The sequence below is a fragment of the Trichechus manatus genome, unplaced genomic scaffold, assembly GCF_000243295.1.
Source record: "Trichechus manatus latirostris isolate Lorelei unplaced genomic scaffold, TriManLat1.0 scaffold00005, whole genome shotgun sequence".
Classification (NCBI taxonomy): Eukaryota; Metazoa; Chordata; class Mammalia; order Sirenia; family Trichechidae; genus Trichechus; species Trichechus manatus.
The window spans coordinates 14,033,616-14,105,704 of NW_004443941.1; the positions used below are offsets into that span (position 1 = coordinate 14,033,616).

Consider the following 72,089-nt stretch of genomic DNA (forward strand, 5'->3'; position numbering starts at 1 on the left):
TACAGGTTCCATATGAGCACAATTGTGTGTTCTGGAATTTGCATTCTTCACAGTGTTATCCATAATTTGTTCTGATCCATGCAGTCAAATGCCTTTTCATAGTCAGTAAAACACAGGTAAACATCTTTCTGGTATTCTCTGCTTTCAGCCAAGATCCATCTGACATCAGCAGTGATAGCCCTCGTCCACATCCTCTTCTGAATCTGGCTTGAATTTCTGGCAGTTCCCTGTCAACGTACTGCTGCAAACATGTTCAAATAATCTTCAGCAAAATTTTACTTGCATTTGATATTAATGATATTGTTCCATAATTTCTGCATTCTGTTGGATCACCTTTCTCTGGAATGGGCAGAAATATAGATCTCTTCCTGTCAGTTGGCCAGGTAGCTGTCTTCCAGTTGGCCAGGTAGCTGTCTTCCAAATTTCTTGGCACAGACGAGTAGCACCCGTTTGTTGAAATATTTCAATTGGTATTCTGTCAATTCCTGGAGCCTTGTTTTTTGCAACCTCTTGACATTAGTTGAATGTCAACTAATTCTTTTTGGTACAATGACTGTATTCCTTCCATCTTCTTTTGATGCTTCTTGCATCATTCCCGTATTTTGCCCGTTGAATACTTCAGTATTGCAACTCGAGACTTGAATTTTTTTTTTTCCCCGTTCTTTCAGCTTGAGAAATGCCGAGTGTGTTCTTCTTTTTTGGTTTTCTAACTCCAGGCCTTTGCACATTTCGTTATAATACTTAACTTTGTCTTCTGGAGCCGCCCTTTGAAATCGTCTGTTCAGCTCTTTTACGTTCATCATTTCTTCATTTGCTTTAGCTTCTCTACGTTCAAGAGCAAGTTTCAGAGTCTCTTCTGACATCCATTTGGGTCTTTTCTTTCTTTCCTGTCTTTTTAATGACCTTTTGCTTTCTTCATGTATGATGTCCTTGATGTCATCCCACAACTCGTCTGGTCTTTGGTCATTGGTGTTCAGTGCATCAAATCTATTCTTGAGATGGTCTCCAAATTTGGGTGGGATATAGTCAACATTGTATTTTGGTTCTCATGGACTTGTTTTAATTTTCTTCAGCTTCAACTTGAACTTGCATATGAGCAGTTGATGGTCTGTTCCACAGTCAGCTCCTGGCCTTGTTCTAGCTGATGATATTGAGCTTTTCCATCATCTCTCCTCACAGATGTAGTCTATCTGATTCCTGTATTTTCAGTCCGGTGAGGTCCACTGTTCAGTCGCCATTTATGTTGTCCGTTTCTATCACCAAGGCCATATTTTCCAATTACTGATCATTCTTCGTTTCCAACTTTTGCATTCCAATCACCAGTAATTATCAATGCATCTTGACTGCATGTTTGATCAATTTTAGACTGCAGAAGTTGGTAAAAATTTTCAATTTCTTCATCTTTGGCATTAGTGGTTGGTGTGTAAATGTGAGCAGTAGTCATATTAACTGGTCTTCCTTGTGGGGATATGGATATTATCCTATCACTGATAGCGTTGTACTGTAGGATAGATCTTCAGATGTTCTTTTTGATAATGAATGTGATAGTGTTCCTCTTCCATTTGTCATTCCCGGCATAGTAGACCATCTGATTGTCTGATTCAGAATGGCCCGATACCATTTCATTTCAGGTCACTAATGCCTGGGATATTGATCTTTATGTTTTCCGTTTCATTCTTGACAACTTCCAATTTTCCTAGATTCATACATTCTACATTGCGTTTTCCAATTATTAATGGATGTTTGCAGCTGTTTCTTCTCGTTTTGAGTCATGCCACATCAGTAAATGAAAGTCCCGAAAGCTTTACTCCATCCACGTCATTAAGGTCGACTACTTAGAGGAGGCAGCTCTTCCCCAGTCGTATTGTGTCTTCCAACCTGAAGGGTTCATCTTCTAGCATTATATCAGACAGTGTTCTGCTGCAATTCGTAAGGTTTTCACTGGCCAGTGTTTTCAGAACTAGACTTCTTCATAGTTTGTCTTGGTCTGGAAGCTCCACTGAAACCTGTCCACCATGAGTGACCCTGCTAGTATTTGAAATACTGGTGGCATAGCTTCCAGCATCACAGCAGCATGCGTGCAAGCCACCACAGTACGACAAACTAACAGATGTGTGGTGGAATTAACTCATTAGATATTACAGAATAGTGATTCTCCAGTTTTATTATTTCTTTTTCATTTATTGCTGGAATGTTGGAATGTTTCTGTAGAGAATTTTCCCTTCATCTAATACTTGGTTACCTCATAGTTTAGTTTGCATCAGAGGCAGAATAAAATCTATATTTGCTGTTATTTACTAGTTTTCAAAATGATGGCTTGATTTTTCACTAGTATCTTTCAACAGTAACCAATTTTTTTGTTTTTAAGTATCATTTTGAACTCATGGATTTCACTTACAGTTATCTTTATTGATGATGCTCACATTGTCCCATCTTTGGCCAGTGGGAGCCTCTTCAAGTTGGCTCTCTGCCCGTATATAGTTTACATTTTAATGAATACACACATATATATAAGCATATGTATGTGCAGCCTTTAAAACACATGCACAAACTAAACACATTGTTCTGTATATTTTGCTTTTTTATACTTACTATATACTATCGCCCTGGTGGCACAGTGGTTAAGAGCTATGGCTACTAACCAAAAGGTCAGCAGTTTGAATCCTCCAGCCACTTCTTGGAAACTTTATGAGGCAGTTCTACTCTGTCCTGTAGGGTTGCTTTGAGTTGGAATTGACTTGACGGCAGCGGGATTTTTTTTTAGTGTATTGGAGATAGTTTCACATCAGTCTGTATAGAACTGCTTTGTATTGTTAATGACCATATAATACTGCTATTACCAGTTGCCCTTGAGTTGATTCCAGTTCATGGTGACCCCATCTGTGTCAGAGTTAGCACTGTGCTCCATGGAGTTTTCAGTGGCTGATTTTTCAGAATTAGATTGCTAGGCCTTTCTTCCGAAATGTCGCTGGGTACACTCGAACCACTAACCTTTATGTTAGCAGCTAAGCACGTTAACTATTTGCACCACCCTGGGACTCTATATTTTTATTTAACAAATCCTTATTGATGGACATTTTGATTGTTATCTGGCAGTATTAAAAACAAGACTGCGATAAATATCTCGGTACATCTGCTTTGTCCACGTTTCATAGCTGCAGGATCAGTTCCCAGAAACGGAATGGCTAAGTAGTAACTTCTACCAAATTGCCCGCCATAGAACAATTAAGGACTCTTTTTTCACTTCTATTCACCTTTGATAATACTAGTTTGCTATCAAACTTTTTGATCTTTGATAATCTGCTAGATGAAAAATGATATTTTATTATAGTTTTTATTTGAATTTCATTTGTATTTCCTTAATTCTTAACTGCCTGTTTATGTACTTGGCCCAATTTTCTATTGAATTGTTAGCTTTTTTTTCCACATTGACTTGTAGGCATTCAGATATAAGGAAATTACCTTTTTGTGATATGTGCTGCAGTTATTTTTTTTCCCCCTATACTGCTTTTGACTATATGGTGTTCATTTTCCTAGCAGAATTTTAAAACATTTTATATGTTGTTCAGATATACTAAGTTTTTTAAAACAAACAATCCACACTTAGAGAACCCTTCAATAGTAAGGTGCCAACCTGATGTCCCATAATCTGCTAATACTTTATTGTGTATTTTCTACAAACAAGGATATTCTCCTGAATAACCGTACTACAGTTACCAGAATCAGAAAGCATACTACAGTTATCAAAATCAGAAAGCTAACATTACTATCGTATAATCTTTAGACCCCATTCAAGTTTTGCTAACTGCCCTAATAGCATTCTTTCAGCAAAAAGATCCAGTTCAGAGTCACATGCTGCATTTACTTGCTATATCTCTTTAGTCCCCTTCCATTCCAAACAGTGTCCTTCAGTCTGGAACAGTTCCTCAGTCTTTCTTTGACTTTCATGACTTTGACAATTTGGAAGATTACAAGCCAGTTATTTGTAGAACAAATTAGGATTTGTCTTATGCTTCCTCATAATTAGAAGTGATGCTGTGATCTTGTATGCTATCAGGTAGCATACAGTCTCGATTTGTCCTATTAATGATGATGTTCACTTTGATCACTTGATTTCAGGCACTGCCTGGCATCTCCACTACAGAGTTACTCTTTTTCCCTTTCTATTTAGTAACTATTTTGTGGGGAGGTACTTTGGCTATCACATTCGTCATCAAACTTGCAATTTATTCATGAATATCACTTATTTATGTATATCACTATGGATTTATGGTTTTCTGTTTTATTCCATAAGTTATAATCCTTTTACGTCATTAATTTTGATGTTCCAGTGCAAATTTGCCAGTTGGAGCCCGTTCAGGCTGACTTCTATGTCTTTCTGACAGATCCTCATTAGTCTTTGAGCAGTTTACTTTCTAGCACAATATATTTAGGCTCATATACTTCCCTGCCCAGCCCTAGAATCAGCAATTTCTCCAAGGAGACTCCATTCCTTTTATGGGAAATGGTATTCAGAAGCCAAGATCCAATTGCTAGATAATGCTCATTGCTTTTGGAGTATCATTGTTTCCAGGTTCTGTAGTGAACAGAGCTAGGGAATACACACACACATACACACACACACTTACATCTATATTTGTATATTGAAAACCAGAGTTCACACTGAACTCCAATTCCATCTAACACTACAAGGTTTATCTTAGCGTTCTCTTCATATTTAGAACTCCCTTCTCTGAGAAACTTTGCTTTCATTATCCTGTTTGCTCAACCCCCATGTTGTTCGTAATTAATCTTCCATCTTCGCCTTCCCCTCTCCTGTGTGGATGCTCTGGCTCTAACTGCCCATTCCAGGCTTCCTTCTGACCCCTCTTAAGCTCCAACATTGCCTAACACCGGCTGCCCTCTGCTGGACGCCCTCTTCACCCACTTCGACTCTGATACCCCTTTCCCTATCATTGTTTATTTGTTGTTGTTAGGTGCCATCCAGTTTAGTTAGTTGTCGGCTGCAACTAATGTAGAGCTTCTGTATGTTGTTTTTGTTAGTTGTCGAGGAGTCAATTCCTGACTCATGGAGATGCCATGTGTGCAGAATCGAACTGCTTCATAGGGTTTTCAAGGCTGTGACATTTTGGAAGCAGATTGTCAGCCTGTCTCTCAAGGCGCTTCTGGGTGGATTGGAACCACCAACCTTTTGGCTGGTAGTTCAGCATTTCACTGTTGGCACCACCTGAGGACTCCCAGCTGTGACACCCCTTGCCAGGCTGCCCTCCTCACCCCATTGGGGCTCTGATGAAGAAGTATCCACCCCCACCTTCTCACTCCCCATATTTAAGTATAAATATGTACTTATATTGGAATTTATTTTGCAATAAGAAATGAAGTAGAAACCCAACATTTCCTTCAGATAGTGTCTTAGTTATCTACTGCTGCTTTAACAGAAATACCACAAGTGGATGGCTTAACAAACAAAAATTTAGTTTCTCACAGTTTAGGAGGATAGAAGTGCAAATTCAGGGTGCCAGCTCTAGGAGAAGACTTTCTCTCTCTGTCAGCTCTGGAGGAAGTCCTTGTCTCTTTGAGCTTCTGCTCTTGGACAGTCTTCGTGTGGCTTAGCATCTCTCTTCTCCATCTCTGTGTCTTTCTCTTTTATATCTCAAAAGAGATTGACTTAAGACATACCCTGCACTAAATCTGTCTCATTAACATAACAAAGACAACTCATTCCCAAATGGGATTATAACCACAGTCATCGAGGTTAGGATTTACAACACATATTTTGGGGGGACACAATTCAATCCATAATAGATGGTTATTCAGTTGGCTGGAATTTTTTATAAAAGTTTTATCTTCTGCCCCAAAAAAGTAATTTAAAATTTTAAGAAAGTACTGCATCCACTGAGCTTTTTAAAAAAATGGATATCATTTTTCTTACTGCTTTTGTTTATAACAGATGATGATGTACCTGCAGATATGGTTGCAGAAGAATCAGGTCCTGGTGCACAAAATAGCCCATACCAACTTCGCAGAAAAACTCTGTTGCCGAAAAGAACAGCGTGTCCTACAAAGAGCAGTATGGAGGTAAGTTAAATGTAATTTAATTGATTTTGTAATGAAAGAATTTTTAGGAAACAAAGAAAAAGGAAGTGTCATCATTTTTTAAAAGTAATGGTTATGTATGGTAGAAATATTTGTTTAATTTGCTTTTGTTTTTGTAGGGTGCCTCAACTTCCACTACGGAAAACTTCGGTCATCGTGCAAAACGTGCAAGAGTATCTGGAAAATCACAAGATCTATCAGGTACTTCCTATGGGTAAACTAAAGGATAGAGTAAAATAATTTTTAAAATTTATGTTTGATAGCAAAAAATTAAAATTAAACTAAGTATAGTTGAGTATTACATTTGGGATTGAGATATACATTAGAACCCTGACCTTTCCCTCATTGACTTTTATTATATAAAGATGTTTTTTAAATATTTATTTTAACCAGTTTTTGAGATGGTACAGTCGGTAAAAGAAAGAATCCTAGATAAATCAAGATAAAAGCAGATAAACAAGTGTCATCTATGAAAGAAAAGTTCTTATAAAGTGATCATCATCAAATAATAAGAGCTACTACTCGTTAGATAAAATGAAAATTGTGCTGCTTCAATAATGAGAAAGTTGTTGCTAGCATGATAAATAGGTTTTTTGTAATCTGTTTATTCATCTCTTTGTAGCAGCACCTGCTGAACAGTATCTTCAGGAGAAACTGCCAGATGAAGTGGTTCTAAAAATCTTCTCTTACTTGCTGGAACAAGATCTTTGCAGAGCAGCTTGTGTATGTAAACGCTTCAGTGAGCTTGCTAATGATCCAATTTTGTGGTAAGTGAAAACCTATTCCTTATTATCTTGAGATATATTGTTTGCTGCCCCAAATGCTAAAGATAGTAGGGACATTGAAGTGTCCCGTTTATTAGTTACCTGTTTATCACAAATGTGGCCTGTTAGTCAAGGCATGTTTATAAAACAGTAAATAAAGTACTTTCTCTGCTATTTGTCATTTAATAGCAACTGAGCAATTTTGGGAAACATTTTTCATTTAATTGCTTTTTTAGACACAGGACAAGACCTAATTTATAATAGCTATTAAATACGACAGTTTAGTGGACCCAATAATTCTGTTGAAAAATTTTCTTGCCTTATGTTCAAATCTTCCTAATAGTAGTTTGCGCTAGCTGTTTGCGCCACCTAGGGACCTGCATAATTAACAGAGAAAAATTAGAAATAATCTAAATGCCCAGCAGTAAGGGAATGAATTACATAAACGATGTAATGTCTACTTGAAGGGTTGTCGTGGAGCTGTTAGCAGTGATTCTTGTAGAATGTTAATAATGTGAGAAGGGCTGTGTTTTAAAAAGGGAAGAGCAGAATATAAAGTTTTATATGCTACATACTCAAAACTGTAATAAATGAAACTGTAGAAAGCAAAAAAACTGGAAGGAATAATGTAAAAAAAAACAAACAGTTGCTGTAGGGTCACCTCAGACTCACAGCAGCTCCGTATGTGTCAGAATAGAACTGTGCTCTATAGGGTTTTCAGTGTCTGATTTTTCAAAAGTAAATCACTAGGCCTTTCTTGGAATGTGCCTCTGAGTGGACTCGAACGCCAACTTTTTCAGTTATCAGCTGAGTGTATTAACCATTTGTACCACCCAGGGACTCCTGGAAGGAAATATAGTAAACTATTAGTAGTGAATATAGTGAAACTATAGTTTATCTTTTTTGAAAAGTATTTTCTATATTTTACAACAGTTATGTATTACCTTTATGATGATGAAAATAAAGTACACTTTATATTTTAAGGAAGAAAAATTATATTTTAGAAGGAAGAAATGAGAACGAAGAGCAGAGGAAGATAACTATTATAGTTACTGTTACTCTGGTGGTGGTTCTTGATAGGAAGTGAACAGATTGAACAGATTGAAGATAGAGGAAAAATTAGGAAGTGAACAGATTGAAGAAGGAGGAAAAATTAAGTTCAAAATATTTTGTTGAAAATCGTCATTTTCAGTAAAAACTGTATGAGGCTGTTACATTAGGGGTGGCATTTTTTCCCGTGTTAAACAGTTAAATTTTAAAGAAATTGTTTATATGCTGTTACATTGTATTAACCAAAATATGTTTTACGTTTAAAGTTCTGTATTTTGATAGTCATTTGTCTGTTCTTGTTACCTCTGTTCTTTATTCAGTAATTCTGATCCATTTTCATGTTTTTGAAGACCTCAAATAATTATTATACTTGTTTAAAACATTATTAATCTAAAAGGCAATTTATGAAGAAATCTTTTAATTCACCCCCACCACCCCACCCCAGGAAACGATTATACATGGAAGTATTTGAATATACCCGCCCTATGATGCATCCAGAACCTGGTAAATTCTACCAGATTAATCCAGAAGAGTATGAACATCCAAACCCTTGGAAAGAGAGTTTCCAGCAGTTGGTATGAAGTATAAATACAAAACACTGATTTATTTATAATATACATTTTTAAATGAAAGTTTCTTTTAAAGAGAAAAAAGTAAATTTAAATTCAAGAATGCATTTTAAAAGTAAGCCAGTGAACATTTATCAGCCAGCAAAATATTCAGCTATCTTTGTCACTGCTTGACATGTTTATTAATTATTTATCCAGTGGCAGTAAGTCTGGAGAGCAGTTATGACTTCTGTGGGTTTATTGGAACTTTTATTTAAATTATTAGTTTTCAGTATTTGTTTTAAAATTTCAAGTTTAGTGTAATTTCCATACGGTCCTTTACCAGTGGTTCTGAACTGGGGGTGATTTTGCTTCCCAGGGGACATTTGGCAGTGTCTGGAGACATTTTTGGTTGTCCCAGCTGGAGGGAAGGGAGCTAACTGGTAACCAGTGAGTGAGGGTGGGTTTGCTGCTAAATACCCTGCAATCCACAGGACAGCAACCACAACGAAGAACTATATGCCACAAAGTGTCAGTAGTGCTGAGGTTGAGAAACCCTGAACTTTCTTATTGAGTCATGGCCTGTTCCAGATTTTCCATTGTACTGTTGATAGAATATTAGTTGGAATAATTGGGAGTTTTTAATTTAATAAAAGTTATAAATATAGTGGTGAATTAAAATTTTAGAATATAATATTTATGTTAGTATTCAGTGGTTTTTTTCTGTTGTGTTTGCTTTTGACATCTTAGTATAAAGGTGCACACGTAAAGCCGGGATTTGCGGAACATTTCTACAGTAACCCTGCAAGATATAAAGGAAGAGAAAATATGTTGGTATGTTTGGTTTGTATTCTTATAAGACTTAAAATGGGAATCTCTCAGTTCTGTACTGACACTTTTTTTCCCCCCTTAGTATTATGATACTATTGAAGATGCCCTTGGTGGGGTTCAAGAAGCTCATTTTGATGGACTTATCTTTGTTCATTCTGGAATATATACTGATGAGTGGATATATATTGAATCTCCAATCACCATGATTGGTGCAGGTATTTTGAAATACATTATCATTAGAATTTTAACATTTTATTCATATTATTTGATTTACATGATGAGTTTTTTTAATGCTAGTGACTTAAAATCCAGTTGAACCTTAATAATAGCTTAATGGTAGGAAAGAATAGGAGTAAAGATATCTTGCATATTTTATGTGAAAGAAACAAAAACATAAGAGTTCAGAAATTATTGATATGCTATGTCTTAATGTCAGTACTTTCTCCCACTGCTCTTCAGTCATCTGTTAAAAAAAGGAAAATTATTTGTTAATTCTTTTATTTGAAAATAAAGATGTTAATGTTTCTATTGCTATGATTTTAATGGAACTGAAATGTAATATTTAAATATATTTCGTTTTGAACTATTGCAGAAGTATTTTTATGGCCAAGTTTCTATGAATAGCTTTAAGGAGATACTTGTTGAGTACTCATCAGTCATCTGAAGATTTGTGCTACTTCTGATTTTTAAGGATACAGTAATACAGACCATTTTAAAATAGCTAGTAATTATTACTTCTAATGAAATTTGCAGTTACTGCCTCTCGTTTGCATTTCCTACTTCCCCCCTCCATTTCCACCATAAAGAAAAGTAGGGGGCAGGGTGGTTAGAAAATTTTTGTCTAGAGATTTTCATTACCTTCCAAATCAAGACTACTATTGTCAATAAATTTAAATACAGATGTCTGCCTTTCTCTCCGGTGCTGCTGCTGTTGGTGACTTTGTTTCCACAAGAAACCATTTTTGAAATGTCACTTCATTTGGTATTAAATACTATTTATAATTGAATCTCATTAAAAGATTTATTATACGTAGATTTGAGTATAATGATAATCAAATAATATCCCCTTAAAGGCTGATAAAATCTAGTTAACTGATAAAGTGGGTATTAGTCCTGTCTAATCAATACTAATGTTTTTAAAAAGCCCCCAATAAAAGTACCTGATTTAAAGCCATTTTAAAAAAAAGATTCCACTGTATTAGTTTTATAGCAGAGTATTTTTACTGATTGAAAAAAGTAATTTTTAAAAAATTTATATTTCATCTGTCTGGTAAAGGTAATATGCTTTAAAATATCTTCTCCACAGCACCTGGAAAAGTAGCAGACAAAGTTATAATTGAAAACACTAGAGATTCAACTTTCGTTTTTATGGAAGGTTCTGAGGATGCTTATGTTGGATATATGACAATAAGGGTAAGAAATTTTAAGATGTAAAATAATACATTTTGAAATCATTAAGATGGCAGTGGTTGTCTATTTCAAACAAAATTTCTACTTTTCAGTTTAACCCTGATGATAAATCTGCCCAACACCACAATGCACACCACTGCTTAGAGATTACAGTCAACTGCAGCCCTATTATCGATCACTGTATCATCCGAAGTACATGTACAGGTTAGTGTTTCATTTCTCTTTTATCATTAAATGAGTCACTGTTTTTGGCCAGTAGATTTTTAAATAGAGGTGTTTTCTTACAGTTGGTTCTGCAGTATGTGTTAGTGGTCAAGGAGCATGTCCCACTATCAAGCACTGTAACATCAGCGACTGTGAAAATGTTGGACTTTATATAACAGATCATGCACAGGTATTTTTAAATATTGTTTCTTGTTTCTTTTTTAATTGTTATAAAGCTCTACTAATTTTTTATTTCTGAATAATTGTTGTAGGGAATATATGAGGATAATGAAATTTCCAATAATGCTTTAGCTGGGATTTGGGTTAAAAATCATGGAAACCCAATTATTAGACGGAATCATATTCATCATGGACGTGACGTTGGTGTGTTCACATTTGATCATGGCATGGTAAGAACATTTATTCGCAACAGAAAAACTGACTCTGTATCAGTTAAATTTCAAATGTTTCAGCATTATTTTCTTACTACCCAGTTACCTAAATTGAAGAGTAAAAGCAACTTCAGCATTCTATTTTAAAATGTCCAATATTTTATTCTGTGAATTTGTGCATCTGACATTATATCTGTGTAGAGATGATGGAGCCCTTAGGGAGTTAATATGACGTTTGAGAGGAGTATGGTCTAATCCAGTAGGTCTCAAACGTAAGTGTGCATACAGATCACCCAGAATCTTTTTGAAAATGAAAATTCCTATTCTGTCCCAAACATAATAAATCAGAATTTCTGAGGCTGGGGACCGGGATATATATTTTTAATAAGCACCCTAACTGAGTCCAGTGCAGGCTGTCTGTGGGCTACACTTGAGAAATAATGGTCTCAGCATTAGTTTGACTTCTGTTTTATTTCTCTTAAAATTTTTCAACTAACAGGACTTTATAATAGAGATAAAAACCAAAGCCAAAGCCATTGCCACTGAGTCAGTTCTGACTCATAGTGATCCTATAGGACAGAGTACAACTGCCCCATAAGGTTTCCATGGAGCGGCTGGTGGATTCGAACTGCCGACCTTTTGGTTAGCAGCCGAGCTCTTAACCACTGCACCACCAGGGTTCCTTAATAGAGACAGTAACTATAGAATATCAATCTAAAACTGTTATGGGTAGTTACGTTAGGCATCCTTATGAGTGATGTTACGTTTTAAATGCCATATAATTTTACAAAATTTTCTTTTATTTCAAAATAATCTTATTTGTCTATTCAGATACTCTTTTCATTTAATGTCTCACTTTCCTTGAGGTGGTTTTCAAGTCCTAGTACAGCATTAGCAACATTTTATGTTTTGTTGTGGTGGTGTCAAAGAAATTGGAGAGGATGTGGCGATATGGTGGCAAACAGTCAAGGTTATGGTGAGGTTTTCTTGTTATTATATGGTGTTAAGCAACATAGGCTTCACCTGTACACGTTGTCAATGGCAAAGGAAAAATTTTATTTTCACTGTTTGTGCCTGAAACCCTAATAAAAGCCCTTTCTTAAACTGAACTGCACTATGAGGAATACGCCTTTATCAAGGGCTGGTTCGACCTGAATAGCTTAAGACCAAAGGCCAGTTCATCACATTAGCCAATTCCTGAGGTAACTAACTTGAGAAAAACAGTTCCCTTACAACTCAGACTGTAGCTTGGGCCTGTAGGTAAGAAAGCAGTGAAGAGATGACCACTTACCCTTTTCCAGCAGGCATATGGAGTTGATATTTTGTTGCAGATTGTAGCACTCTTTTCTAAGGAGGGGAGGATTGGAGGAGTCAGGGCAAAGGTATGGAGGCATGAAGTCTTGAGAATCTGCCCTCCCTTAGAGCCAGTAGAACTTTCCAATTTTCATAATGCTTATGCTCTCAGCTGGGATGTTTAGTTTGAGAGCAGGTTAAGAGGATAACCAAAAGGTATTACAGAAGCATTGCTTAAGGCGTGACTTGATGTTGTGGCATGCTGAATTGATAAAGGGAGTCCCTGGGTGGGCAAATGGTTAACGAGAAAGGTTGGAGATACAAATCCATCCAGAGGCACTTCAGAAGAAAGGCCTGGTGATCTACTTCCAAAAAATCAGCCATTGAAAACCCTGTGAAGCACAGTTCTACCCTTACACACATGGAGTTGCCATGAGTTGGATTCTACTTGAGGACAACTGGGTTTTTTTGTTTTTTCTTTTTTAATTGGTCAGGGTGCCCACAGAGTTTCTGACAAGTTGTTGTCATTTAAAAAAGACTAGGTAATCACACACACTAAAAAGATTTTTAAGTCATTGGCTATAGTTTCTAGATGGAGCTATTATTTTATATTGGAACTATACTGTGCCAATATTTCACTACTAGTATTGCCTTTAGGCTGTGCCCTAGAGTTACAACACTTCAAGTATTATGTTTATGCATGCAAATGATTTGTGGTACCAACATAATTTTAACTGGAGTACAGGTTCCTTATTTTTAAAAGACCTGTGGTGAGGGTAACTTATTTCAGGTCACTGTATAATTTATTCATCATGAACCTTGATACAGTATTTTTTATAAATTTGGGCTTTTAAATCTTATAGCATTTTTTAAAACAACTCTAGGCAATGCTATAGATATTCCTATTGAAGATTAATGAGGATATTTGTGAAGTATGGTAGATTTGTAAGAGAAGAATGGAAAACAAGCATATCTTTATCTGTTGTGTCTGTTTTAGTATTATAACACAGTCCTTAAAAGCCCTTTGGTGGAATGTTTTCCTATTCCAAGTATTCTTTTGGCTTGTTTTCATTTTGTATTGGTAGCTTTTGATTGGTAGTATGATGTCACTAAGGAGACCATTTTAAATCCCCATCTACCCATCACCCATCTTTGTTGTATATGGAACTTCAAAGAACATCAGAATAAACATTCAAACTAGTGCCTCTATCTTTAAAAATGTTCATGTTTCTTGTTCTCTGAAATTGTCTTCTTTTCCCCTTGTCTATGACATACTTAGAATTTAAATTCTTAAGAATTAAGTTTAAAAGATTTTCTGTACTTTTTTAAACAAATTAATGTAGTATTGTTAAAAATAATACTACATGCCCCATGTGAAAGATCCCTCTAGAATTTCAAAGGATATGATTCTAGAATTTGCCTTAATATTGTGAACTGCATGCTTAAACTTTAAAGTATTAACTCCCCCTATGAAAAATGAGGAAATTAACATACTTCATATTTCAGCCTATCTCCACCCCCCTATATTCTCATTTTTCTTTTGTAAAGGTTTATGACATTTACATTCTTAGAGTTCGTGGCCTATATTTACTTAATATTATTTACCACAGGTCCTTTTATCATTTTCTCCATTACTGGATTTTTTATTTTGATTCATTCTTGAATCAAATTCTTCATTGATTCATTCTTGGTATGGTGGGGTTTTGTCATCTAGCCACTCATTTATTCATTCATCTATTTAAGAAGGGCTTATGGATATTGTAGATTGAATTCTTGCCAGTTGATAATGCCTGTCGATTGCCTTTTAACTGGGCTGAGTATACAGTTTTGGTTATACTTTCTGAAGGATTCTATAGACATTTTTCTACTTCTAGCATGAGTGTAGTTGAGAAGTCTGAGATCCATCCTGGTTTTTCTTCTTCTGGTAGTGATTTGCTTTTCTACCTCAGTATCCATGTGTTGGATGTTCTTTTCCTGTAAGTTGTGTGTGATTTCCTCACGTCTATTCATGTCCCTTACTGTGTATCCATAGTCTTATCTGTTTTCTTGTTATTATTTTTCTTCCAAATTGGTTTTTATCTCTAATTTTTTTAATGGAATTTTTCTGACATACGCCAACGTAAAACGGATAGTGTGAATTCCCATGTACCCATCACCCCTCTTCAACAAGTATCAGTTCACGGCCGGTTTTATTTAATCTCTACCTTCTCACCCATTCTTTACTCCCTTCTTTACTGTGGATTATTTTGAAGCCAATCCCAGACATCAGTTGATCTGTAAATATTTTAACATGTACCATTAAAAGATGGGGATTCTTTCTTTTTCCTTTTTTTGTATAACCGTAATGCCAGTCTCACTGCTTAAAAATAATTCCTTAATGTCATCTTTCCCAAATTTACCAATCAAGTATGTCATCCCTACTTCTGGCAGAGAGAGACCAAGAGCTAGACTAATTGAGCTCCCTCCTCATGCTTGGAAACATCAAAAGTGGTGCATTGTTCCAATCTGACATTAAGGTCTTTTAGTCCAACCTTTTTTGTTGTTGTTCTTGTTTTTTTTTCCTTTGATGATCAGTTTTGCCATAATAGTATATATACATTCAGTGTACATTCACTTTTTTATTTGGTATAAAATCAAAGAAGGAAGAACTTTTTTTTATATTTGAAGATGCTATTCAATTTGATATAATTCCCTGATTTGAAAAAAAAGAATAAATTATAATCCAAATGTAGATATGCAATTTATAGATAATTTGCACTTTATTTGTGGAATATGAAACCTGGAAACTATTTCTGAATGTTCTTCTTGGAGTCTGTTTTCTTAAAGAATTAAATATGTGGTGTACTAGAGTATTCAAAGTTATGTCCCACTTTAACTTCTAGTAAATTTAGCAGAAAGTTCAACAGCTCCGAGTTGAGTACTTGTATGGATATATATAGATGCTCGAGAGGTTAGAACAGTCTTCTCTTCTCAAGGAGCTAATGATCAAGTAGAAATAGATATAATAAATGTAGTAAGTAGTACATGGAAATGGCATAAGAAAAATTACTAGTGTTAAAGGAAATTTAAAGAGAGAAGGGAACACATTCAGTTTTTAAAGGGAAATAGAAGAATGAAATGACTTTTTCAGAAGTGTCATCTTGTAAATATGTTATTTTTTTCTCTCTTAATATTCAGTCTTAATTGACTCTTTCAACTTAGGATATCTGTATTACAGTAACTTTCATTCTCATTATTAAAATAGAACGTGTCCATTATAGAAAAGTCAGGAAATTCAGAGAAGTATAAAGAATATAAAAATCATCCATAATCCTACTACTCAGATAATCAACTCCCTCATATTTTTGTTTCATCCTCCAAATGGTTTTTAAGTAAAATTTGAGATCATGCTTAATATATACTATTTTGAAGCCTGTTCATTTGACACAATAGCATGTGTATAGCATGAGCGTAAATCTTCAAAAATATTTTCCTTAGCCAGTCCCCCATTACTGGATCAAGATGAACGTTTTTTATATTTACCTGGATTTACTGAATAGATCTTTCCTGGTTTGTTTTTTTCCCCTGGCTTTGAATTTACTCAGGCTAATCAGAGGATTTCTAGTCGTTTTAGTTGTTGTTAGTTGCCATTGAGTCACCCTGACTCGTCGCAGGCCCACGCACAACAGAATAAAACTCTGCCAGGTCCTGCGCCGTCTCCATGATGGGTTGCAGATCAGACCGTTGTGATCCAGAGGGTTTTCACTGGCTGATTTTTTGGAAGCAGATCATCAGGCCTTTCTTCTTAGTCCATCTCTGTTTGAAAGCTCCACTGAAACCTGTTCAGAATCATAGCAACATGCACGCCTCCACTGACGAATGGGTGGTAGCTGCCCATGAGGTGCCTTGGCTGAGAATCAGATGCAGGTGTCCCTCATGGGAGGTGAGAATTCTAAAACTGAACAACCAGTACCCTTCTTCATTTTACTAAAGCATTTAAATCTGTCTGTTCTTAATCTTGAACATTTTCTGATACTTAATTTTGGGGTATAGTTTAAAAAAAATTTTTTTTTAAACATTCTTTTTGGAAAGTAGCCTCTACCTAAGGGATTAAATTTATTGTTTTTCAGGGTTACTTTGAAAGTTGCAACATACACAGAAACAGGATAGCAGGCTTTGAAGTGAAAGCTTACGCTAACCCTACAGTGGTTCGATGTGAAATTCACCATGGGCAGACTGGAGGAATATATGTCCATGAAAAAGGAAGAGGACAGTTTATAGAGAATAAAATCTATGCAAACAACTTTGCGGGTGTATGGATTACCTCAAATAGTGACCCAACAATAAGGTATTTACATATAATTATGGTTAGAAATTACTTTTTCACCTTAGGTTTTGTTATAAGACAAGTCAAGATAACTTAGCCTTAACTGTTAAAAGTTTTTCCTAGGTATCTCAATACTGTTTAATAGATTTTACTAATAAAAGTTGCAAATCTGAATGAGCATAGTTACTATATTTTTTTTTGTATTGTTTGTTTTTATTACTGATCTAAGCCATGCACTATATGATTTTATGAACAATTGCAAATGCTGTGATTTTTATTTAAATTCATCAAACTGCATCATAGATTAGTAAATAGGACTGTGACCTTTCCTTGGGACCTGAATGATCTTGTCTTCTCGTCTTTTTCTGAGAATCAGCAGGTAGAATAGCTCAGGGAACTAATTGCCTCAAAGATTCTTGGACAGAGAGATCAGGACTATAAAAAAGTCAAGACTTTAAGCTCTCACTTTTCTCTAATAGTTCCTGCTGTGCTCTCTGGCCACAGTAAGAAAACAAATAGATTCAGTCTTAAAGGCATTGACCAGGATTGTAGAACAGAGCTATTATAATTTAATCAAAGACCATAAATTATTTTAATTGTCAAATTTTATTTTCCACTGGCTTTATAAGAGTAGATTATGGGACTTCCATGTTGTTAATATTTAGCAAATGTTTCTAGTTAAAATTTTCTTTTTAATGTATTGGCTATTTTGAAGGGAATTTTTAATAATGCTGTTTTGTCTCAGGTACTAGATAACTTTTCCAAATCCTTAGATCTTAGAAAGAACTAGAAGGAAACTTAGAAATCGTCTTGTGTGGGTCCCTTGTTTTACAGATTAGGAAATAGGACCCATAGAAGTTAAATAATATGTCCAAGCTCACATGACCACGAGTGGCCTTACATTTGTACAAAACAAGTAAGCTTTGCTGAATAGATGGGTTTAATTATTATTATTCTACATAATTATAGGGGGAATTCTATATTTAATGGAAATCAAGGGGGCGTTTACATCTTTGGTGATGGACGAGGCCTTATTGAAGGAAATGACATTTATGGTAAGCATATGGTTTTGTTCATAAGATTTTAGAGACTAACCTGTCTATCTGACATTAGCAAAATGGACCACTTTGAAACCATCCAAGTAGAAGAATTTCTTAAAATTCTCATTAAATATTATTCTTTGATATTATTCACTTGGCAAACATTTACGGAGTACCTGTTGTTGTTGTTGGGTGCCGTCAAGTCGGTTCCGACTCATAGAAACCCTCTGTACAACAGAACGAAACACTGCCTGATCCTGCGCCATCCTCAGTCGTTAATGCTTGAGCCCATTGTTGCAGGCACTGTGTCAATCCATCTCATTGAGGGTCTTCATCTTTTTCACTGACCCTCTGCTTTACCAAGCATGATGTCCTTCTCCAGGGGCTGGTCCCTCCTGATAACGTGTCCAAAGAGTACCTGCTACATACCACTACTAGGTACAGAGTACCTACTACATAACATTCACTATGCTGTTTACCTGGGATAAAAGTATAAATAGACCTTGGTCTCAAGGACTCGCTGTAGTTCCTTACATTCACTCCATTGTTTAACAATTAAGAAATTATTTCTGTGGTAGTTTAATACATTTTATACTCAATGGAGAACGAAAATATTTGTTCTTCATTAAAGCTTTTGAGGCATTAATTCAGCAAACAATTATTAGATCTCTATGTGCTTAGACATCAGTATGTTCCTGGGCTTTCTCTCCTGTTAACACTTACCTGGATAACGCTTACATAAAGCTTATTCAGTCCCAGCCACTGTTCTGAGCACCTTACATTTAATTTAATTATAATTAAACCTTATAATCTACACATCAACCCTTTGAGGCAGATACTAATAAATATCCTCACTTACTGATCAGGAAATGGAGGCACAAAGAGGTTAAATAATTTATTCAAGGTCACGCAGGAAGTAAGTAGAATTGCTGGGACTCAATAGCCTGACTCCAGAGTCTCTGCTCTTAACTACTAGACTATACTGCCTGCAGCCCTTCTGCATTTATATACACGTGTAGTTCTCTCAGTTTTGTCTTGTTGTGGTGTTAGTGGCCATCGAATCGATCCAACTCATGGCGACCCCGTGTGTCTTGCAGTGCTCATGAATTTTAACTAATAGTGAATGTACAACTTAAAAACCATGTGGCATCAGGCTCCCAATGTTGACATTGTAACTTTTATTTTTAAATAGGCAATGCATTAGCAGGAATTCAAATTAGGACAAACAGTTGTCCAATTGTTCGGCATAACAAAATTCATGATGGCCAGCATGGTGGGATTTATGTGGTAAGTTACTGAGTACAATTCTAAAATCTCATACAGTACAACCAGGAAAAAGAAGGAGAGGTGAGGGATCATATCTGCCTTTAGGTAGGTAGGCCATATTCAACTTTCAGAGTTTGAATTTGTAACTGTCTTTAATATTTAAACAATAAATAAGACTTGTTCTCCCTGTCAGTAGATGAATGACTTCAAATATTGTAGTGTATATAGTGTTTTGTAAAAATTTAATCAGACCTAACAGACTAAATTCAGGCTGTAGGAGATAGACTTTTTATTAAACTCCTTAATTATAAAATAATTGGCAATATGAGTTGAACTCCTAATAACAAACTAGTTGGCAGTCTAAGTTATATTTGTTATGCTAGAATTTTGCTAATGGTGACTACCGTATGAATCTCTTAAATTTTCCAAAAGCATTAATATCATATCATCACTGGAAGTACTAATAATACTAGACTTGAATACTTTTATCTTCTGAAAAAGCCAGGTTTTCATTTGAATTTATGTTGATCATAATTGAGCATCTTGTTATAAAATTTTGAAACCTGTGTATTTTTCCTTTTCCTGTATCTTCTGTCACCATGGTATCTGAAACTATTACAGCTGATTCAGATAAGAAAATAATAGGAAATTTCAAAAAGGTTCTTGTATAATGCTAAGTATGATTCCAGGTCCTGCTCGTAGTTCTAGAAATGGCTGTGTCTTAAATTGTCTTATAAAAATAAAAATTTTAGTAACTTAAGACTTTATCACTTTTAAGTGATTTCACTGGTGATAAGTTTGAAATAACTGTTAACTTGTTGAATGGGATATCTTCAGTTTGTTGCATGTCTTAGGATGAAATAAGAGGTTCTTTTGTTTAAAAAAAACTGAATGCTACTCCTCTTGCTGTAATAGACTTGAAAGTACAAAACTACATAAAGAATATTATGAAAACTTTTGGAAGCTAAAACTCAGGTAGAGGGTATATAAACAAAATGTTGTCAGTACTCCTTACCCAGATGAATTGAAAAAAAACGGATTTTTTTTTCCATAATTGTCTTTAAAGGGGGGAGCATTACACACTTATTAAAGGAATATATTGTAACTAGTGTAACTTCCATTTAGCATGAGAAAGGACAAGGAGTGATAGAAGAGAATGAAGTTTATAGTAATACTCTGGCTGGGGTCTGGGTGACAACCGGCAGCACTCCAGTACTGAGGAGAAACAGGATACACAGTGGCAAGCAGGTAGGATTATCTTGGACTTTTGGATGGGAAATACATTGTTTTTCAAACACATTTTTATTACTTGAAAAAATTTTTTTTTAAATTTTAGGTTGGTGTTTATTTTTATGACAATGGACATGGCGTGCTAGAGGACAATGATATATATAATCATATGTATTCAGGGGTTCAGATAAGGTAAACATTTTTACATTTGGCTTTCTTTTGGGTGGAAGTTGGGTATATAAGGGGTATGTAGAAGAAATTTTCCTCTTGTTTAATGCTCAACCTTTATCCTCTTTTTGTAGATATACTCACACTCTTAATTGTGCTCTTGACTTAAATTGTCAACATATAGCTTTCCTTAGACTAGCTGAGGACAGCAGCCAGTGGAACATATGCCATAAGAGCTTATTTCCACTGTTTTGTCATCCACTATGAGAGTCTTACCAGCTGTCAGTGTGCTCCTTTGTACTTAAGAGAGTGCACCCTGACTCTGCATTGTTGTGTGAGGTACTGTCGAGTCGATTCTTCCTCGTAGTGAGCTTATAGGACAAAGTAGAATTACCCCATAGGGTTTGTTAGGCTGTAATCTTTTTGGAAGATCACCAGCTCTTTTCTCCTGCAGAAGGACTGGGTGGGTTTGAAACAGGGCTTCAAACTGATTCTTCCCACTCAGTCATGGCTGAGGAAGCAAAACTGGAACAGGCCCAAATTTTTAAAATTTAGGCAAACCGGGACCGATAACTGGAACAGGAAAAAGTTACGGGTCAAAGCCCTGCTAGAAACCTAATCTCCCTCTTAGAAAACAAGGGCAGCGTGTGTGTAACAACCAAATGTCTCGCCCGTCGGATTTTGAGCAGAGTCGGAAACAGTGGTACCCCACTCAGAGATGACGGCCAACCGCGCCACTTTAAATGTGTGTCACTCTCTCCACAGTCCTGCCAATAATCCAGTCCACACATCAGGCTCCCTCACTGTGCCTCTTCTGAGTCTCCTGTTGCAGGGCTTCAACCCGTAATTTTTCCAGTCCTAGATTACCCGAATTTTAAAAATTTGGGTCTGTTCCAGTTTTGCTTGGTCAGCCATGACTGAACCGGTTCAAACCCCTGATTTGAACCACCAGCCTTTCAGTTAGCAGCTGAGTGGTTAACCATTGCACCACTAGGGCTCCTTGACTCTTCATTAAAACCAAACCAGACCCGTTGCCATTGAGTCAGTTCCAACTCATGGCAACTCTGTAGGACAGAGTAGAACTCTGCCCCATAGGGTTTCCAAAGCTGTAATCTTTAGGGAAGCAGACTGCCACATCTTTCGCCCACAGAGTGGCTGGTAGGTTTGAACCACTGCCTTTTTGGTTAGCAGCTGAGCGTTTAACCACTGCAACACCAGGGCTCTGTCACGTGGAATCTGTGGTTTCTCAAAAAGAAGTCTATATAAAAGTACTTGTGCTATGTCTGGCATGTCATAGGCATTGTAAATGGGAGCATCAGTTTTTATGCCATTTCAGTAAAATTAATAGTTTTTCGTATACTTCTTTCCTGTGTTTTAACAATAGTCCTAAAGATCATATGACTCAGCCTTTCATTTCACATGAGGGGGATATATAGTAATAATAAGGGTAGTCATTTAACCCACTCAGTTTACTTATTAGGAGACTCTACAGTATTAATAGCAGGTGCCTCAGAAAATAGGCCCAGTGATCTACTTCCAAAAAACGAGCAATTGAAAACTTCGGAGCACAGGTGTAGTCTGACACATGGGGTCACTATGAGTCAGAATCAATTCAACAGCAGCTAGTTTGGTTTATAGTATCATCTATAGTTAAGTGTGTTTTGTGGGAAGTACAGGGTTAAGTAAAATTAAACCAGTTTCTTTGCTGACAGACTTGTCAGAGCAACTTGAGGGACACCACTGCATAGTTAATTCTTACTGTGATTAATGTGGATTTCCACTCTTACTTCATGTAACATGGGAAATGGGAGTAGAAGCAATTAAAATGGCATCACTTTGTTTTATCATAGGACCGGAAGCAACCCCAAAATTAGACGGAACAAAATCTGGGGAGGACAGAATGGTGGAATTCTAGTTTATAATTCTGGTATGTTAAATCTGTCATCTTTTTCTCTTTATCGTTTAATGTTAGTGAACATTAGAAATGTGCTTGCTAAATACCGTAACCTAAATTTTTACATTTATAGGTCTAGGCTGTATAGAAGACAATGAAATATTTGACAATGCAATGGCTGGAGTCTGGATTAAAACAGATAGTAATCCTACACTAAGAAGAAATAAAATCCACGATGGAAGAGATGGTGGCATCTGTATATTTAATGGGGGTCGAGGTATTGTTGTCAATTTTGCATTAGTGAAAAACCCAGTTTTCCATTATTCTTCTTCCATATCTTTAATGATCAATGACACTGCCAATTAATTTATAAATGAGTGGATCTCAGTCTTTTTCCTTATTAAGTCTTGAGATGGCTTAGGAGATCAGTGCCTAGAGTTAAAGTTTACAGAACTTCTTTCTTTTGTAGCCACCTCAAATTGCTGGTTGTCAGTAAATTTTTTAAGGTAGCAGAATTTGTTTACATCCTTCCTCTGGACCCTTTATTATTCAGAATAGTGATATGATTGTAATAAACTCCGAAGTCAAGTTGTAGAATTAGGTGTGAGAAATGAATTGGTCTGTAAAGATATGAAAATGTCTATAGTAAACGGGTGTTGATTTTGTAACCGTTCACAACTGTTCTGCTGGAGAATGGAGTCAATGAAGCCAGGTGTGCCTGGTTTAGTAGCCCTCGAGGTCCGCTCATGTTGCACTGAGCAGAAGTTCCACAGTCCCTGCCCCTTGCCAAATGCTTGTTGTTCATAAAGGGAGCCTAGGGAAGAGTCAAGTGCAAATTTGTCACCATTGCTAAAATGACAGTCCAACTCTGTACATATATGAATTATAGCTAGATATTACTCATACAACATAAACCAAGATCAGTCAACAAAATGTACTACTGCAGCTAAGCATTGATAATTCGTTTCATTAATGACACAGACCCTCAAGGGGCTTAGAATCTAATAATTCAGTAAAGTGACATATCTCTGGTAGGAGTCTTTACAGTATGTAGTGAGGAGACACAATATGGAATGGTCAGTTTGATTTGCAAGGTATTGGGACAAGGGTTCTGGAGTAAATCACTCTTGAGTGGTGTCTTTTTAAAAAAATGAGTGGGTATTCACTGGTAAATGGGGAAGCTGTTTCAGGTATACAAAGTATAATCAGTTCACTCTTATTCTGTAAATACTGATTGATCCAAGCACTGTGATATAGATGATACAGTGGTAAATAAAACACAGTTCTACATCCAGAAAGTTTATAGTCTTGAGTGGCATATTGTAAACAAAAGTAAAAGAATCTTAAAGTTGCTTAGTAAGGCAAGAGGTACTAAAAGTTAAGCAGGACAGGGAGAATGGACTCTGAAGCAATAGCACTTCAGGAGGTTGTAGTGAAAATATTAAAAGTCTGGAGGCAATCTAGGCAAGACATGATAAGAGCCTGAACTAAAGTGATAGCATGAGTGGAAAAAGGAGGGGCAAACAAATGATAATGTTAGAAGGGGTAGAATCAACAGGACTGGGTCATCGATTAAATATAGGGATTGCGAGAGGAGTGAAAGATGATACTCTGGATTCTGATATGAATGACAACTGAGTGGGACCTTGCACTGCGATAAGGTAACATAGGAAGAACTATTTTGTGGAAAACAGTAGTATGGTCAGTTTTAAGCATGCTGAATGCAAGGTATTCCTTGGGATATCCAAGTTGGTATGACCAGAAGGTAATTGATTACACTTAAGTTAAACAGATTTAAGAATTTGCAGCACCATATATGTAATAGGTATAATCATGAGAGGATGTAAGATCACTCAGAGTGTATACAGGGAAGAGAGCCAAGAACAGAACCCTGGAATATTAGTATCTAAGGAGTGAACAGAAGAGGGAGGAAGAGAGAGCCCTACATCCCGGGGAAAAGGACTTTAGAGGTCAATACTGAGAAGTGTCTACAGAAATAAAAACATGGTTCACATCTTCAGGAAGCAGAGAAATACCAGTACACAAGTAATTATAATTTATTATACATACATAGGTTTTATAGTAGTATTATTAGCTAATGTTTATTTAGTACTGTGTACTTTTACATCTATTAATCCATTTAATCCTCATGTGGTAGGTGCTGCTGTGCCCTTTTTACAGATGAGAAACCTGAGATAACTTGCCCACTTACAGGCTAGTAAGTGGTAGATCAGTATTTGAAGGCCTGAAGTCTGACACCCCCACTCTTCATTATATTACCAGCAGAGAGAAGTAATTACATTTGATGAAAATGGAAGTGACATTAAGGAGGAAAGAGTGCAAGATATTCCATGAAGAGCATATATAAAACCAAAAATATTAGGGGTAAAAATGCATAGCATATTCAGAGAAGAGCAGATCATGTAGTAAGACAAAAGAGGAGGTTGAGGGAAAATCTTTTGAAAGGCTTTAAATGGCAGGTTTTTTCACTTTCTGAAAGTAGTTATTTTAAGCAGGGAAGTGGATCCTATGAGTTATGGGAAATTGAAAACCATGCAGCAGATGAAGAAGAGACTGGAGAAAGAGAAATTTATCAGGGAATGAGTGTAGTAATAAATGCCAGAAATAATAAGGGCCTGAACTAGAAAACAAAGGGTGCAGAGGTTCTAGAAATACTTGAAAGGAATTCAGTTTAATTCACCAGTATTGAGAATTCAGCAGTGGTGAATAAACTAGGCATAGTCCCTCCTATCATGGACTTTCAGTTTACTGGTTAGAATGGTTATTTGCTGTTTTTAGCACTTTTTGGTTAAATCCTACCTTAAATATCTTTGAATTACTAATAAACTTGTTTTTGGCTGAGAAATTGGTCCTGTTACTTTTACAATTCAATTAATAAGCAACCAAAAGAAAGCCTAAATACCAATGACAGAGGCTAGTAAAGTTTGTTATATGCATTAGCCTTCATCTGAGGAAATATTTTATTATAGGTCTCCTTGAAGAAAATGATATTTTCAGGAATGCTCAAGCAGGTGTTCTCATCAGCACTAATAGTCATCCAGTCTTAAGGAAAAACAGAATATTTGATGGATTTGCTGCAGGTTTGTATTTTCTTTTGTTACCTGTGGCTTGTTTTCTATAAAATGAAGTGTTTGGTTTTTGATTTATTAGTTCTCTTTTGCTTAAGTATGTTGCCAAAGTGTCATATTAACAATTACTTGTAAGAGTACCTAATCCAAGTTCTAGATTCTTCCACCCTAAACCAAACTTAAAAGAAATATTGGTTACTGTTCAGTAGTTATGAAATATTAGGACAGAATAAACACAGGCCTGTACTACTATAAGAGCCCCTGGGTGGTGCAAACGTTGAACTTGCTCAGCTGTTAACTGAGAGGATGGAGGTGTAAGTCCACCCACCCAAAGGCTTCTCAAGAGGCCTTGTGACCTACTTTTGAAAAACCAGCCATTGAAAACGGTATGGAGCACGGTTCTGCTGACACACATGGGGTCACCATGAGTCTCAGTCAACTCAATGAGAACAATAAACCGATTCCAACTCATAGCGACCCCATAGGACAGAGCAGAACTGCCCCATAGGGTTAGCAGCCAAACACTTAACCACGGCACAATATTTTAAAAAAAACTTGGTGAATGTAATAATGCAAGTACCATGCATATACATGTAAACTTTGTGCCTATGAAGAAGGCAGTTACTTATTATTATTCCTAGTAACCACCTAGCTCCTTTTCAGTGTGTAAACTGGCTGTTACCTAAACATACTTCTGGGCTCTATCCCCTTCTAACTTAGTTTGCAACGGAATTAAAGAAACAAAATTAACTTACTAATAGTGACATTATTTTTCTAATCCAAAACCTAAATTTCTGAACCTTCCCTCTATTAGCAAGGATACAGTAAAAAGTGAGTTTTACTGTCAGTGATTCAGATAAACATTTGTGTTGCTTTAGATGTTAAGAGGGTTAATGTTACACTTTTGATTAAAAGAATTTGCTACATTTGCTATTTCAGGTTTCTTGTAAGAAAAACCATAATAAAGTGATGCATCTACTGTTTGTAAATTTTACTTTAGGTATTGAAATTACAAATCATGCAACTGCAACACTAGAAGGCAATCAGATATTTAACAACCGGTTTGGAGGCTTATTTTTAGCATCTGGTGTTAATGTGACAATGAAAGGTATGTTGGGGTCTGTGTTCTGCCTATAAGTACTCAAGATACGCCGTGAAAAGATGATAATCAAAAGCCATTGTTTGTTATTCAGTAATTTAATTCCTCCTGTCACTCCACAGGTTGGCCACAACCTAGAGAACTATTGTGAAAGAACTGGTCTATTCAGACTTGTTCTGAATAGTTGGAGTATCTGGCAAGGAAAACTCATTTTAATTCTTGGCTGATTACTTAGAATTATTTTGCTGGTTAGCCTCTTAAAATTACCAACTCTTCTGTTAGAACAATCCTGTAATCTTTACAGTAGCTTTTTAAAATCCAAATAGTCTTTGCCCTCTAGAATTTTACTTTTTTTTCTTTTATTACAGATAACAAAATAATGAACAATCAAGACGCCATAGAAAAGGCTGTTAGTAGAGGCCAATGTTTATATAAAATATCCAGTTATACCAGCTACCCCATGCATGATTTCTACAGGTATATTTCAGAATTATTTGAGTCCTGAAAAGAGGAAGATAAGTCATTTTTCTCTTCTAAACTGGCAGTGTCCACCATTTTTATAGATTCATTTCCCTTAAATTTTATGTAAGCTATGGGCAAAACAGAAAGACTGTAACTGAAAATTTTGTAATTGTCCACATTGGGGTCTATGATCAATCTGCTTGAGGATCCATAAAACATGGAAAACTTCTTGGAAATAACTTTAATACTGCAGTAACTAATGATAACATTCACAATATGGAAGTGTTTGTTTATAACATACTGTTTTCTTAGGAGTTTCAAAGCAAAGCTGGTCATTAAGTCTCAGATATGTCCTAGTCAGTGGGTGAGGGTTTTGACTGCCCTCTCCTTTAAGTTGATTCAGCACAAAGACTTGATAGGAACTGAAAATTTTTTAAACTTTTGCACTGCCTTTTCTACAACTTACAAATCATTCATTTTCCTCAGAAGACACAAGAAGATAGGAAATATGCTTATTCAGTTGAAGTCCTTTTCAAAATTAATCTGGCTGTAGCCACATTAACTTTCAGGTTTGGTTGGTCCCCTTTCCTTGTAAGCCAAAGGTCATAGGGTAATAATATACGAGATAAATAAAATACATTCTTTTCAGTTAATGACATGGTTCAAGAAAAGTAACGTAAGCTTTTGCTTTTTAGATGTCACACTTGTAACACCACAGATCGAAATGCCATATGTGTGAACTGCATTAAGAAGTGCCATCAGGGACATGACGTAGAATTTATTAGACATGATAGGTATGTAGCACACTTGATTGCTATGTTACCGAATTATTTTCCCCCTCACTTTCCTAATTTTTGGGTTTTCATTTTGCTTTAGGTTTTTCTGTGACTGTGGTGCTGGAACACTGTCTAATCCTTGTACATTAGCTGGTGAGCCTACACATGATACAGATACACTATATGACTCTGCTCCACCTATAGAATCTAATACATTGCAGCACAACTGAATTCCTTCCCTAAAGAAAAAGTCCTGCCGTTTAACATCATAACTTAAAACTTTTTTTGGAAGAAGATTTAAAATATTTGCCCATGCTACAGGAAGAGACTGTATTAAAAATGGAGGTCAGTTGACACTATGAAGCTCAAGCTACCAAAAAGAAAGTGGCAATATATTGACTCAGGATCTCAAAGCTGGGTGTTTTAGCATTACTGTGTAAAGACTTTTGAAGGGACAAAAGTGAAGAAAATAAGCTGCAACTTTGTACAGATACCAACTTCTGAAAAGCTGGTGTTTTTACAACTAGCATTGAATGCAGTCCAATTTGCAGTAGTAATCTTCAATAGACAAGCAGCTTTGTTGCTGCCTTTATGGACATGGGTACCAATTGCTTTTGTAATATGGTAAAAATGTGAGCTAGCACTTCTGCGTTTCTTTTGATTTTTTTTTTTTAACATGTATTCAGATTGAGAAATATGATTTTAATGCTTTAATCTCATGTAGTTTGTTTTTAATTTCAAGCAAAATCTTATTGTACTTGAACGTGCCCTGTTTTGTTAGCACACCTAGACTTGCTGTAACTGTACTCATGTCCCAGTATGTACGTTCTTTCTATGAAAGAGAAAACACTAATCTTAAATTATATCCAGCAATGTTTCTGGTATCCTTTAAGAAAAGTTAAGACTTATTATTTCCTTCCCTTCCCTGTGCAGCATTCAAAAACCACCCCTAGAGTGTTTTAACGAGACTTCCTAGGAAGGGATGCACTGTAAAACAAAAGTATTCTTGTAACTAACTCAGTTTTGTGAAAGGTAAAAACTACTATGTTTTAAAGTACACTTTAGAAAGTCTCTTCAAAACAGTCCTGTATTTGAACTCTGTTCATAAGTTTTTTTTTGAACAGTTTAGACAAACTGCTGGAAATTAAAACAATTTCCTGCGTTAAGCTGAGACAAGTATATATACAGCCCTATACAGTTTCATAGCTTTTTTTCTCCCCCATTTATGTGTATTGGTGACAGTGGGTATAAACAGCCTGAAAGTGTATGCATGTACCATAACATCTAGACTTAATATATTGTGGAGTATTCAATAACCATTATGTAGAAGGTAGATAAGAATTAAAAGGGTTTAATTTCCTAGAAAGAAAATGGAAAAATGGTCATTTTTAAAAAATAAAGTTTATTAGATCATAATGTTGTCTGAATTTACCACCTTTGTCAAAAGTCAACTCAAACCGTCCAATGTAGTCTATAGTTCCTTAATCAAAGTCAACAACTTATGGACAGCTTCAGCATCTATAGTCGACCTTTCACTAGCCAGGCAAACTTCCCTTAAAATTTAAAAAAAAAAAGAAAAATTTCTTTAGTTTACATTTTCCACAGCGCATTATCCCTCCCCCCTTTACCATTTTTGCAGAAAATGTTTAATAAAAGTCAACTGTATGATAAAATTATACCCAATTATAATTACCGAAATAACCGCAGTGACTTCGTCATCTTCTCAAATTCTCTTGCTTTTCTGTGTCCCTTCTGAATAACCTCCTCTGGAAGATTAGCAAGCCTCGCTGCATTAAAGCCATAGCTTTTAGGACAAGCTCCCTTAATGAATTTATAGAGGAAGGTAATAGTCTCCTGGCTGGGATCTTCACATTCATTTTCTACCATGCATGCCTTGTTTAAAAAAAGAAAAATATGTTGTTTTATATTCTTGTAACTGGCAGTGGACATGCCCAAACTTCGAAAACCTGAACTTCTGCATACAGTCTGCACGTACCATGTGTCCTAGGCGCACAGCTACATTTTGCGAATAATTTTCTACTAGTGAATGGTAGTGGGTAGAGAACAATGTACGACATTTTATATTCTCAGCAAGTTCCTTAACAACTGCATTTGCTATTGCTGTCCCATCAAATGTTGCAGTACCTCTTCCTGTAAAAGTAAAATGGGCATAAATACAGTCAGCCTCAACACAAGAACGATGTACTTTATGAACGAATGCAAAATAGGATAGTAAGATCAAATTAGTACATCCAGAAACATTCGGTAAATAGTTTATGCTTAGCTAAATAAGTCCGCTCGACTGCTCTTGGGGAGTGTTGCTGCAGTTAGGTTCTGTCAAGTTGGTTCCAACTCACAGTGACCCTATGTACTACAGAACCACTTGGGGAATGGGGGTACTTTTTTTTTTTTTTTAAAGAAACAGGGCTGCTTAAGTGCCACTGGTTTTCAGAAATTTCATATTAGTCTCCCTATTAGTGAATTAATAAATATTATTTTCATAACGTATATTTTAATAAGGCTAAGAGACTTAAGAAAGCTCAGTGGTAGAATTCCCAGCTTTGGGTCAGTGGCATAATGGTGAGTGCCGTGCTCTAAGGGCATTTTTTTCCTTCAATCCATGAAGGACAATCTTCCAGGAAAGCAATTCTTTTTCTTCCATAAAGCAATTTCTTTATGGTTTTAAAACAGCCTTTCAAATGAACATTGTAACATCTTACCTAATTCATCCACAAGCACCAGAGAATGTGCTGTTGCATGCGTAAGTATGCTGGCAGTTTCACTCAACTCAACAAAAAACGTACTTTCACCTAAAAAAAAAAAAAAAAAAAAAATCACCAAATGGATACTGAGTTACCCAGTGGTAGTATAGGTTATAAATCTAATCAAGAGATTGTGTAATTCTTAAAATATTGTAAGTAATGTTTTTTAAGTAATCAGCTTTGCATAACACCAGAAAATTCAAAAACATCACATTTAAATGGCTCATATACAAATTAATCAAGAGAGATGTCTTTAATCACTTTAGATATAGAAATGAATCATCAAATAATAAAGCCTTAGGTGGGGGGGGGGAAACCAACCTGACATTATTCTGTCTGAGGCACCAAGTCTAGTAAACACTCTATCAATCGGTGTGAGCCTACACACTTCAGCAGGTACATAGCAACCCATCTGGGCCATTACAGCTAATAGGCCAGCCTGTGGAATGACAGAGGAAAAGCCTTTTAAGACTAGTATTAAAATAACCTATATACAAAGAATTTACCAGAACAAAGAGACAGTAAGCCCAACATCTTTCTTAAGAACCCTTATGTAGGAGCCAGGCGCTCTAAAATTTAATCTTCACAATCCCAAGAAATAGGTAGGTTCTGTTCTTATATCCATTTGCCAGAATGGAGAAAAAATGGGGCTTAGAGAGATAAGAGGCTTAAAACCTATGAGCCTGCTACACTAGTGACTCTCAACCCTAGCTACACAGCAGAATCACTTGGGAACTCTAAAAAAAAAAAAAAAAAACTGATGTCTAGAATCAATTTCAGGGGGTGGAACCCCTGTACTTTTTGGTCCCATTCTCCAGGTGATTTTCTTAAGAGTGTTGAAAACCAGCACGGTACGCTATACTGACTCGTTAGCAAATCTGGTGAACAGGAGTATAATGTAATACAGGCAAGCCAGCACACTTCTTCTATTAAAGACAGCTTTGTGGGCCTTAACTGTGTCTCTTGTCACATGTATCAAAAAAAATAGTCATTAGAGGTCATGAACTTTTTTGCTTTCCTATTGGAATAAGTCTGCCATGGGTCTTTCATAAGAAGGGTTCCTACAAATGAGTCTACAGAAGCATTGCCTCCTACAGACAGACCTGCCTATAAATACTACCCGTGAATTCTGAAGACGACCTCCAAAACTAAAGATATTAAGAGTTGGGGGTCATTTTGTCCAAACCCTGATAAGCTAAAGTCACAACGAATTTTCGTATTAGAAAAGAAACTAAACTGTAGTTCAATCTCCCACCTCTTTTCATTGTTACAATAATATTCTTTTTATAGCCATTTCTCTCCACTAAGTATGGCTTCATAAGCATCTATATAAAACAACATTTGCACCTTACTTTCCATGTAACCTATTTTTATTATGAATACATCTAACTTCCAGGGAACTGAATTCAGTCAAGTCAAAGAACTTGTAAACAAATCATGACCTAAAGCCCCTCCCTTTTTCCACATACACTTCCCCTAACATTATAGACAGGAGTTCCTGGACTGACTGTGCAAATAGTTAAGCACTTGACTAGCTGAAAGGTTGGTGAGTTCAATCCCACCCAGAGGTGCCTTGGAAAACAAGGCCTGGCAATCTGCTTCCGAAACGTCACAGCCTTGAAAACCCTATGGAGCGGTTTTACTCTGCATACATGGGGTCACCGTAAGTTGAAAATGACTCAACAGCAACCAAATATCTGAAACAGGTAAAATAATTCTCTATTTTATAACACAAATTCTCCTTTATTTACTAGGAAGCGACTCAATTTTATCTAACTTGGGCTATTTGGGAAAGGATGGCCTAAATATGCAATATATTCATTCCTGAGGTGTTACAAATGGCTTTCTGATAACAAAGCCTTAAGGATCAGCTTACCTGCCTCATGAGTGTAGATTTGCCCCCCATATTTGGTCCAGTAACGAGCACACAATAAGCTTTGCCACTATCCTCCTCTTCCTCACAGCCTATTAGGATGTCGTTAGGAATAAAGTCATCTCCAAAAAAAGTCTTCGTAATGCAGGGATGGCGTGATCCTCTAAGCTCTAAGAAGGGGGGAGTGTCATCTTCTGGCAACAGAATTACTGGACGACACATAGGACCGTCACCTCCTCGGCTATAGTTCGCCAGACACAACAAGACATCTGTTAAAGAGAGGGTTAAAATAAGTTTTCATCATTTCAGGGGTTTCTTGGCGGGTCAACTATCATACATGCTGAATAGCACAAAGACCCAACTTCTATAAAAAGTCTTCCAAAATATATTTCACTCATGGTATGTTCTACTTACTTTTGACAGGTAAGTTGGCCATAACATTAAAAAAAAAAAAAAAAAGAAATTTAGAAAGCTGAAAAAGTTAACAAATTACAAATGCATAATCAATTCGCAGTAAAGCGTGACAATCTGAGCTAAAGGGAAAGGGGAAGATTACACTCTTGAAATGTGTATGCATATGAATTTGCTGAGATACAAAAAGAAAAAATGTAAAGGCTATAAAACTTAAGTATATTAAAAAATGATGGGTCAAGAGTCTTAAATTAGTGTAGCTTAAGTTAGCTACACTAATTTAAGATTATCAAATACTAAAAAATTCAATTAAAAAAGCTTGTCTCGTTAAAGTACTAAAAATCTTCTATCACTTTTATTCAATTATTCAAGGCGAACGAAAGGCCAGGAGCCTACTAAAAACTAAAAGCAACTTTCAAGTTGCTGTGGCAATGTAGTCATTCTGCCTAGAGAGAAGGCACATATATACTTACAGAAATAAATACTATGTTAACTTCTATCTAGGGTTATGTGTGAAAGGGGACTCCGTCCAATGGATCTGAATCTTAGTGCCTTGACAGCACAACTGAGGAATAAGCTGTTTAAACTCTTACCCAGTATTGCAATACACTCTACAGCAGACTGCCAGTCCTTGTAATTTTTATCAAAGTTATAGAACAGTCGCCGCATGCAGTCCTTCAATGACACATCTCTCCGTTCTTCAGCATTTATCAGATTAGCCAACTTCTTCTCGATTGTTTTGGTCCAGTATCGTTTACAGCCCTTCTTGGTAGACTTCAACTCATATTCTTCTGGCAAGTTGCGGGTGGTGAAACTCTCTGGAATTTCCAGCTGGTACCGGTTCCTGCCAATCCCCCAATAGACTATGGTCCTGCAGCCAATTCGATTGCGCTGTTTCTCTAAATACTCCAGGAGGCTCTGTTCATTTTCTCTTATGTCAGCAAGAGCTTGGTCATAATCTGAGTCAAATCCTGCTTTTGGAGTAATAAGTCCAGTCTTACGAGCCTTTTCATGGTCAAAGGCTGTATCCCAACGGTTCAGTTCTGTAGTCAAATCAGGAAAACGGCCTTCAGGATTTTTTGTCTGGAGAGTAATGACCTGCTTAAGGAGTTTAGACTTAAAGTCATCAACAACTTCTTCCGTTACCTCTATAATTTTACACATTACTTTGAATCCTTCCAGAGCAGAAAGAAAATCAATAATCTTTTTTTTGCTATATGTAGTTTCTTCATACATTATAGCCCTGCTATCTGGGTGGTTCTGGCTCTTCAGGGGAGATCCAACATTATGTATTTTGCTCAGCAGCCTCTCAAGGTCTGGAAGCTTCTTTAAAAGGTCTGCAACCTCCGAGATCTTGTCAGGCACAGCCATGAGGTCTTCTATGGCATCTAGTCGATCATTGATAGGGAAGGGGCTACAGAGTGGGGCACAAAGCCACTGCTTTAGGAGCCGCTTACCAAAGGGAGTATGGCAAGTGTCAATTCTCTCTAGCAGAGTCCCTTCAGTAGAACCATTTGTCCCATTCAGAAAGATCTCCAAGTTGTTTAATGTCACTGCATCGAGCACCATTCGTTGATTGGCTTTAGCAAAGATAGCACCAGGCCTTGTGGCACTCACCATGTCAGAATCTAAGGGAATATATTCTTCAAAATTAGCCATCGATAAAAGCTCCTGGTCAATAAGGCATTTTTTGAGGTAGAAAACACAACCACCCAGAGCAGACAGGGCGAGTTCACTCTTCTCTCCTGGTGTCAACCCAATGGAATCAGACTCTGAGGTCATACCTTTAAGCACCTGGGGTAACATCACCCCACTGTCCTCATTTACCTTTTCTGTAAAATATCCGCCCTCAAGGAGAATCCTCAAAGTTTTGGCTGCATCCCAAAACTGGGAGCCTGGTATCAGACCTTCCTGAAGAGAAGAGGATAATGAACTCTTCAGAATCATCTTAGTTTCTGCTGAGAGATTTCCTTTCTCCAACAAGACTTGGACCGGAGGGTAGTGTGCCACTAGAGTCCTGAACCTGGAACAATGGCGATCGTCTGCAAACTGACCTATGTAAAATTTTCCCAGGGAGGTATCGACAAAGCACACACCATACACACGACTGTGACCAGAACAGTCTTCCTCTTTTTCTTTGACGCTAAGAAGAAACTTGCTGTAGTTCTCAGAGGGGTCACCTTCCAGCACACTGTAGGTCTGTGTACCCTTGGTAATGACCCTACAGATCTCCCTCCTCACCACTCTATCGTGCTTAGAGCTGTGTGCCATCTTGCGGCATCGTGCCTCCATCATTTCTGGGGTCTCAGTCTGTTCCACTCGAGCTACTTTATAACCCTTCTGCACCAGGGAGTCTGAATAGCGCCCAAATGCAATTTCAGGGAAACCGGAATGGGCCCAGTTGCCTTTCATGAATACCAGTCCCAGTTCACTAACTCCAATGAGAGCATCCATGTGATACAACTCATAAAACTTCCCCACCTTATAAAAGATGACAAGATCAAAATTCTGAGACTTAATCTGCCACCACTTCCTCATCCCAGGAGTACAGGAATTAAGGAAATCCTCAGGCACATAAAGTGTGGATGCATCAAAGTCAGGGTGATCAGGCCGCCTCCTGCGTTCATCTCTCCTCTTCTCCTCCCTAAGCCATTCTAAGGTTTCATGATACCAGACAGTGGGCCGACTACCGTCATCACCTCCCCCACTAACGGGCTGGGATTCAGAATTTTGAGGGGCAGAGAAAGCACTCAAAGTACTCTTAGTTTCTGACGAAATGCCAGTTGCTCTTTTAGTGGCTGAGGGCATTTCCTTCCTTGAATTTTTCCTTTTAAGAGAGCCATTTCCAGTCACCATTTTCTTCCGCTTTGGAGCAACTTTGACAGGACTGTATACACCTTCACTCTCACTATCCCCCACTCCACTGCTTATTTCATCGCTGCTTCCTTCCTCCTTTGCATCTGGCTTGAATTCCACATCAGAACCTCCAACGTCACTCTCAGAGTCTGATATGACTCTACGTTTTTTTATTTGGCGGCTGCTACGCCTAGATCCTTGTGTCTTAGGCCGTACTTCTTCTTCACTCTCAATTTCATTATTTTCTTCATGCTTATCTGATGTATTGGTTGCATCTACCTGCCAAGTAAGGAAAGAGTATTAAAAAACAAACTAAAATGTGGTACATTACAATACTGCTGTAGAATATCTCAGTATGCTGCAATTTCGTACACAAAGAGAAGAACCCTCCTCCAGAAATGAGAAACTTTTCTTTCTCAACGAGTATCAACTAGACAATCTCAGTTTCACCCAACATGTAAATAAGTGTCACACTGCAGAATAACGCGACTGCTGTCAAGGGAGTTCTCTCCTGTACAAGTGATGAAACCATTAGCTTGACCATACATCACAAGTACCAACAGGTGATGTCCTCATTAACTGTCACAGCTGTGGAAACAGACTTTAAATGTCCTCCTACAAACACACATGAGAAGAAGTTTACCATTTTACAAATTCTGGAGTAAATCACACTGGTTCTAGTCCTTGATCTTCCATAAACCAGTTGTACATCTTGGGCAAAGCCACATGCCCCTCAGCGTGGGTCACCCTCATGTTTTGTGTTAGGCTGAACGATCCCTGCAGTTACCCAGCCAGTTCTAAATCTCTGATGGGTATGCTACCATTCCTGATCTTAACCCTGAAAATAAAAGTTAGAACTTTTTAAATTTCTCTTAAATACTGCACTATGTTAACTTGCTTATTCCTATTTCATCTAGAAGATAATAGAGTAAGACATACAAAACCAAGCTTAGTTACAGATGAATCTCTTTTGAGTCATAGCTATTCAATGGTCGTGTATTTTTAAATGAATCTATTTGTTTCCCTAACACGTTTTAATTCACTCAATTTGAAACCAAGGTTGCATTTTAAGGTTACTTAACATTTATTCTCATCAATGCAAAATACAACAAATAGTGTAAAAATTAAAAGCGTAAACCTGGATAATCGTCAGGGCCTGACTCCACCTTCATATAGAAGCCTACTACCAGACTCCCTGATCAATTTCTCACCAGGCCATTAGTGTCCCTGACTCTGCTTGCTATCAAAGTGGTTCTATCTCCTGCAACAAGCCTTGCCCTCCTGCAGGATTGAGAAACTAAGTAAAAAAGAGTGCTAACCATTGAGGTTCTCAGAAAGCAAACCTACCTAAAATCCAGAAACATGCATGTATGTGTGTGCTAAAATATTTATATAAAAAAAGGACACCATTTTAATATGCTCTTTGTTTCCCATCACCCTCCTAACACAAAAAGGAGCCCTGGGAGCACAGTGGTTATAGCTCTCAGCTGCTAACCAAAAGGTCAGTGGTTCAAACCCCTCAACTGCTCTGCGAAAGATGTGGCAGTCTGCTTGGAAGACTACAGCCTGAGAAACCCGATGGGACAGTTCTACTCTGTCTTACAGGGTCGCTATGAGAATCGACTTGATGGCAACAGGTCCTGACGCAAACAGTAATGTCCCACCTCCATCTCTTCTTCCTCTTCTGGCTCGGAGGGCTCATCACACACCGCCAACTCAAGCCTCTTAATCTTGTCTTTATTTAAGGCTTCATCTGCACTTTGCATTGCTCTGAGTATTTCAGGCTTTGCACTGTAAAAATGACCTCCCTTCTGGGCTTCCTTTGCTTTTGAACCTAGAAAAAAATATGTTTTTATAAATAAGAACTGTTGGCTGGATAGTTGGTTCGACCTACATTACTTGCACTAATGAGTAAGATTTAAGGTAACAAGTATTTTTAACACTCCATTATTTTCTATTGATATGGATAGATCAATAAAGCACAGACGGAAGGTATCTTTAGGGGAAAGCTACCAGTGAAACAGAAATTACTTATTTTGCGTTCCCTGAAGTTGTCTTAACTGCTGGGTCACCTAGGGACACTTAGTCTCTCTTCTAATGGACTGGGGCCCTGGTGCTAAACAGGTGGGGCATACCTCTCCAAGTGAGGCACTTGAGATATAAAAGGGGTTCTGAGACACTATTTATAAAAAAAAAATTATTCAGGAAGCCAAAGACTACATCGTCAGTTAAATGAAGTTATAATGTTAAAAATGAGTTCGTCCCAAAGGTGGGTAGTTATTTTTTTTTTAAAAGACCTATTTTACAGAACCCTAACATTTCGGGGCCCTCACAAAGTAAAGGGTCACTGAAGAAGAGGAAGACCTTCAACGAGATGGACTGACACGGCGGCTGCAGCAATGCTCAAGCTAACAATGATTGTGAGGCTGGCACAGGACCGGGCAGGGTTTCGTTCCGTTGTACACAGGGTCGCTGTGAGTCGGAACCGACTCAACGGCACCCAACAACAACAACGTTGATACCGCTATCCACTGGGCAAGAGGCGGCATATCACAAATCTAATGCTATACAACCTTTAGGTCTTTTCCAAGAGGCAGAACTAACAGTCTTTGTTCTGTTCTTCTGCCCAAATATAAATAAAATTGGGAAAAAAAACCAAATCTGTCTAAGTTTAACAGATCCAAAAACTAATTAGACACTATTTCCTTCTTTTTCTATACAACCTAAACTTCCAAGGAATTAGCAACTTTTACGGGGTGCCTAAAATAAAGCTACAATTTCTCATTTCTCTAAAGAGCTGCACCAAGCTATAGACTCCAACAAGCAAAATCAGCTTAGAGGGTGGCTCTAAATTTTTCTCGAAGTGCCTGCTGCAGCACTATCCACCCACCCCCATCACTAACTAGTCACACTGTTTCAAGAACTCTTAATGTATAACCTCTACAAATCTAAAGACAAAAGTTCAAAATCAAGGCCTACTTTTTTTCACCCGTGCCTCTTTGCTGATTTAAGCGTGCACTGCAACAATGGGAGATTATCAAGGGTAAACAGTATGCACGGGGTAGACTTGATAAAATAATGACAAGATAATCATTTTCTTGATCTCTTTAAATCACTTCAGAAAGTTTTGTTTAGAATCTCAAAATTAGTCCTGGAAGGGATTTCATTTATCATCTGGTCCAACTCTCTCGTTTTAAGTAAACAGTTTTAGGAAATAAATTACCTTGGCTGGCCAAGATTATACAGCAAATGAGTAGAGAAGCCAGAACCAGATTTCCTGATTCTATTTCCATCTTGCTTGTCAGATTTCCATTTAGACTTCATTTTCTTCAGTTCCCCCTTCACTCCCCGCAGGATGGGCACTATGGCTAACAGGCATGATTCTCAGAGACTTCTGGGAAATTAACCATTGTTCTGATTCCACAACACTGAGTTCAACTAACTGGCCTGACAAGTCTGAGGAAAAGGATCAGGACTTGTTCATGCTCGAGTGTACAGTCTTCTGCAATCATACTGCGTAACTCAAGAGACTGATAAGGTGCACCTAGCCCGTGAGCCTGCACATGTAGGACCTACTGATGTTTGTGAGAAATAAGGCCGGGCCTGGGAGGAGAAAACTGTTCCTGAAGTCTGCTGTGAAACCACCACCCTCAGATGTGCTCACCGTAAGGATTCTGAAGGCCAGGTAGCATGATGTGCACGCATCCTGACTACACTGCCTTTCTTTTGGATCCTTTAAGATGAGGACACTTTAATCTCCCCTATTCGTGTCTGACTCTGGTAATTTGCTTATTTACTCCAATCATGAGATCATTTTTCCTTTAAGGACATAATGCTGTAAGTCACCGAAAGGCCAGAAATAAAAATTCCATTTCACTGGCTAGAGACCAGCTGCATCTTATCCTCCCCACCCCGCCTCATGCCAGAAGCTTTGACAACTGCCACTCCTGCAATAAAATACACTTGATTTCACCAGACGCAAGGGAGGATCTCTCTCTCCCTCCGCCTCGCGCGCGCGCACACACGTACACACACAACAGAGCAGCTCTCTTACCTGTGTATGGCTTTAACAGCCTTTTGCTAACCCAGCCCCTTGTTGGGCTGTCATCAAAAAACTGTACGTGAATGCGGACTGATTTCCCTTTCTCACGGATGAATGTTCCATCAAAGGGGTGGTTGTAAACCAAGCAAGGCCACCAGGGGTAACCCTCCATCTTGGCCCAAACCAAATCACCCGGTGAGAAGTCACAAGAACTGCTGCCAAAAGAAAATACATAACTTGGTTAATATTTGGTCAAATTACCTTAAAGGCAATTACCTACAAATAAATCCAAAAAAGGTATCATTAAGACTCCTTTGAAGTCTTCTGGTAGTAACATTAAAGTTCAGAAATTCTAGAATTAATGATTCTTTTAAACAAACAGTCAAGTTTTGTTTTTTTTTTTAAACAACACAAGTATTACAATTCTATTAAATACAAATACAATAAATTCTGGTATTAAGGGAAGAGACTTCTTCTCAGAATCATTCAAAGTTTAAAAATACAACACATACTGACTATATAATTTGTTAATTACATTAAATGTTCTCATTAGACTTTGATTGGAAGCCGTTCCCAGTTTAGCTCCTACGTATTCCAAACACTCCGAAAGCTACCAACCACTCTACTATTCCCCAAAAAAACTAAGGTAAGAGCTACAGAAAGGCTCAACCAGACACCCGCTATTTAGTTACATGCATGTCGTCTTAAAGGCTGTAAATATTCTCAAGAATGGGATTAGTTAACAAAAACACACATCCTGGCGGTACACCTGATGTTAAAGGGAGCAGGACGCCTCCCGCCCACTGGAATTCTGTTTTGCCTGGTATGAGGCAACAAAGCACTTGAAGGAATCTCGGGGCCATCTTACTGGCTCCCAGGGAAATTAAATGACTAGATCAAAATTCTTGAGCAAAAAATGAGATCTCTAAACCTACCCACTAAAAGTTCCTTTCTGTCCTCAGGTTTCTGACTAAGTCCCAAAAGACATGTGAGGAGAAAAAAGGTTTTGTTTTATACCTATAACTGTAATATATAATAAAACAGCACTGTTTTAACATGCATAAATTAGTCATTCTGGTTTTATCCCCAAGAAAGGAACTTGTGCCTTCTAAGAGAGCTGTTACTTTAAAACGCCAATCATTTGTGTAAATGTAGTGCAAACTGTTTCAAAATGGTGTTCAAGGGTCTTTAAAATGATTAGAAAAGACACCCTTTCAAGTAACCAATTTTTAAAAATTAACATTAACGTCTTTGAATGTATTTGGAAGACAAATGTGCGCCCTCACTAGAGAAATAAATGTCTGTAAATTTCCAAATAAGGTCCTTCTCTGTAAAGCTGTTATAAACCCAATTGTTTACGTAGTAATTTTGTCTTTCATCGTCACTTTACCCTCAATATAGCTTTATACTTACAAAAGCGCATAAATTCTCTGCTGTTAAGAGCCGGCAGTACGCTATAAAATGCTAACACTGAAATACTGAGTAATAGTCACAGTTCCTCTAGCGCTAAGAAGCTTTGAGAAGGAAAAATGTGACACGTTTTGGAAGTGGTTTCCAAGCCAAAAAGAAGAGAATTAACTTAAGCAGGTAGTAAAATGTATTGTATAATAAAACTATTTTAAACATTCCTCAATTTAAAATTTTCTTTACTTAATGCTAACAACTGAAATCTTAAAAACCTATTGATCAACTTAATTCTTTAAAGATAATTTTAAAATTTTATCTCTAGTAATTGTGCAGTTTCCAAAGAATGCCAAAATAAAAATATATACTTTAATTCAATAATAATCCGTAATTTTTCTACCAACACTAAATACTGTATTTAAAAATATGTAAATACAATGTAAGCATGGGATACCATTAGAATGTGCTATAATTTGAATACCTGCTATCTTTTATACACCAGTTCTTATAAGAACCCAGACAATCTTGTGAAGTCACATATACCTGTAAAACTGGCTCTACTTAAAACTTTACAGTATTTCTCTTAACAATCTTATATTAATTTAATTTTACTATTTATTTGACTATATATTCAGACAATCTTAACATTTTTCTCTTTTCATTTAACTGGGACTCTGTTAATATGAACAAGGATCATCTAGTCCTATGCAATGTAAACCCAATTTGAAAATAACTGGGCCAAAAAGAAAGATATATATTAACAGTAAAACACAATCGCTATTCATAAAGCCCAAACTGAAATGCCAAAATAAATACTGAATTATGATATACTTCAGTAAGATTCAATTATGATTTTACAACTCAGTGTTTCTCAAGTTTAAGATTATGTATTTTAAGTGTCCAGTTTGGTAATCTTAGGGATTTTAAAGACACTGAAAAAAAATTAAGACAGGAAAAGCTAACAGCTAACAGCTCAGAAAGATACATGTAAAAGCTTTCCTAGAACTAAAAGTAAGAAATGAGTTAGAAAACAGATTTTTAAAATCATGTTATTTTTGCTTTCTCTTTAGTCTATAACTTTGGTGTCCATTACTGGTTGTGCCCAAAATTTGTAATAACATTTTTGGATATCTACTTGTTTTTTTGGTTGGAGCTCTGGTGGCGCAGTGGTTAAGAGCTACGACTTGTAACCAAAAGGCTGGCCGTTCAAATCCACCAGCTGCTCTTTGGAAGCCCTATGGGGCAGTTCTACTCTGTCCTACAAGGTCGCTTTGAGTCAGAATTGACTCACCGGCAACAGGTTTGGTTTCTTGTTTACTTTGTTTTTACCTGTAGCAAATACATAGCAAGACATCTGCCATTTCAACATTTTTTTTACACGTACAATTCAATGACAGTAATTACCTCCATCATGCTGTGCAACCATCACCAGTGTACTTTCCTAAATCTTTCCACCACCCTTAACAAAAGTTCAGTGCACCAACGCCCCCCAAACAATGACTCCCTTCTCCCCTCGTCTCTTGAGAACCACTAATAAACTCTGGTCTCTATACACTGCCTATTCCAGGTATTTCATACAAGTGGAATCATATAGTTTTTGTTGTTTTGTGACTGAAATTTCATTGGGTATCTACTTTAAAAAAAAAAAAATCAGTAGATTTTAAAGCCTTACAAAAGATAAACTGGGTTTGTCTAAAAAAACTTGGGTATATAAACGTGAGTCACCACAGATACGAAAAAAAAATTCTCAAATCAACCAGTCTGCTCTAACAACTCAATTCGATACTTAGAAAACAGAAGTAGCCAGAGGAGTAATTCATTCTTCCCATCACACCTACCTATCTACCTGCACCTGTGCCCACATACCCTGCATGCCTTCCTTCAGCTGTGGTGTCTTAGTTACCTAAGTGCTGCTATAACAGAAATACCACGAGGGGATGGCTTTAACTAACAGAAGTTTATTCTCTCACAGTCTAGGAGGCTAGAAGTCCAAATTCAGGGTGTCAGCTCCAGGAGAAGGTTTTCTCTCTCTGTCGGCTCTGGGGTAAGGTCCTTGTCATCAATCTTCCCCTGGTCTAGGATCTTCCAAGAGCAGGGACCCCAGGGTACAAAGGACACTCTCCCCTCCTGGTTCTTCATTCTTGGCGGCAAGAGGTCCCTCTCTGCTTTCTTTTTCTTTTATAGCTCAGAAGAGATTGACTCAAAATACAACCTAATTCTGTAGACTAAGTCCTGCCTCATTAATGTAACTGCCTCTAATCCTGCCTCAATATCATAGAGGTTAGGATTTACAACACACAGGAAAATCACATCAGATGACAAGATGGTGGACAATAACACAATACTGGGAATCATGGCCCAGCCAAGTTGACACATATTTTGGGGGGACACAATTCAATGCATAACATAGGGGAAAACTAAGGCCCATCACCTGTGCGCTAGGCTCTAGGGTGACCACAGAAAAGTATCCAAATTGAACTCATGCAATTTCCTAAACAGTATTAGAAAAGAAACAGAAAGAAACCAGGGATCTTTGGAGAGTAGCTAATTCCATACCTTAGAGCAAAGAGACTTGAAGACGGGATACCCTGTCATCAGAAAGAAAAATGTTTTCAAAAGTTCTGAGATAATGTTTAAAAAAAACCATAAAAGTCAGCTTAAAAGAGGCTCCACTGGCCAATTATGACAAGTTTAACATTTTTAAAGAAATAACTTTTAATTAAATAGATTACAACAAGTTAGATCTGTAAAACTGAGTCCACAATGATACTTTTTAAAAAAGTTTGAGTTTTCTTTTCTTTTACAGTAATTGATATTAGAAACAAAACCTGTTGCCGTCTAGTCGAGTCCGACCCATAGCGACCCTATACGACATAGCAGAACTGCCCCAGAGGGTTTCCAAGGAGCGGCTTGGTGGGTTCAAACTGCCGACCTTTTGGTTAACAGTCATATCACTTTAACCACTGCGCCACCAGGGCTCCAATTAATATTATATTAGGTGTTAAATTACTTGGAAAAATATATTATTCATAAATAACTCTAACTGTATGAAAATCCTCAGGAAGGAAAGATAAGTGAACACCCAAAACTAGGGCACATAGTTACCATCAACTACTTATTTTTTTTACATTTTTTATTGATACATGTATTTATATATGTATACTTATAGAAATATAAAAACACAACATTCACCAAATCAGCATTTTTTGTGTGTACAATTTAGTGATACCAATTACATTAATCATGCTGTGCAACCATCACCAATAATCACTGCCGAATTTTCCATCACCATAAATAGAAACTCACTGCTTCCCCAACAATGACTGTCCCTTTTCCTCTGCCTCCTGCCCTGGTAACCACTAATTTGTACTATACATTTGCTTATTCTAGATACTTCGTGTAAGTGAGCTTATACAGTTTTTGTCCTTTTGTAGCTGACTTATTTCACTCAGCATGTTGTTTTCAAGGTCCACCTATGTTGTAGCATGTATCAGGACTTCATTTCGCTTCATGGCTGAGTAGTAGTCCATTTTATGTATATACCACATTTTGTTTATCCAGTCATTTGTTAATGGGCATTTAGGTTGTTCTCACCTTTTGGCTATTGTGAACACTGCTGCAATCAACTCTGGTTTACATGTGTCTGTTTTCCTCACTGCTTTCAAGTCACTTGTGTATATACCTAAGAGTGGAACTGCTGGGTCATACGGTAGGTCTGTGTTTAAGAACTAAGGCTCTTTTTAAAAATATTTCATTGTCAGGTCTGACATACCATTTCTTGGCTATGAATGGGGCTAGGGCATACACTTAAAAGGTCAACAGATTTTTTACGGTCCTCATCACCCACGGACATGTTATCAGGAGGGACCAGTCCCTGGGGAAGGACATCATGCTTGGAAAAGTAAAAGGTCAGTGAAAAAGAGGAAGACCCTTGACGAGATGCACTGACACGGCGGCTCCAACAGTGGTCTCAAATACAGCAATAATTGCGAGGATGGCGCAGGACCCGTGCAGTGTTTCATTCTGCTGCACAGAGGGTTGAGTCTCTTCCGACTCGATGGCACTTAACAACAATATCACCCATAATAATTACCACTAAAATGGGATTGTGAAAAGTAAGCCAGCCAAGATTGGGGGGGACAGGTGGATTTAAAAAAAAAAGCCAGATTTAAGTGGTCACACTGCTTACAGCTCTCTCAATTATGACCTCGATAAACTACAGAAAAGTGAAGTACTGAGAAGCAGGTCCAGGGCACAAATGTCCTCCTACTTTTTTCTAGTGGCCATTTGCTTCAAGTTGATGTCATCAGGATGCTTTCCTTCCTCATCTCCCACAGCCTATGTCAACACCAACACCTGTCTACTGCCTAGGTCTCCCTCAACAACTCCTCTAAATCCTCTCCATCCGCACGGCCACTGCCCACATCCTCGGCCAATATCAAATCAGCCTAACTAGCCTCCCTGCAAACCACCACACTTCAGCCAGAGATGGTTCTAACACATAAATCTCCCCTAGGGGTTTCTTAAACAAAACTCACAGAAGCATCAAACATAAAGGAAACAACTGGCAACTTTACAAACAATGACTTCTATTCATCAAAAGATGCCATAAACTGAGCCAAAGAACAATCCAGAGTAGAAGATATTTGCATCCCATATAAAAGAACTAGGAAAAAAAAAGACTTGAGCAAACACCTCAGCACAAAGGAAATCTAATGACAAAACATTAGAAGACCTCAACTTCTTTAAGGCTTTAATCAGTCTCTCAGAGTAAGTCTGTGGGAAAAGAACTAGATTTGTTTGGCCTTTTGTACCTGGTTTCTGAAAACAGCCTGAGCAAGCAATTAAGGTACTCTTTTTCTAAAACAGCCAGTCAAGTAGGAACCACACAGACCCCACACCTGGTCAACTAGCTTCAGGAAAGCGGGGAGGGCATGATACAGTCATGCATATTCACTGACTGGATCGATCCTAACTATGCACTAAGGCCCCAGTCATGCATATATTCAATGAGTAGGGGGACCCTGGACCTTGGAGCTCTCTTTGGGGCCTGCGGGATTGGTGAGAAGATCCATGAACAGGAGAAGGCGGCATGGACCTGAGGACAATGGAGGCCACGCCGGTAACGCCAGACCTTGCCTGATGCGTCTCTTCCCTTGTATCCTTTCTGGTTATAATAAATGGTAACTGTAAGTATCGGTAATAATTTCCGTGAATTTTGTGAGCCGTTATAGAGAACTGAAGAACTCACAGGGGGCAATGAGCAGGTAGGGGCTGGCAGTAGAGTCAGTTTGTGTAGCTCCAGCTGTGGATGACTGGGTGATAAAGGCTGCACAGGCAGTTCATGAAGGACAGGGTCCTTCTAGCTTGTGACCTGGCACCAGAGGGCTAGAGGAAGAGAGAAGGGCTTGCTGGTCTCAAGTGCAGAGTGTTGTGCAGACTCCCAAGTCTACAGCTGGTTTCCAATGGCCTGGCCTCAGGGGTCCAGGGATGTTTTGACCTAACTCTGGGGTGTTTAGGGTGAGAGGAAGTACCACAGAAGAAGTGACTGGTGACAAGGATCTTGCAGATGTGGGAAGGGAAAGCCTGAATCCATTTCTAGGAGGGAACTGGATTCATGCTGATTCTTGTCACACAGCTAGTGACAATGGTGGGGTATGCCCACCTTGCCCCTTGCAGTTGGCGACTGCAGTGACACACAGTCCAAATGTCTTTGTGACCCATTAGCCTGTTCACGAGTGGGTCTCCAAAACTCTCTCCAATGCTCCCTCCTCAGCCCTTCATTCTAGCCACGACCTTCCTCTTCCTAAACAGGCATCCCACCCCTACCTTTGTCTGGCTAACTCTTCCTGTTTGTCCTTCCGCGCTCAGAGAGCTGAAAGCCTACCCTGATACCCCTCCTCCATAGCACACAGAAGCTACCTCCTATAGCTCATACACTCGGCTACCTACCACTCTAGAATGGCCTTACTTATCCTGTTCACTGCTGTATCTTAGGTCTACAATGCCTAATCCTGTGCCTGGCAGAGTGTAAAGAACAATCCTATAATAAATGCATCAGTTTAGCACAGACGTAGGAAAAATCAATTCATGTTCAAGTATAAACATTGTTAACACATCATATATCTCTCACCCTGAAAAAGATAGCGTATTCTCGGAGATGCAGGCCCTGTTCTCTACACCCAGCTTGTACTAATGTTCTATAGTATATATTTAAACTGTCAGAAAGGTTGCTTAAAAGAGGGTAACACTATAATCACACTGAGACTGAAAAATCTGCGGATGCCTGTAGGAAATCTTAAAGTCAGCACATTTGAAATGGATTACTCAGAACCACTAACTGGCTCTTCTACCTTGAATGTGGTTTGTTTGGGATTTCTTTATGAATATTGTATCTCTTCATCTGTTCTTCAAAGAACTACCTACACTTTGTGCCTAAGACAATAGCTGGTTTATCAAAACGTTGCTCAATGCTCCAGGAAAAGGCCAGCCAAGGCCTTCAACAGCACGGAAGTGCCCATGAAGCGCCTATAAAGCGAGAAGGACATCTCGAGGCAGCCCTCCATGCAATCGCGTCCATCCACCCTACCCACTAGGGCCAGATCATGGCCTTTAGAGGTCCACCAACAATACAAGATAAATCCTGCCTGCAGAGGAATCTGGGAAAGAACCAGAGTACCTGACCGAGCAGTGACCTGGGCCAGGAAAAAACACCAAACACCTGACTTCATTGTAACGTCAGCTGTAACCCATTAACTAGAACAAAAACAAGCTATCCATCATAAAAACCAAAAACCAATCCCGTTGCTGTCGAGTCGTTTCCGACGCACAGGACCCCATAGGACAGAACAGAACTGCCCCACAGGGTTTCCAAGGCTGTAAATCTTTATGGAAGCAGACTGCCACATCTTTCTCCTGTAGAGCGGCTTGGTGGGTTTGAACCAACGTTTTCGTTAGCAGCCAAGGGCTTAACCACCTGCGCCACCAAGGCTCCTCCATCATAGATCAGACATGTTGCATGTAAGCACCAAGTGTATAAACCCACACCCGCACTGCCCGGCACAGACCTCTCTCTACCCGGGCGGGGGGCGACTCTCGGCGCTTCACTTGTCCATTGTGAGATACTTGGCACACCGGCCTCTGTATGTTAAGTTCCCTAATAAAGCTTTGTATGATCAGCTTGGCTTTTGCTGACTGTCTTTTCGGAATCCGACTCCTGCAGCTGGTCCAGTGGCGTGCGACACACCCTCAACTCCGAAAAAATTACAGTGCCCAATTCCCCATGGAATCATCAGTAAGAACTACACTATTTCATAAAATAACATTTTTTCAATTCGACCCTAAACTTCCACGTGTGTCAAAATTAATACAACTTCTTTCTAAAATTTTCAGTTCTTCTGGTTAATGTGCCGCCTTGCCCACACTATGACCCAGCTCGGTCCCAGCAGCTTCTGCGGCCTCCCTCCACCCTCCCGATCTACGCAATCCTCACTCGGTCCAATCACGCCTCTAGGTCCGCCCTAAGACACACCCCCGGCGGCGCTCTCAGAACCTGGCCCACCCCCACTCCCACCCTCTCAACAGCCCACTTACCCAGGCGGCGGGACCACGGTCCCCCAAGGAGTCTCGGCATCCGTGGCTCAGATCCACCTAGTGTGTGCCTCAAGCATCAACTGACCTCCCAACTGTGCACTAAGAGCCTCTTCGTCGCACCCCACACAGCCCGCCGCGCCCCCACACTCCCGGATGCAGGCATTCCTCCTTCCCGCCACCCCTCCCCCGCCTTGGGCAGGAACAACCCCCTCCGCCACCCCGGGCATGCACCATTGCCTTCCCGCGCCCCCCGCACAGAGCAGGCGCCGCTCCTTTCTCTTCCCGCCCCACATCCGGTGCTCCCATCTGCCGTTTCTCCTCCCTATCCCGAGCCGCAGGCATCTCCCTTTCCTCCACCCAGCACCCCCCAGGCGAAACACATCTCCTCTCCCTTCGGCGTTAACTCTTCGCGTCTCTCCACCCCTCCAACCCTTCCTGCACAGCCTATTTCCTCCTGCAACCCCCGCTCACAATCTACACCCCCAAATGCTCGAAGCCAGCCCCGACACTCTTTCAAGGCAACTGTGCAGCTCCGAGCCCAGGGCCTAGCCGCGTATCCCCTCGCCCCTTTCGCGAGCCTCCCTTGCCCGGGCTCCGTACGCTCGCCGCCGTGCCCCCCGCCTTCGGCCTCCACCCACTACCTGGGGCGGACCGCAGGGGCCGCCGGCCTCCGCAGCCCTCCGTTGAGTTTCTTCGCCTCGGGCGGCGACGCGGAGCCTGCCAAGGGCCCAGGCCCGGCCTCGCTCCAGGCCGCATCCCCGCTGCGGGAAGGAGAGGGCCCAGTGGCGGCGGCCGTGCTGCCTCCGCTTGAGGGCCTGGTTGGGACCTTGTTGGCATTATTCAGCGAAGGAGACTTGGGGAAGAAGGTGTACAAGGTGCTCTGTCGCGACATAGCGACGGTGAGCCAGGCGCAGCCGCTACGTCCGACACAGCGACCAAACGCACCACATCCACCGCGCGACTCCGGCTGGCGGGAAACCCGGGGGGAGGCGCGCTCCGCCAGAGGAACACAGGCCCGAGCGGCCAATCAGCAGGCGCCTCGGCGGGCGCGGGCGGTGCCTCTCCCGGCGCGCGCTCCCAGCCCCGCCCCCTCGGGGCGCGAGGGCGACGTGGGGTGGGGAGGGGGCACGCCGAGCGGCAGAGCTTCCGCCGCTACCCACAGTGTCCCGCGGCGCCAGGTGCCGTTGTCCTGGCGCCTTCGAATCGGTTTGTCCGTTCAGGACTGGAAAGCTTTGTCCTGAAGTTAGGTGCGCCTGCCCGACTACCCGCCTCGGGAAAACCCTCCCTTACTGGAACGGAAGCGGGCGGCCTTGGAGGCTATGAGCGGGTGGGCACCGGTGTGTACTGTGTGCGCACAGTGCGTGGGCTTGAGCGGCGGGGCGCGCCCGGCAAGGTGCCAACCGAAGGGCTGCAGGGAGGGCCCTCCTCGAGAACGCTTTCCTGTCCCTGTGTGAAGTCCTGCCGTTAGAGCACTTCCGCCAGGGAGCCAAAGAAAGGGAACTAGAGTTTAGGAAACAGTGGACGGAGTCTGCCTTTCATAGCGATGCACGTAGTAGGCACTTGATAAATAGATACATTTAATACATTTACCTGATAAATAGATTTCATCTCACAGGCCTCATTGGTGGTGTTAGTTGCAGTGGAGTCCTTCTCATGGCAACCCCCATATGTGTCAGAGTAGAACTGCTCCATAGGGTTTTCAAGGCTGTGAACTTTTGGAAGTAGATGGCCAGGCCTGTCTTTCGAGGCACCTCGGGGTGAGATTTAACTGCCAGCCTTTTTGCTAGTAGGCAAGCATTTAAGCCACCCAGGGATCTAATAGTAAATGAATGACAAGTGCCAGGCCCTTTGCGTGTTTATAATAAAAACTTGCTTTTAATTAAAAAAAAAAAAAGCTTTCCTCTCTATGCCAGACACTGATCTAATCATTTTACATATATTAACTCATTGATCATCTAATAACCTATGAAGTAGGTACTTTAGGTCCATAGTCTCTTACCTGAACCTTTTGGACCAGATGTGTCTCAGAATGCGATATTGGGAGACAGTCTTTTGGCCCGAGTCCCAAATTGTAAATAGGTAACTACAGAATTCGGAATCTGGGAACCAACCCCAATCAGCAACAGCTGCACTTTGCTAAAAAGCTATATAAGATTAGCTCTTTGCTGTATTCAGGAGACTCTGCAGTCACACTGTTCTCTTTTGCTTGGCAATTAATAAAATCAGCTTTGTTTCAGATGTATTTGAGAGGTGGTCTCTTCCCTCCACAGATGCATATTTTGTGTAATATGTGACACCCTCAGAGAGTCTGGGACAACACCCTAAAATCAAACATATCAATATTTCTGCAGGAAAACGTATGCTGAAGTGAAGTAAACAGAAACTATAAATACTTACACATAAATAGCCTCAGGTAGCTCAGGTCAAAATTTGCTACCCAATGAGTTTACCACAAAACTTTTGGTTTTCTGAGCTTTTTGGATTTCAGAATTGCAGGTGAGGGATTGTTGGGCTACATGATATCTCCATTTGTGGTGAGGAAACTGAGGCACAGATGGATTGAATTACTTGTCCAAAGGCGCATAGCTAGACAACGGTGAGTAGGGATTGAAATCCAGGGAAGCTGGAATCCTTGTGGTTAGTGGAAATGCTATCCTGCCTCCCAATTAACATTTTATCTCATTTAATCCAACCACCTTGTACTAGGTTGAACTGTATGAAATGGCCAGTATTGAGCCTTTTTTGAAGTGCAAAAATGTCTATTTCATTTGGTTCAACTTAATGTGATACTCTCCCTGTTTTACAGAGAAGAAATAGAGTCTTTAGAAGGGATGAGCCACTCGTGGGACAGTGGTTAAGAAGTCATGCTTTAGGGTAGATGGAGCCCTGGGTTCTCATCCCAGCCCACCAGCCGGGTAACTGAGCAATTGTACTTCTCTACACTTGTTTCCTCATCTTTAATGGGGATGATAATACCTTTGGACCAGATTTTGGAGGCTACAGTTGTATGCCACCTACAAACTTCACTGAGCGTTAAACAAGTGAGAAGTCATGTGTCTTAAAATCGTCAAATGTACAATCTCTTGGTAAGTGAGACTAGCCATCTCCAGAAGGTAAACACTGTGTGTGGAAATCAAGACCACCCAAACAGGAACAAACAGAACAAGCTGTTTATGCAGTGCTTGCTATATAGCAACGGAGTCCGCCACCATCGCTCGTGTTTGGCAGAGACTCAGGCAGGCAGGGGAGAGGGAAGCTTATAGTGATAAAAAGGTGAGACTTGAGGTGTGCTCTGCTTGGAGGCTGTGGGCATGGGGAAAATGGAGGCGGGCTAACTAGAAGCAGTTTGATTGGTTTGGGTAGCATATTTTGACTTTTTCTGGTTGGCCCTGAGTTGGAAGGGAGGGCAGAAAGTAGGGAAGTCATTGACCAAGTGCTGACTGTTCTGGGCTGATTGTGCAGGGATTGTGGTTTGGTTCCTGGACTGGCTGCTGCAAAGGTGATGCTTTGGCTTCTCGGGATTGTCACTGAAGAGGTTGTGGGTCTGAGTCATCATATGTGGTCTAACCATTATCCATGTGTATATTCAGTCTCTCATGTGTAAAAGGGGAGCTGAAGATACGTGGGAAGACTCAAGTCCCATCACAGAGACCAACCTCTAATTCTTGTGTCCTGGGGTGAAACCTCACCTCTGTTAAAGCACTAGAGTTTTATTTGAGGGAAAACGCAGTTCGCGAATGGAGCAGCACAATGTGAAATTCCGAGTGCTTGGAAAAGCTGATCCTGCCAAGCGCTTATAAAGGGAAAACTGCAAGTTTGAGAAACTGTACAGCAACAGAGGTGATTGGCTGACATTTAACATCAGTGGAGACATAGCCATGGAAAAGTACAAGGTAGTAAAAACTTTTTTTAAAGATAAAAATATTGGCTAACAGCACAGTATACGTTCTTCTTCAGCGCACACAGACCATTCTCCAGGACAGAGCCTGTCTTAGGGCACAAAGCAAGTCTCAATAAATTTAAAAAGATGGAAATCATACAGAGTATCTTTTCTATCCACAATGGAATGAAACTAGAACTTAATAAGAAAACTGGACTATATAAAATATGTGGAAGTTTAACCACACCCTACGAAACCACCAATGGGTCAAAAAGAATTATTGAATGGGAAAAGGTTCTTAACCACTAAAAGAGGTAAAAGAAAGCTCTAAAGAATACAGAAATAGCAGATACAGGGAGCAGCCACTGCCTCCAGGGCTGAGGCAGAGTACCCACGAAAGGAAGAAATTTGGGAGAGGGCCCCCTGACAAGACTGACGTTCAGAGCTCATTGGAAAAAGAGGAATTGGGGCCCACTGGATGATGAAGTTTGCTAAGGTGCCACAGGCCAAGGCTGGTGCCAGAAACCTCCCACTGGGGTACTGGCGAGACCCCTTGGGAAGCTACCCTCTGGATGCTAGAAAGACTCCCTGGAAAGCATCATGAAGCATTGCGAGACAAATTCACCAAATGTGAACCAAACTGGGCCTCCACAGTGTAGGATCAAGAAGAAAAGCCCAGAACCAGGAAGAGAAGTTTCTCCTCTGCTGTGTTTTGCAGTGTATCTCCAGTGTCCTGACAAGGTCTAAGATTGTGCCCATTGGCAAAGAAGAAATTTTACAAGGTCCAGCAGGGCAAAGACAGTGTGAATTTGGAACTGAGAGGCAATACAATGATAATAGGCGCTTTGGCTACTCGGCTTTCATATACACCATTTTACACTTATGTGAACTTCCATGCAACAAAACTACTCTATTTTTTCCCCTATCCTTACAAAAAAGGATACAAAAAACTTTTTTTCCCTGAAAAACTTCCAGTCTTGATATCCATCACCGCTGTATTATTTACTCCTTAAAATCTGTCACAGTTCATTGGATATTCGGTTATCATATTCTGTGTGATAAACATAACCAACACCTTGTACATAAAATACAGGGAAGAAGGAGAGAAAAGGAGAAAATGGTTTATATATACAAATAAACACGTACACATGAGAACCAAAATTAAAATATGCAAAGCTGTTACAGTCCTTGTTTCTGCAACTGGCCACAAAAGTAGAGTTGCTATCTATGACTTCTTTCTTCTACTTCCCATTCCTTGTTTCCCCTGCTCTCATCCAGAACCTCAGCTGGTCAGAGTTCTTTACCTGGTGGAGTGACTACACCTTAATTCTTTTTGTTTTTTTTCTCCATGATTATGGGGTTTATTAGGGAAGTAACAGGTTACAATTCAGGTTCAGGAGTGCTCAGGATAGTTCTTCCATCAGGATGGCCTCTTCTCAGCCATATTCACAGGCATGCTTCTCTCTGCCTCTTGGCCTCCACCCCACTCGAGCAAGGGTTACAAAGCTCTTTTAGCTCTGCAGATAAGTGCCCAGAGGCACCCCACTCTGCCAGGAAGCCCCCTGCCCAAAGGCACTCAGCTCTCTGGCCCCGTGGGTCTGCACACGCACTGTAACTGCTTAGCTCCACTGGCCGGGAAGTCCACTGCTCCATCTCTTGCTGGTCACCTGGTTCAGCTGCCTCTGCTGCCGCCATTTCTCTGCCACTGCTTCTCGCCATCTCGCTGTCTCCAGTGTTACAGCTCTCTGTCTCCTGGGTCTAGGAGGTCTCCGCACAGTGACCCCAGCCCTAATGCATGTGCTCCACTCCTAGGTCTTCTTTCTTGGTGGTCGTATGTGCCCCTTAAAAGAGCAGGATTGACTGCTCTTTTAAGCCTAGCAGGATGGCAAAACTGACCAATCTCCCTTTAGGGTTCTATATACCTTATTTGCATGGTCGCACCCCCAACAAGGGGCCCATGTACCTTATTTATATTATTAGCAAGCTATCCAATCCCCTTGGTGGGCCACAAGCACCTCGTTTCCGTTGTCCTCACTCCAGTCATTTGGTGAGAGTTATAAAGATTATGACTGGAAGGTCCATAGTAAGTAATTCACCTCACTACAGGTTGTATTATTCTTTTTTTTCTTGAGCCGTATCACACTGTTGCCCATTGCTGAACATGAATTGAACATAAAATTCTGCCTCTCTTACACCTACCATATAAATTGCTTTTAAAACAGGTCAGTCTTAGCTCGTACTTGTAGAGCTGATTTTTTTTGAACCTAAGTGTAGGAATGTACATTTGCCCTCAATTCGTCTCAGCTTGTTAGTTTCAGCCCATTGTTCCAGGCTCCTGAGAATTTTTTTAATCCTTTCTGTCACCATCTCTTTTACAGGTTTGATCAGTATTTTCTATGTTGTAAAAACATTTTTCAAGGTAGGGGGCTGTCTTAGTTACCTAGTGCTGCTATAACAGAAATACGACAAATGGATGGCTTTAACAAACAGAAATTTATTCTCTCACAGTTTAGAAAGCTGAAGTCCAAATTCAGGGCACCAGCTGTAGGGGAAGGCTTTCCCTCTCAGCTCTGGGGGAAGGTCCTGGTCATTAATCTTCCCCTGGGTCCAGGAGTTCCTCAGTACAGGGACCCTGAGTCCAAAAGACACTGTCCACTCCTGGCTCTTCTTTCTTGGTGGTAGAAGGTCCCCCTCCCTCTCTGCTTGCTTCTCTCTCCTTTTATCTCTTGTAAAATAAAAGATGTGACTCAAGCAAAGGTGGTGCATCCCACCCTAAGCCTCATTAACATAACAGACAACTCAGTCCCAAATGGGACCATAACCATAGACATAAAAACCCATTGCTGTCAAGTCGATTCCGACTCATAGCGACCCTATAGGTTGGAGTAGAACTGTCCCATAGAGTTTCCAAGGAGGGCCTGGTGGATTTGAACTGCTGACCTTTTGATTAGCAGCGGTAGCTCTTAACCACTATGCCATCAGGGTTTCCAAACCACAGGCATAGAGGCTAGGATTTACAACACATAATTACATCAGATCACAAAATGGAGGACAACCACACAGTACTGGGAATCATGGCCTAGCCAAGTTGACATGAACTAGGGGTTGGGGGGGGCACACAATTCAATCCATGACAGTGGCCAAGGGTCAATTCTCTGAGAATCCACACACCATTAAAGTCACATGCTTTTTGGAATATCTATGCAAGCAAAATGAGGGCAAGTGAAACCACATTCTTTAGCATAACCTAATTTTAGTTAGCACAATGTCTTGCTAAAATTTCCATCCTGTAGTTATAACAAAACATTTTTTTTCATAAGCCCAGCTTACATGTGTCAACATACCTACAAGGCTAAAACACCATGTGAATTTATTTTTGAACCTTCTAATGCACTCCAGTGAGAGCTGTCACTATTACCCAGTTACAATGATGCTTTGAATCACGTGGCTTCGTCTGCATGAGCTATGAGCATGCACTGTTGTTTTCATTGCTGCTGGTGTTTTTATAGTCGCTGATTTTGTCAAATTTTCTGGTGTTTTACCTACAATATTGTGGTAATTAGCATGGGCGGTGACACCATGAGTTAACCGCACTGGGTGACGCCAACCCTAGTGATGCCACAGCAGACAGCAGCCTGACCTGACTGCTGTGTTGAAAATAGACTGTAGTATAATACAGGTAGTCCCTGACTTACAATGGAGTTGCGTTCCGACAACTCTATCGTAAGCTGGTTCTGACTGACGTAAGTTGAATACCTCTTTTTTTTTTTTTTTAGTTTTCATTATTATTGCCTTCTATTATCAGTATCTTTATAAATCTGATCTTTATTTGTCTTTGTGGATCGGAAACGTTATATATAAACTTACAGATATGATCACATCACAAATTATGGGCTGCAACATCGTATGTAGTACATATTGCTAACGATAAGATGTACAAAAAAACATGGACATTCGTAAGTGCAGTTGGACATAACTTGAATATGTTGTAAGTCAGGGACCACCTGTACACAGTAACCCGATTCAGCTGTATTCTCTACTGAAGAGTGTAGAAATGGGGAGGGTGTAGTCTGCATAAAGTCTAGAAAAGAGAGCTAGAAGAGCAGGAGTGAAGTGGTATTTTTAACTAAGAATCTGGACACATGTACTCTGGAATGACGCAGGCTAGGGGAGGGTAAGATATCCCTCAAGAGTCAGCGTGTGTGCTGCATCTGTGCGCCCAAGCTCATGTAACACCTACTTCTGCTGAGTTCTTAGCTGTGCCAGGCAGCGATGTCAGCGCTGGGGATACCGCCCTCAACCAGACAGACACAGGGTCCACAGAAGATGGAGGCAGCCAAGAAAGCCAGCAGTTACAGCATGCTAGTCTCAGTGGGCTCATAGATCGTTCCATAGCTTTGATAGGGATTATAGGCTAGTACCATGGTTCCCAAACTGGGTACCAAGGCACCCCAGGGTACCACAGCAAACTCACAGGGATACTGAGGATTGTTTTAAAATGTCCAGGGAAACGCAGTGACACCGTGCAAAACTACTAGCTTAAGGAGGTCAACAGTTTCGATTGTAGATCATCCTGCATTCCTTTTGATGACATCTCTTTTTGAAGCTGAGTTTTCAATGGCTTCTGTGAGTAAAAGCAAGTACCAATGGAAAAAATTAACGTGGAAACGGAGTGAGCGTGGTGGTGCTCAAAACCTGGTGCCATTAATATGCGTGAGTCACGTAGAGTGAAATAAAAATGTTATTTTTTCTTGGCTCGATGGCAACGGGTTTGTGTTTTTGGTTTTGGTTTATACTAGTTTTCAAGCAGAGCCCTGGTGGTGCAGTGGTTAAGAGCTCAGGCTGCTAACCAAAAGGTCGGCAGTTGGAATCCACCAGCCGCTCCTTGGAAACCCTATGGGGCAGTTCTCCTCTGTCTTACAGGGTGGCTATGAGTCGGAATCAACTTGATGGCAATGGGAGTTTTCAAATGGCTACTAAGTTGTTAGGACGTAAGTGCTTATTAAGTTCTATGGGCAAAACACACAATGAATGGAACTGTTAGGGTTTTCTTTGTTATTGTTGTTTGTTTGTTTTTAGCCTGGAAGGCCGATTAAGAAAGCACTAAAATACAATGTATACCAGAGGTTTGCCAACCTCTGGCCTAGTGCTTAAGAGCTCTGTACTCAAACTCTGTACTCAAACTTCATATGTTCAAATCCCAGCTGAACTGCTTACTAACTGCATGACCTTGTTGGGCAAGTTATTTAACCTCTCTGGGTCTCAGTTTCTTAATCTGTAAATCAGGGATGATGATAATAGTAGTACCTACTTCCTGGGGTTATTGTGAAGATTAAGTAAAGCCTTCAGCCTGGCACATCATGAGCACTCAATAAATGGGATAGAGTTATGTACAGAAAGCTCGAAGGTTTTCCAGAAGAACACAGCGCCTTTGTTCCCCCCTCCACCTATCCAGGGAACAGGCTGACCTGGCAATCCTTGGCTTGGTGCTGGGCCTTGAGAGATAAAGTCAAAGCTGGAGAAAAGGAGGGGAGCATTTGGTGAGGGTCCTGTCCTAGCCCAATAAATCCTAAATCACCAGAGACAAGCCTGTAGTCTGACAAAGTTAGGGTTGTTTTTGTTTTGTTTTCTCTTGGATTTTTGGCTGGTTGCAAATAGCAGAGGAACCGTGGGATATCTCACCAGATAAAAGAAAACAGAGTTGTTATGTACCTTGGGGGAGAGTGGAGTTTAGGAGAAATTGATCTGATAGGCTCAAAGCAAAGTTATGTGTAAAGTCGAATCCAGACTGCAAAGTGGACCCAAGGTCCTATTTCCTTGGAAACTACAAAGGTAAGATAGATGTGGAATGTTGTGTCCAAAAATGTCTTATTAAAGCTGTACACCTGGGTTGTAAATCAAAGCTGCTTTTTGGTGTCAAAGTGAGTTAGGTTCTCCAGGCAGGAGTGGGAGGTTTCATTCTTGCTCATCTAATTTCAAACAGCAAAGTTTCTGATAGTGAAATATTTTAGAGAACAGGATTTCTCAGTAAGAAAGCAATATTCCTATGACACTGTACAGCTGCAGCTTGCCCTTGGGAGAAATATTATTTCCTGTTAACTTTCTAGGAGCCCTGGTGGCGCAGTGGTTAAAGCACTCTGCTGCCAACCAAAAGGTTGGCAGTTCAAACCCACCAGCCACCCTGCGGGATAAAGATGTGGCAGTCTGCTTCTGTAACAATTTACAGCCTTGGAAACCCTATGGGGCAGTTCTACTCTGTCCTATGGGGTCGCTATGAGTCAGAATGGACTTCACAACAGTGGGTTTGCATTAAATTGTAGCTGGCCTTATTGTTTTTCCCAGCCTGATGAATGTCAGGGCATATTTTTAATTTCTCATTCCTTGCTAATTGTTACTCTGTCAACCCCTAGAAATAAGGAGGGACGGGACTTTGTGACTGTCAGGTGGAAGGAAACAATAGCTGCAGCCTACCTTTAGGGGAGCAGGGGGAGGAAAGGAAAGGCACCTGTGTACCCTACAAGTGCCCCAGATGTGATGCAGGCTATGAATGACTGGTAGGGGAGGTCCAGGGGCAAGAAGACCAGGTAGAGAGAGGGAAAAGCAGAAGATTTTTTTGTCTACACGGAAGCATTTAAGACTTTGGATAGAATGTAGTGTGGAACAGCATCATGACCACTATGACAAAAACAAGAACAATTAGTAGTCCCTGTAAAATGCTTTGGAACCAGGAACCCTGACTGCCCAATCCAAGCCAAGAGAACAAGTCCCGCAGCCATAAGGATTGACCTTAGAGAGCCAAGTAGCTTTTTCCTTAAGGCGATATATAGTCTGTTCCACCTTGCCTGTTTCATTGATCCAAGTACAACAATAAGTATTAGCAGTGGCACAGATGCCACCATGACTAACCAACAAGAAATCTAGAGTGATGTGATTGCCCAATGAGTTGAGACTGACCTGTATTCCATCTAGAGCAGAGATAGTATCGTTAATAACTTCTACCAGAGTTAGCGATAAGTTTCTTACAGTCTTTTCTATTTGTATGATTCCCACCGATGGAAATGCTACTCTGATTTGTTCTCGTAAACAATGAGTCAGTAATTCACCCAGAGTGTGTGCCGGAACAATCAAGACTGACCTCATTTTGGAGCTCGTGTCTGAGTTCGAATTTCCAGCTTAGGGGATTTATAGGATTAGGATCTCTGTGTACAGACATGTCTCTGAATACTATTCCTAAATAGCATGAGATGTTAGTTTGAGGCAAACAGGATCAAAGGAAATACACCAGGAAGTTCACTAGTATCCACTATGGGCACGTGGAGAACTAGGAAAAAGGAGTTGTTCACAACATGAGGTTGGAAACAAGGCCTCACATTAGTTGGGTTACATATTTGGGGCTCTGTTAGTCTCTTCCAGGTGGAAAGCATTTGGCGCATTGCCTATGAAAGTTGTTTCTGGGAGAGAGGGGCACAGGTTGATTTGTTTAAGGTCAATTGTCCATGTAGGTCAAATGGAAATGCCATCAGCTGTAACTCCCTGTGGTCTTATTTGATGAAACCAGAATTGCCCGCAGGTTTTTTTTCATCATGGGGGCAGGGAGTTTGGTGACGGGTGGCATGTCCAGCAGTCAGTAAGATTGAGGGCAGTGGCTACTGTTTGGGATAATTGAAAAATGGTGTTAGAATGAGTATGTTATGACCTAACAATTATAGTAAGAAGGGGGAAAAAGACCATTATGGGTGGACAACAACAAGGAGTTGGTAGATAACGAGAAAAATAATGGTTATAAGTAAGCAAATAAAAAAACAGGAATTAGATAGGAGTCTTGGTCCAAAGTCTTGCGTGGAAGCTGCCTACTGCCCATGGTCATCTGCTTGTCCCAGAGGTCTTGGGTCATCTGTTTGCTTCTAAAGATCAGCTGCTTCTGGAAGATCTTTGAGAATCCTCAGTTTGAGGTTCGCTATTGGAGTAGCCTTCCAATTGTGTGGAATTCTGAATTGCTCCTTTATTGTGAAACGTGAACCCAAGGATTAACTCCCTGTAGTTTCACTGCTGTGTCTGTTGTTAACAGTACCTGATAAGGTCCCTTCCAGCAAGGTTCAAGAGCAGTTCCTCTTTGATGTCTATTCCAATAGACAAAAATCTCCTTGTTAAAGATCGTGAAGGAGCCCCTGGGTGGCTCAAACGGTTAAGCGCTCAACTACTAGGTAAAAGGTTGGCTCTTCAAGGCAACCCAAAGCTGCCTCGGAAGACAAGTCTGGCGATTTGCTCTGGAAAGGTCACAGCCTTGAAAAGCCTTTGAAGCAGTTCTACTCTGTACACATGGGGACGCCATGAGTTGGAATCAACTCAATGGCAACTAACAACAACAAAGATCATGAAGAAACTCTTTAGGAAGATGTTGTGGGAAGGTGGCCTTAACCTATTGGTAGTAGGATTTAGTATAGTACATGAGTCTCTTGCAATAGTTTCCCATGCATGCAGTAGGGCAGAGTCTAGTATCAGAGGTGAGAGCCCTAAATACGTGGGCCTTCCAATTACCAATTCACAGGGTGACAACCACTGTGTCCCCAAGAGAGTGGACTGAATGTCCATAAGAGCTAGTGGGAGTACCTTTGGCCAAAGGAGGTCAAAAGTTTCTGAAAGTTTTGCTGATTTTAAGTATGCCATTGGTCTTTCCAACCTTTCCTGAAGATTATGGATGGTAAGACCAGTATAGCTTTCGAGTAAGGGGTAACACCTTACAGAGTTCTTTTATAATGATTTCTGTAAAGTGCATGCCTTGATCACTTGATATAAAAGTTGGGATACACCAGGTCAGAAACATAAAATCAAGCAGCTTTTAAGTGACTTATAAGGGCTGTAGCTTTTTGGCAAGGAAATGCTTCAACACATCCTGAAAATAGACACACTATAACTAAAACATATTCAGAGCTCATGGAGGGTGGAAGCTGGATAAAACCAATCTGAATTGATCAGAGATTCTATAGAAGAATCCTCATCAAAAAGGGGGAAAATGTGGACCAGAATTTCAAATTCTCATGGAATGCAGACTTGGTGGATCCATTGAGGCTGGATAAACCCCAGAACTATTGCCCTGAGATAATCTTTAAACCTTAAACCAAAACTATCCCCTGAAGTCTTTTTTAAACCAAACAGTAGTTTCGCTTAATTTGTAAAGAATGTCTGCCTTGAGCACGGTGTTTTTTAAAAGAATTATCTATGTGTGATCAAGCTGACAGCAGCAACTAGAAAAGGTAGATGAGAAGCTTAGGGGGCGGTGAGTTTGTGTTAATGGCAGAGGAATAATTTGGAAAAGGATAGCAAGAGTGGTTGTACAACTTGCAGAATGTAATCAGTGTTACTGAATTGTACATGTAGAAATTGTTGAATTGGTGCCTGTTTTTGCAATGTGTATTTTCACCAAAAATAAAATCTTTTAAAAATATGTGTGTATATATATATATTAGGTTTGGATTCTCTAACAAATCTGAGCGAGGCACAGAAAGTTCCCTAAGTGCGGTAAGAGAATCATGCAGTTCCTCTTTTTCTGGTAGGACCAGGAGAGTGGCAGGGGTCGGGGTGTTGCAGTGGTGAATAGTAATGTGAGAGAGAGAGAACAACCGAATCTCGTAAGAGATTAATAGGCTGGATAAGAAGTACTGTGTGTTCTCAGTCAGCAGTAATGCCTGTACTGCACGCAGACCCATGAGGTCAAGTGGGAGCCTAGAACTAGTTCAGGAAAAGCATCAACAAGTTTTGCAGCAGCAGCTATATTGCCCTAAGACGAGGGCGATAAACCTTTGCAACTGGGTCAAGGGTAAAGCTATAGAAAGTGATGGGTTTTTTATGGCGCCCATGAAGTTGAGTTAAAACCCCAGGGGCTTGTCCAGATTGTTCATACACAAGGAGAAGAAATGGTTTTTGTAGTTAGGGATGTACAAGCAAGAGCCTTCATCAGGTTGCAGAAGCCCTGTTCATGTTCGAGCCTACTGAAGACTTAGTTCATAGAAGGGTATTGTTATCTCAGAAACATTTGACACCCATTGTCTGCAATATCCAGTTAAACCTAGAAATCCTCTCAAATTTCATTTTGTGAAGGATCTAGGATAAGTTTGGATAGCCTTTAATCTAAAAGGTGACAGTGCTTTCCCCTCTTTAAATAGGTGGTGCCCTACATAATGAACTGTATTCTGGCAAAATTGTAATTTATCTTTTGAAACTGTATGTCGTTTTTCTGCTAAGCCTGAGAGCAAGTAAATGGAATCTTTTTACAGGCTTCCTCGTTCTCTGAACAAAGTAAAATCATGCACATATTGTATTAAAACTGAATTGCAAGCGTAATTTAGATCCTTTAAATCTTGGATGGTGGAAACAGTTAATACACTCGGGTGCAAACTGAAAGGTAGAAGGTTCAAGTCCAATCAGAGGCTCCTTGGAAGACAGCGATCTACTTCCAAAAAATCAGCCATTGAAAACCCTATGGAGCACAATTCTTCTCTGACCCACATGGGGTTGCCATGAGTTGGAATCGGCTTGACAGCAACTGATTTTGGTTTTGTTTGGTTTTTTTTAATGCCTGTAGTCTACCCTATGATTCTTCTTCTTAAGACAAACAACACTTTTAGACAGGAAAACACAAAGCAGTAACACAAAAGGGAGCAGAAAGGATTACAAAGATCCACCAGGCATGCCAAATAAGTGGGAGCCGATAACAAAACCTGGGTCCCAAACTGAAAATAATTAGCAGAGGAACAACGCAAAGACAGTGGAGTTAAGACTCTGCGCTGACTTACGACACTGGCATGAACAAAGCGTGAGCAGCAGGGCTACTGCTCTTTCTGGCTAAGAAGGAAGCCAGGAGTGGTATGTGTGTTCCAGAACAGAGATACCCAGGACTAGGGTACCCTGGGGCCTATAGACACTGCCTATTATTAGTTTCTTACTGCTACATAACAAATTGCTACCACAAACTCAGCACCTTAAAACAACACAAATTTATTATCTCACAGTTTTTGTGAGGAGTCTGGGCACAGGTAATCTGGGTCCTCTGATTAGAGTCTCACCAGGCTGAAATCAAGGTGTCAGTGAGGGCTTTGGTCTCCTCTGAGGCTTGAGGCCTCTTCCAAGCTCGTTCAGACTGTTGGCAGAATTCAGTTTCCTACGGTTGTACGACTAACACCCTATTATCACACTGTCCAGTGGTCACAGTTAGCTCTTGGCTGCCCTCAGGTCCTTGCCATGTGGCCCCCTCCAGAGGCCCTCACTACATGACAGTTTGCTTCTCTCCTTGAGGACAACAGGACAGCATCTCTCTCGATCTTTACCTTCTCTCAAAGAACTCACCTGATTAGGTCAGTCTTCTTTTTGATTAATTCAAAGTTAACTAATTAGCAACCTAATCATGGGAGGTCAGGAGCCCTGGTGGCATAGTGGTTAAGAGCTTGGCTGCTATCCAAAAAAGGTCGGCAGTTCCAATCCACCAGCCACTTCTTGGAAACCCCATGAGGCAGTTCTACTCTGTCCTATAGGGTCACTCTGAGTCGGAACAGACTCGACAGCACATAACAACAACAACAACATTCATGGGAGGGATATCTCATTATATTCAAAGGGTCAGTCCACACTCAAGGGGAGATTATTCAAGGATGTGAGCGTTGGGGGTCATCTTAGCATTCTTCACGCTGCCTCTTGAGGAAGTCTGGAGTTCTACTTTCAGCAGAAAGGTGTAAGCGTGGGGTAGGTCTCCTCCTATCCTCTCCCACTCTCCCCCTGGCTTCCCTTTCCTGTTCAAAGCTGCTGTCTGTGGGGAGGTTCATGACGTTAGGAAGAGAGGGGGCAGACGGTTTCAGTGGGACTTGCCCAGCCTGGGCCTCCAGGGTAGGGGGAGATGGCCCTGGTGTTCTCATAAAAGAGCCTCCACAAACTTCCTCCAGGGGAGGCAGGTAGGGAAGCTGAGTCCTCAGCCATTCTCCAGGGATCCATTCTCCTCGGGAGGCAGCTGGCTTGGCCCCAATCAGAAACCAGCCCCACGAGGGCAGCCTCGCAATTCATCTCAGATCCTAGGCTGGGAGGGACACCATTCCGCTTTTCCCCAGGGAACCAAGGCGGCAGAAGAAACCTCACCTCTACAGCGTTGGGGGGCAGGGAGGATGGGCATGGCTGTCTCTCCCTCCCTCCAGCACACCACCACATCCTGAACATTTGTGGCACTTACTTCCTGGGCCTCATTTGGGCCCTTTCAAGATAGACTTTCTCTGTGCTGTGGATGCTGCTCTTCCCCAATCTGAGCGGAGATGCCCAGACAGCAGGGCCCAGCACTGGGAGGGACACATTATCTGCTCACGGCACCCCAAGTGACCAACATTCTTCCAGATTGGGCTTCCCGGTGGCCATTTTGAATGACATCTCCACCCTCTGTACTTGCTAGTTCTTCTTCCTGGATCTTCTGCTTTCCTCTGCTTGGCTCATTCTTCCTTGTTCTTCCGGAGGCCTCCCTGATGCCCCAGGCAGGTCTGGGTGGCTCCCACCTTAACTCCCCATCCCTATTGACTTGTCTCTCTTTCATTAGGCTATGAGGGCCCTGCAGCTCTTAGGTCTATTTCCAGCTATAGCCTGGGACATCCTGGATACTGGACAGGTGTTTGAAGAGAGAAAAGGAGAGAGAAGTCAGAGGCTGGCCTAGGCACACTACCAGTCTAGCAAGACAAACAGTTTCAGGGAGGAACTATTTACAAAGGTATGGGAAGGGTTAAGGGAAACCAACAATGGATGACGCCAGAGTACTCCAGGGCAAACAATAATAGGAAGATACTACCCTCGAAGTCTGAAAGGGCAAGGAGGGGAGCCCTAACCAGAAATGGGGGGTCCCTGCAGCTATTGGAGAGGGTTGCCCATAGAGCCATGGCCTCAGGTCAGCAAGGAGGGAGCCAACCCTTCTTACCCCCTCATTTCCTGCTCGTTATTGCCCCCCGCCACCCGCTTTTACTGAACCCAGTCTGAAGCTGGAGGGCAAGGGAGCTTGGCTGAAGCAGTAGTCAGCCTCCTGGCCCGGAGCAGGGTGGAGGAGGGTAGGGAGAAGCATGGAGGGCAGGAGGAGAGTGAGCAGCACAGGCACAAAGCATGGGCCCTCCAAGGTTCTGCAGGGCCCTGGGCTATATGCAGAGGCTGCGGGATGAGTCTTAGCCAGACTGGCCCTGCCAGTGAGGCCTTCAGGGCCAAATGCCCAGACAAGGAGTGCAGAAGCTCTCCTACTCAGAGAGGGGAGGCCTCTGGGAAGAGACCCCTCCCTCCAACCTGGCCTCTGCCGTTCTCAGAGGAAAGGGCCAACAGGTGGGACCCCTCAGGCCTAGGCTGGGAGGTGGGATGTGCCTCCTTAGCACTCAGTGTGCTAAAGCGTGTCTGTTTGTGGCCAGCCCTGTCCCCTCACAGCCCCAAGAAAGCAGGCCCATGTAGATCATGTTTGCAACCCCCAGCACTTGACATATCCTGGCACAGAGCAGGAACACAGCGAGTGAGTGGAAGGAATGAGTCCCCAGAGAGGGTGCGTGTGGGCTCCGTATGGCACCAACCGGATCTACTAAAAAGCTACACAAAGGGTAACTCAGACCTGTTCTCCACTCTAGAAACGGACTCACCATTACTGGTGGAAATTATAAGTCCCCCGCGGGCTCTGCCCTTAGTTTTGACTTGACTTGGAAAGAGGGCAAGGTGCCTGCAGGCCGGTGGGAAGCAGGGGATGGGGAAAGAAGGAATTCGGCAATCCTTCCTTTGGTTCTTAAAGAAGTAGCATCCTTACTGAGTTTCAGTTTATGATGATGGAAAAATTGCATTGATTAAGGGCAGGGTTGCACAGCTGTTAACGTCATTGCTGTCAATAAGCTGTACATCAGTAAAAAGTTGAATTGGCAAAAGTTGTGTGATAGATAAATTTACAACAATGACAGGAAAAATAAAAAGTAGCTGCCGAGGCTGCTCATGTACCACCAAACACCTCATGGGATTGGGTTTCTTAGTGTGGAGGTTTAGGGTCATGGTTTCATGGGACGTCCCAGTTAGGTGGCCTAATAACACGTTTAATAGTTTAATACTTCTGTTCTACCTCCTAGTACATTGTGTAGTGCCTGGGGTCTTAAAAGTTTGCAAGCGGCCATCTAAGGCACAACAATTGGTCTCTCTTCACCTGGTGCGAGAGAGGAAGTAGGAGAGTCAGGAATAGGGGGAGGATGTGGAATGTGTGGCTAGCTGCCTCCATGAACAACTGCCTCCTTTGCCATGAGACCAGAAGAACTGGATGGTGCCCGGCTACAATTACTGAACATTATGATTAAAGATTCTATAGAATAATCCTGATCAAAAGGGAGAAAACGGGGCCAGAATTTTAAATTCTCCAGACTCCAGACTTCCTGGAGCCATGGAGGCTGGATGAATCCCGGAAACTATTGCCTTGAGACAATTTTTAAACCTTAAACCAAAAATATCCCCTGACGTCTTCTTAAAACTAAACAATACTTCAGCTTAATTGGTGAAGTATGTCTGCCTTTAGCGTTGTGCTCTTTTAAATTCTATCTATATAGGATCAAATTGACAACAGCGGCTCAGAAGGCTAGGAACCTTAGGGGGCAGTGAGTTTATGTTAACCGGGGAGGAACAACTCAGAAAAGCAGGGTGAGAGTGGTTGCACAATTCCAAGAATGTAATCAGTGTCACTGACTTGTACATGTAGAAACTGTTGAATCAGTGTATGTTTTGCTGTGCATACTGTCAACAACAAAAAATAATTTTTTTAAAGCCCCACATTTCTAAGAGGAACAGAAAACTCTAATAAAAACACCTGGGACTCTGAAAACTGACCGCCTTAATGGCAAATAAAATATTGATTTAATTAATAAACGGTAAAACGAAAAGTAGGGTCTTGAGGAGCTCTTTGCAGACCAGTCGCCTGGGGGCGAGAGAGTGGCTGACTCAGGCAGGGAGCGGATCAGAGTTTCCAGTACAGCTGAACGGTTAGAAAAACCTCAGAGCCTCCTTCGCCCCCTACGCAACCCCTTGGCCTTCCCCACAGCCCCTGAGCGGACCCTGCACTCGGTGGAAGTCAGAACAAAAACCAGATGTCCGCCCTGAAACCCTGTCGCCACCGCTCGAGCTGGGCTGGCGGCGGCTGCTGAACGGCGGCGTGCGGCCACCAGAGGTCACTCCTCGCCAAGCGCTCAAACCAGCTCCTGCCCGTGGCCCAGAGAACGTGACCTGCGGCTTTACACCCCACCTCCTCCTTCAGGAATTCTTCTGGGCTCCGGAGCCTGGTCCACCGTTCTCCGCCAGCAGCCCCCCACGATCCTCGCCACGGTCCCAGAGTACCACGTAGAGCCAGAGAAACGGTTCAGAAGTAGGGTTACCAGATAAAATATAGGATGCCAACCAAATTTGAATTTCAGATAAGCAACGAATACTTCTCTCACACGATAGTTTGCTAAGTCTGGCAACCCTAGTTTGGAGTCAGATCCCTGGATTCAGATTCCAACTTCATGATTCACTGAGTGACGGGGTAATTCTTTTAGCCTTTTGGAGCCTATGCCCTTATCTATCAAATGAGTAATAACACCTTTTCATAGGGTAATGTGAAGTGTACTGTGTTCAGGTAAAAAAGAGCAAACCCACTGCAGTCCAGTCAATTCTGACTCATAGTGACCCTAAGGGACAGAGTAGAACTGCCTCATAGGGTTTCCAAGGCTGTAATCTTTACAGAAGCAGACTGCCACATCTTTGTCCTGCAGAGCAGCTGGTGGGTCTGAACCACCAACCTTTCAGTTAGCAGCCAAATGCTTAACCACAGCACCTCCACAGCTCCTCGTGTTCAGGTACCAAAACCAACCCACTGCTGTCCAGTCGATTCCGAACTGCCCCATAGAGTTTCCAAGGAGCACCTGGTGGATTTGAATTGCCAACCTTTTGGTTAGCAGCCGTAACACTTAACCACTACACCACCAGGGTTTCCATGTTCAGGTAAGGACTCAATAAACCTTAGGATGTTCTCTGTTCGCTCCCTAAAAGCTGCTGGTTTGCAACTCTGGAAATAGAATATCTTCTTATGGAAAAAAACAAAAACTGAATCCGTTGCAGTCAAGTCGATTCTGACTATAGCAACCCTACAGGACCAAAAAGAACTGCCCCATAGGGTTTCCAAGGAGCGACTGCTGGATTCCCACTGAAGACCTTTTTGGAAGCTGTCCCTTAAATAAAACCGAAAACCTGTTGCCATCGAGTGGATTCTGACTCATAGAACAGGACACTGTAAAAGATGGTAGTCCAGTTCCCAAAGGACTCTGGCAGCGGCGAGGGGGAGCATGGGTGGGGGTGACAATGGAAACCATCTACATTAGCATGACTTTATTCTTCCTCATCAAGGTGACTTTACTATTATAGGAAACCTTTGCCAACGGCCATAAAAGTTGCAAATAACTCTATTGTTCCTTCCAGGAACTTTCAGAAAGACTCATTTAAATTAAAATGCCCCCCCAGGGACAAGTGGCAACCTCTGGAGACATCTGAATAGTTGAAACTAGCATCCAAGGGGTGGAGGCCAGGGAAGTAAAGAATTATTCAGCTTTAAATGTCAAAAGTGCCATGGTTGAGGAACCCTGATTTAAATCAACTTCAAACTGTTCAACTCTTCGATAACCAAACCAAACCCATTGCTGTTCAGTCGATTCCGACCCCTAGCAACCCTAGAGGACAGAGGAGAACCGCCCCATAGAGTTTCCAAGGAGCATTTAGTGGATTTGAACTGCCAGCCTTTTTGGTTAGCAGCTGAGCTCTTAACCACTGTGCTACCAGGGCTCCAACTCTTGAGTAGTAAACATCAAACAACTGGATTTTTTGGAAGTCCTTGCCTCAAAACTCTTTCCGTGCTGTGGCCATTAATCCTGTTGTTGGGTGCTGTTGAGTGGTTTGTGACTCATAGTGATCCCATGTAACAGAGTAGAACTGCCCCACAGAGTTTTCTTGACTGTAATCTCTGTGGGAGCAGATCGCCAAGTCTTTTCCCTCAGAGCCACTGGGTGGTTCGAATTGCCAACCTTTCGGTTAGCAGCAGAGCTCTTAACCATTGCGCCACTAGGGCTCTTTCCATTAATCCTAAACCATTCTAATATGATCCCCACCCAATTATAATCAAGTCCCCACATTGAAAGACCCTCCTTAAACCAGGCTTTACCTTCCTTCTGGAAGAGGCTGCATAGGCCCGGCTCACTGTTATTACTCCCCATTGCTGACCGCCACATTGTCTCATGATCTTGTTTTTCCCTCCGGTTCCAGTCTGTACAAAAGGTTTAAGATTAACCGATGCTCCTCCTTGGAGGGTGGAAAACAAGAGATAATGATCTAAGGATGAAAAATCGAACAGAGCACCCGTCTTGTGACAAGGAAACCAGGATATCGCCAGATAACCCCCAAGAATATCAGTAAAAGATTAACTCATCTGAGACATGACCACCTCAAGGGGGAGATAACACAAACTTCTAAGACCCATAATCCTGTCCCTATAAAAGCCTTCGGCCAATCTCCAGTGGTGGAGACAGGTTTTTTGGAGGAAATCTATTCCCCTCTGTCTCCTATATATCGATATATAATAAAACTCTTGCTGCTCACCTCACCCGGGTCTTAGAATTGACTGTTTTGGCAGGTGGCTCCAATCCACATTGTTGCAGTAACTCTTCCTCCAAGACACTCCTAAAACTGTTAAAGTTCAGCTCTCCTCACCGTGGTGAGAATAAACTTAGCTTTGTCTTAAAGGTCGTTTCGGTGATAATTTTGAGGAGCCAGTGTCTGCACCATTAGGTTGTAAGGTCTGCAGCTCACAGGTCTCCCGCTCCTGGTGGGGGAGTGTGGCGTGTGCCCCAGGCTTCCTGGGGCTGGCCTAGCCTTCCCAGTATTATAACCTGACTGTTCTAGGTCTGCACAGTGTGTCCATGGTGACAGGAAATGGGTGAAGGCAAAAGAAGAAGCTTTATTTGCTTGGCCAAGCAAAGGAGCAGACCGGGACTTGAGTCACCAAGATGGCTCCCTGAACAATGGCTGAAACAGTATTTATTAGGGGAACGTGGAAAGGAGCAAGGTCGTTGATTGGTCTGACCTGAAAAAGACATTTCTGGAGTGGTTCTGGAAGAGGCTGTATAGGCCCGGCTCACTATTATTTCCTCCCCATTGCTGACCACCACATTGTCTCAGGATCTTGTTTCTCCCTCTGGTCCCAGTCTCTACAAAAGGTTTAAGGTTATGACAAACCGAACAAAGAACCCATCTTGGGACAAGAAAACCAGGATGTCACCAGATAACCCCCAAGAAAAGATAAACCCATCTGGGACGTGACTACCTCAAGGGGAAACTAACACAAACTTCTAAGACCCATAATCCTGTCCCTATAAAAGCCTTCGGCTGATCTCCAGTGAGGAAGACAGGTTTTTTGGAGGAATCTATTCCCCTCTGTCTCCTATATATCGATATATAATAAAACTCTTGCTGCTCACCTCACCCCTGTCTCAGAATTGGCCATTGTGGCAGGCGGCTCCAATCCGTGTTATTGCAGTAACGGTTCCATCGTCTGCACTTGCTTGCTCAGTCCAAAAGGGTAGTGGGTCTCTCAAACCGGATCTTAGACTCTGACCCCTCGCTTCTGAAAGTCTTCCCCCAATCTTGGGCCTCTAAAGTTTGGTTCCGTCCGGCAGGAGAAAAGTTCCGGGGTCACCCAGAGGATGAGGTTGATGGTTCTGTGCATGTGAGGTGGGCCAGATTTGGTCTCAACTGGTTCTGTGGTCTGCAGACCCCAGCCTCTTGTTTTTCTTATCTTGGGCAGGAAAGTTGGCCAATTGCCTAAAAAACACCTGGAGAAACCAGTTAGAAGGTGGAGGTGGCTCTTGCTACTCAGGAGTTGGGGTTGGTAATGGTGCCTGGAGGCTGGGGTCTCAGTACCAGCACACCCCCATCACCACAGCCCGCCTCCTGTCCCTCAAGACCTGCCTGAGCGTTCAGACTCTGTAGGTCAACCAAGCAAGACCCAGGCTGAAAAACAGGTCCTATCTCTGACTTCGTAATCAATCCACTGGGTGACCTTGGTAGGTTTCTTCCTCTCTGAGCCCAATCCCAGGATGAGGATTCCTGCGTTGATGAGATATAAGATGCAGGGCTGCTCTGAAAATTACAGAGGCACAGAATGGCCCCCATCTTCCACTCAGTGAAGTTCCAACTCGCTGGCCTGGCTCACTGAAAAATAGAGAAAAAGAAGAAAGAAGTTTTAAAAAAATGCACACTGTTCCCAACATCTGGTAGCTTCTTGGTGCTTCCCTCCTGCCTGTTGTC

General features: G+C 40.7%; 2 protein-coding genes across 2 annotated transcripts; one reads left to right on the forward strand and one right to left on the reverse strand.

Moving 5' to 3' along the window:
- Positions 1-5,761: 5,761 nt before the first annotated feature.
- Positions 5,762-29,334, forward strand: FBXO11 (F-box protein 11). The gene is made up of 22 exons (XM_004369482.2): positions 5,762-6,078; positions 6,216-6,297; positions 6,719-6,863; positions 8,356-8,485; positions 9,209-9,292; positions 9,372-9,504; positions 10,596-10,702; positions 10,792-10,903; positions 10,987-11,093; positions 11,176-11,313; positions 16,698-16,915; positions 17,864-17,949; positions 19,127-19,221; positions 20,326-20,448; positions 20,537-20,622; positions 22,449-22,525; positions 22,626-22,769; positions 25,483-25,593; positions 26,582-26,689; positions 27,049-27,157; positions 27,838-27,936; positions 28,019-29,334. Exons 1-22 carry the CDS (start codon positions 5,971-5,973, stop codon positions 28,146-28,148), a joined length of 2,532 nt encoding a protein of 843 aa, XP_004369539.1. The 5' UTR covers positions 5,762-5,970; the 3' UTR covers positions 28,149-29,334.
- On the reverse strand, positions 29,301-49,818 carry MSH6 (mutS homolog 6). The gene is made up of 10 exons (XM_012556540.2): positions 49,501-49,818; positions 39,875-40,077; positions 37,485-37,654; positions 33,558-36,099; positions 32,557-32,822; positions 31,002-31,119; positions 30,639-30,728; positions 29,915-30,069; positions 29,612-29,811; positions 29,301-29,471 (listed from the first exon to the last, which is right to left on the reverse strand). Exons 1-10 carry the CDS (start codon positions 49,749-49,751, stop codon positions 29,390-29,392), a joined length of 4,077 nt encoding a protein of 1,358 aa, XP_012411994.1. The 5' UTR covers positions 49,752-49,818; the 3' UTR covers positions 29,301-29,389.
- Positions 49,819-72,089: the final 22,271 nt, after the last annotated feature.

Bases quoted from the DNA above. Each gene is read 5' to 3' on its own strand.
- FBXO11 (XM_004369482.2), top strand. From the start codon at position 5,971: ATGGTTGCAGAAGAATCAGGTCCTGGTGCACAAAATAGCCCATACCAA. The intron at 6,864-8,355 runs GTAAGTGAAAAC...ACCCCACCCCAG, and splicing joins GCTAATGATCCAATTTTGTG to GAAACGATTATACATGGAAG. The intron at 9,293-9,371 runs GTATGTTTGGTT...TTCCCCCCTTAG, and splicing joins AAGGAAGAGAAAATATGTTG to TATTATGATACTATTGAAGA.
- MSH6 (XM_012556540.2), bottom strand. From the start codon at position 49,751: ATGTCGCGACAGAGCACCTTGTACACCTTCTTCCCCAAGTCTCCTTCG. The intron at 36,100-37,484 runs GTGGGACATTAC...CTTACTTGGCAG, and splicing joins AAGAGGAAGAAGAGATGGAG to GTAGATGCAACCAATACATC. The intron at 29,812-29,914 runs GTACGTGCAGAC...TTTTTAAACAAG, and splicing joins CTGTGCGCCTAGGACACATG to GCATGCATGGTAGAAAATGA.